The sequence below is a fragment of the Raphanus sativus genome, chromosome 2 (assembly GCF_000801105.2).
Source record: "Raphanus sativus cultivar WK10039 chromosome 2, ASM80110v3, whole genome shotgun sequence".
Classification (NCBI taxonomy): domain Eukaryota; kingdom Viridiplantae; phylum Streptophyta; class Magnoliopsida; order Brassicales; family Brassicaceae; genus Raphanus; species Raphanus sativus.
The window spans coordinates 10675167-10747255 of record NC_079512.1 but is presented as its reverse complement, the minus strand read 5'-3'; the positions used below and the strand labels follow the sequence as shown (position 1 = coordinate 10747255).

The 72089-nt window shown below is 30.6% G+C and overlaps 3 protein-coding genes, 1 long non-coding RNA gene and 5 pseudogenes across 6 annotated transcripts; 3 read left to right on the top strand and 6 right to left on the bottom strand.

The window, feature by feature from the left end:
- The window catches only part of LOC130503622 (uncharacterized), a 41613-nt pseudogene extending 34144 nt beyond the window's left edge, over nucleotides 1–7469 (bottom strand).
- A 7348-nt stretch (nucleotides 7470–14817) lies between these two features.
- LOC108841293 (uncharacterized) lies at nucleotides 14818–16054 on the bottom strand (annotated as a pseudogene).
- Nucleotides 16055–22185: 6131 nt separating this feature from the next.
- Nucleotides 22186–39296, top strand: LOC108833588 (polycomb group protein EMBRYONIC FLOWER 2-like; annotated as a pseudogene).
- Nucleotides 24982–26228, bottom strand: LOC108841649 (putative F-box/kelch-repeat protein At1g20790; annotated as a pseudogene).
- Nucleotides 26576–27793, top strand: LOC108833581 (putative F-box/kelch-repeat protein At1g20790; annotated as a pseudogene).
- A 4701-nt stretch (nucleotides 39297–43997) lies between the features above and the next one.
- Nucleotides 43998–45328, bottom strand: LOC108842653 (uncharacterized). 2 transcript variants are annotated; one of them, XR_008940869.1, is made up of 3 exons: nucleotides 45190–45328; nucleotides 44526–44894; nucleotides 43998–44448 (listed from the first exon to the last, which is right to left on the bottom strand). It is a non-coding gene; the product is annotated as an uncharacterized LOC108842653 (long non-coding RNA). The 2 variants fall into 2 exon arrangements; XR_008940868.1 differs by having other exon boundaries at nucleotides 43998–44445.
- Nucleotides 45300–47896, top strand: LOC108842651 (protein KINESIN LIGHT CHAIN-RELATED 1). Of its 2 annotated transcripts, XM_018615632.2 has the most exons (4): nucleotides 45300–45961; nucleotides 46195–46808; nucleotides 47104–47395; nucleotides 47488–47896. In XM_018615632.2, exons 1-4 carry the CDS (start codon nucleotides 45300–45302, stop codon nucleotides 47723–47725), a joined length of 1806 nt encoding a protein of 601 aa, XP_018471134.2. In that variant the 3' UTR covers nucleotides 47726–47896. The 2 variants fall into 2 exon arrangements, with proteins under 2 accessions (XP_018471134.2, XP_056854154.1); XM_056998174.1 differs by lacking the exon at nucleotides 47488–47896 and having other exon boundaries at nucleotides 47104–47399.
- An 8433-nt stretch (nucleotides 47897–56329) lies between these two features.
- LOC130508523 (uncharacterized) lies at nucleotides 56330–57325 on the bottom strand. Its single transcript, XM_057004081.1, has one exon. The coding sequence runs from the start codon at nucleotides 57323–57325 to the stop codon at nucleotides 56330–56332; it is 996 nt and encodes a 331-aa protein (XP_056860061.1).
- A 5199-nt stretch (nucleotides 57326–62524) lies between these two features.
- LOC130508522 (uncharacterized) lies at nucleotides 62525–63520 on the bottom strand. The gene has a single exon (XM_057004080.1). The coding sequence runs from the start codon at nucleotides 63518–63520 to the stop codon at nucleotides 62525–62527; it is 996 nt and encodes a 331-aa protein (XP_056860060.1).
- Nucleotides 63521–72089: the final 8569 nt, after the last annotated feature.

The window sequence follows — 72089 nt, the reverse complement described above, 5'->3', positions numbered from 1 at the left end:
CCAAAACCCATTTGGTGGAAAGGTGGTTGTATTTGGAGGTGATTTTAGGCAAGTTCTCCCTGTTATAAATGGAGCAGGGAGAGCTGAAATTGTGATGGCGGCACTGAATTCATCATACCTGTGGGAACACTGCAAAGTACTAAAGCTCACAAAGAACATGAGATTGTTATCTGGATCTTTATCGCCAGAAGAAGCAGATGAGCTTAAAGAGTTTTCAGAGTGGATATTAAATATTGGTGATGGTAAAGTTAATGAACCAAACGATGGGGAAGTAGAGATAGAAATTCCTTTCTGAATTCTTGATTCTAGACGCTGAAGAACCTATTGAAGCTATTAGCAAAGCTGTCTATGGCGATTTTGTTTCTCTACAAGTGAACAAAGATCCTAAGTTTTTCCAGCAAAGAGCGATCCTCTGTCCAACTAATGATGACGTCAATATGATTAACGAGTATATGTTAGATAAGATGGAAGGTGAAATTACATACTCTATTCTGCGCAATTTGTGTATTTTGACATGTAAAATGATGAACTAAGTTTTGTCTTCGATTATTGCAGGTGAAGAAAAGATCTACCTAAGTGAAGATAGCATTGAACCTTCTGATACAAGTTCTGTTAATAACGAAGCATTGGATTCTGATTTTCTGAATAAGATCAAGGTTTCTGGTTTGCCAAACCATAGTCTTCGTCTCAAGATCGGCTGTCCTGTTATGGTTCTACGAAACATTCAGCCCACTGTAGGCTTAATGAATGGAACAAGACTTCAGATCACAGAACTCATGGATTTTATGGTCGGGGCTCGGATATTAACTGGAGAGAAGGTTGGGGAAATTGTTTACATTCCGAGAATATTGATTCAACCATCAGACACCAGGTTACCATTTAAAATGCGTAGAAGACAATTTCCTATAGCTGTGGCTTTTGCAATGACAATAAATAAAAGTCAAGGTCAATCACTATCTGAAGTTGGTCTCTTTCTACCAAGACCTGTGTTTTCACATGGACAGCTATACGTGGCAATTTCCAGGGTGACATCAAAGAAAGGATTGAAAATTTTGATTGTAGACAAAGATGGCAAGCCTCAGCGAAAAACTATGAATGTTGTCTTTAAACAAGTTTTCAACAACCTAGAAGTGAATGGAGCATGAAGAGGTATTTATTTTATATTTTATCCATTAAGACTATTTGTTTCTAACGTTAAGAATGTTGTAGGTCTTGAAGCTCTACTTTCGGATGTGATCTGAGGATGCCCATAACGTGAAATAAAGAAAAGGAGTGAAGTTTTTTAAATTGTTTACAATTTGGGATTTTTGAATCTACAAGTTTACTATTTTTTTCTTTTGTTTTCTTTTCAATGTGCTACTGCTTCCTAATTTGATAAAATTTGCTGGGAAATTTTTTTGCCTAAACACATAAAACAATCAATCAACAATGGCATCATAAAGTACCATATTTCTATCAACACTATCAAACAAACTCCGGGTTCATATCCTACCTACCAGTTTCAGTTCCAAGCCTAATTACTACAATTTTATAAAATCTATTACTTATGTACTTACTTGCTTCTGTATTGCATACTGTTATGTCTCTTTCCCATGTGTTTCTTCTGAATCAAGCTTTGCCTTAAAATTTCCCACTCCACATACTACAGAATAATTGTATAATTTCATATCTTGAATCATTCTAATCTAGCTTTTACTCAAGTAAGCAAATACTCAATTAAAACAATAAAGCAAAAGTTCTCTCTTTCAATGGTACCTGATAATTTCTAGAAAATATTTAGTGGATAAATTATTCCTTCTGCTTGTGAGGAATGTAGTCGTGCCCTCTGAAACAAAAGTGAAACCACATGAAAAAGTATCCGATTCAGAAAGAAAATCAAATTGTCATAAGCAACTTTCGTAATACTTGGAATTTTGAACTTTAACAAACAGATCCGAAAAGTTGAATCAGACACGGAGACCAAAGTCATCGTTATTAACATCAAGCTTTCAGATTGTACAGGAAATACATTTATGAAATTAGACTTGTGTAAAGATCGATCTTTAATCTACGTAATCTGAATAATAGAGCTATACAGATTCACCTGAAGAGATCGAAGAAGGTGAGCTCTTCCGTGGATCTGGTAAGTTGGAAGGGTCGATTTTTTGGGTTTTTCTTTGATTTGGTACCCTCGATTTTCACTTCTTCAAACAATATTTTGGATCTGTTTTCTTGCAGAACCTCTTTTGTTAAAAAACCAACCCCGATCTTAACTTCTTATTATCTGGTTCTACTCTTTGCAAAAACCGAGAGAGAGAGAGAGAGAGAGAGAGAGAGAGAGAGAGAGAGAGAGAGAGAGAGAGAGAGAGAGAGAGAGAGAGAGAGAGAGCAACCGACAGTTTCGAGGTTTGAAGAAAATCAAGTTACGTCTGTTAGGTTTCCCGGAAAAAAAAAGAGGATAATGGGTTCAATATTGGGCTAATATTAGGGCCACGAGTTATTCATATAATTAACCCAAACCATTATGTATATTACCAATGTTATAAATCTAAATATCCTAAGCTAATTTTTTTATTAAGATAGATAATAATTTTTCCAATATCTTTTATTTTACAATTTTTTCAAAGTTTATTAATATTTGTTCGATTGTTGTAATGAATACTAAATATCCTTTACATGTTAAATTGATGCCACAAAAAAATACTAAATAATAAAATGACATATAATCAATTCTTTTTAAAACTTCATTTTATTTTTAATAACATTCAAACATATATAAACACTCACATATAAATTGATGCCACCAAAAAATACTAAATAATAAAATGACATATAATTAATGCTTTTTAAAACTTCATTTTATTTTTAATAACATTCAAACATATATAAACACTCACACAGTCGCAAAAAAAACAAAACACAAATAGAGTTTAACCGAATGCGTGTACAATCACAAATAAAAACTCCTAACTTAATCAATGTAAACAGTCAAATATTAAAACTACATCATTTACTATTGAGAGAATACAAAAATTAATCAAAAATTTAATACCCGCCCGGTCGGACGGGTCAAGATCTAGTTCTCCTTTTAATACTTGTTTGATTTTCCATATTATAGATGAGTCAATGATTTTAATAAATATTTTTAATAATATTTATATATTAGATATCAAACAGTTTTTTAAAAAATTATGATTATTGTCATCTACATAATATGATATTATTTTATCAATAGTATATAAAAATTCTTTTTATATGTCATGAACGGATTATATCTTTATTTTTGGTATCAGAAAGGTTATATAGTTTTGATTTAAGATCACTGGTTAATCAAAACTTTAAGATTTTCATAATTCTCAAACAATAATACAAATAAAGGTTTCATTGGTATGTGTTGTTAGGTTAATTTCATATATTATAAATATAACATGCATCTTTAGCACATATATAAGTTATTAAAAGAAGTAGAAATAAGATTAGAAAATAATTCTAAGAATATATTTTCAAAACAATTATGCACCAGATTTATATTTAATATTTTGCTTACGGCAGTTTTCAAATAATATTTTTATAGAATATGTGGCTTCTTATTCGGTTATGTATTAGTTTATTTTATAGTTTGTATAATGAATAATATAACATTTGATTTTAGTTTACATGATTTTCATCTTTATCAGAATATGAATATGTAGCTATAAGACAAACAAAATTATCTATATTCTAAAGCTTCTTCCAATTATCTGAATTCATAGATGTATTTTGATTAGACCCTTAACCATGTTAATTAGTATATTATATCTAATATAAAATTAAATAAACATACAAATTTCTTTAAATTGTTTATGGAAACTATGAAGTTATATTTTAGAATGTCTTGAAATTATTTTTATATTCCTGATTATTTGTGTACAAAACTAAACCTAATAATTAATATTTATTAAAATTTCCAAATAAATTTATATTATATCTAAGTAATATAATAGAATATTTTCAAATTTTGTATTTTCTGAATTTACCATAAATACTAGATAATATCACAACTCATATACGATAGTTTATCTTTTTAATTTGTAATTTTTCATAATTATGAAATAAATGTGTTAAAATGGTTAATATATTGTAATAAAATTTAATGTTATTCTTACATTATTAAACTATCAAAAAGATTCATTGATTTTTATCAAAAATTAATTTATCGAAATTGTTATAAATTTCAATTATATAGAAAACTTATTATAATAATATTGAAATGAACTTTATTCCGTGATATCTCCGAAAGTTATCTAGTAATATTTATTTGGCATAGGGCATAAAAATATCTTGGAAAGGCTCTGTTGATTAACATGGAAAGTGGCAGAAACACCGGCGCCTTGGGAATGTATAATCGCAAGTAGCACGTAATGCTTTCTCGGTTTCGCAAATCTTCCGGCATTCATTATCTTTCATACAATTTTTGCTCCCAGAATTAGGCTGCCTCTTGCATGACTTCTGCCCTTCCACAATTGTTGGTGCTTCTTTATATATATATTATTTATGCACAAATATGTCAGGATTGATTATCAAATAATCTGAAATTTAATAAATAATATAATTTGCCATGTATATAATAAAGTCAATACTTACCAAAAGCAGAAAATATAATAAGAACAACGAAGAGGAAGGTGATGATGGAAGCAAACTTAGCCATGCTATATTTTACTTTTTTAATTCTTCTCTTTTCTTTTTTTTTTAATTTGAAAGTATATTATGTGTATTGTACGAGGAACTGACCCTAAGATGAATTTCTATTTATAATGACACGATGGCTAGTATAATCTTTTAATTTTCATCCTACAATAAAGTTTAACCACAAGAATTGAAACACACATCTATGATTTAGGTAATTAGAGGAAATTCTTAAACTTAAAATAGGTAAAATAGGCGAGAGAAAAGGCTTACCAAGAGATTAAAAAAATTGTTTGTGATTGGACACTACATCCTAAAAACAATCATCTACCCACAGCAAATTCATATGGAATCTCCATCCTTCAGATATATAATTTTATCACTAATGAAAGATTTCAAATTAAGTATCATATCGAAAGTTAAACAACAAAAAAGTATAATATATAAAAAGAAGTCTAACTCTAATTAGTATAAAACTTTTTGGAAAGAAAACCAAAAGTAAATATATGCGGAATTTGCCTTTTAAACTCAAAGTGGACAATCTACTAATAGTTTTAATATATCTCAACAGATGAAAGAATCTAATTTAATTTATTACAAATCTTTATAATATTATTTGAGAAGTCACTTTTTATGTGTCACGACGGTTATTAAATAGCTATGCGTTAGTAACAATTATTTTTAGTTCTTTTTTTCTCTAAATAAAATTTATATAACTTTATAACTAAATTTGTTTTGTAAAAAACACATAAATAAGAAAAAGGGATATTTTATAAATTATAAACTTATAGTTTTTATTGATATACGAGTTTAAATTTTGTTACCTTTTATTTTTCCCAAAAACATAAATAAAAATAAAATATATATAAAATTTTAAAATATATTTAAAAATGTATATTGAAACAACTTCACAAAAATTGAAAAAATAAAATAATTTAGTCATTCTTTTATATAAGATAATAGTTCTTTATTTTGAATGTTTTATCAAATGATTAATTATAAAATGTTTTGTAAAAAAATTAACTCATCATCTAATTTCACATGTTTCAAAAAAATATTAATTACATAGATGATATTAATGTAAAAAATTATACCTAAATACCATTATTGATAATTATTTTGTTTCTCTTTTTAATAAAAATTTAATTAGCTTTTTTAACTTTAATTTCTTTTTTTTCATCAAAGCTTAAACTTCCTTTTCACAAAAGAACATAAATAATACAAGTAAATATTTATAAAATATAAAAGGATAGATTATATAGAGAGAAATTTATTTTTATTTTTCTTTATATTTATCAAAAAACATAAACAATAAATTAATATCTATAAAATTTTAAAATATAGACATATATTTTATCGAAATTACATATATAAGATTAACAAACACTAGATGAAATATTAAATGCTCATAGAACAAAACAAGAGATACAATTGAAGCAGACCAGTGGAAACTTACTGACCTCTCTAATCTCATCAATGGTATGAGACTTCAACTGAATGTTTGCAGATTTTTTGAGATTAAGCTGAATCAAGTCTTCAACTTTAACAAAACCATCACCTCTCATGTTCAATCTCAGCTCAGTAGCCATGTGTCGCAAGACTCGCGTCCTAATCAAATCCCAAAAAAAAAAATATTTCAATTTTTGACCTTAAAAATCCATACTTTAACGACATCTCGAAATCTCACTTACAAGACTCTTCCAAGCGCATCAATTTTATCTTTGCCTCCTCGACGATCATTATCTCTCTCGTTTCCTTTTCCTCTCCCGCCGCTACATCCATAAAAAAAACTAATAATCGAATCCAGACACCAAACCTCACTAAAAAAGTTGACTCATTACCTTCTGCTGGATTGAGAGAAGGAAGAGAACGCAGGTTTGCTGGAAGAACCAAGATTCGAAGCATCCATGAAAGCGTCCTCAGCCCAGCCCATCAATAAAAGAGAACACCGCGTCGTTTTAATTTCTTTCAACGGCACATTGTTCAATAGCATCGATGGTAAATGTCACCTAGTTTTGATCCGTTTGAAAGCGGGAAAGCATATTTTTCGTTTTTTATTAAGACACAGCCCACACATATGATATAATCCTTATGACAAACAATTAACAAAGATCATACATCGTCAAGTATTATTTTTCAAACCAAAATCACAATACACAGTTGGAATTTCTGATTGAGCAGAAGATGAAACGCATGTGACTAGATCAACTCAGTGCATAATACAAAATATGATTTACACTGACTGTTCCGTACTAAGAATTGAGGGTTCTACCCATGATTATAGGTTCATGTAGGCTTTAATTAACTTGATATATAAGAGACTTAATATGTAATCGAATGCAGTGATTGGTTTTGTATTAAATATATGTTTCATGCTTTAATATATTCTTTAACCATTATTCCTTGTCTATGACATAATCAGAAAAGAAAACAAACTCGATATATGTAAGATAAATATAATTTGGTTATTATTAGCTCACATTTATATATATTAATGAGAACATACTCCCTTCTCATGAAGCAACCTCATCAGTGAAGAAAGGAAATCATATGATGATTAACTAAAGAGAGAAGAACTACTCAACTATTTCCGAAGGTTTCAGAATTTTTCTCAAAGAGTATGTTTATAGTTGTCTGGCTGTTAATTCAATTCACCCTCTCTCTCTCTCTCTCTCTCTCTCTCTCTCTCTCTCTCTCTCTCTCTCTCTCTCTCTCTCTCTCTCTCTCTCTCTCTCTCTCTCTCTCTCTCTCTCTCTCTCTCTCTCTCTCTCTCTCTCTCTCTCTCTCTCTCTCTCTCTCTCTCTCTCTCTCTCTCTCTCTCTCTCTCTCTCTCTCTCTCTCAATTCCTCAATATTTCCCCTTTTTCTACTCGGATATTTGTCTTTATTTTAAACTGCTAACTTAATACATCGAGTCGAGAACCAGGACACTCGGGGACAAGGGTTTGGAAGTTCAGAAGGTGAAGGAGAGGAAGCTTTAAGAGAGTATAGACAAATAGCGTGTAAAAAACGTGGCAATCTCCATGCCTGGTTTCTAACAAAGAAATTGAAATCTAGAACAAGATGGTGCCAGGTTTTTTTTTCAATTCCTTATTTTTATCTTAGAGATGCTTTATATTTACATCGGGGACAAGGGATTGATTTTAGTTTACATGATTTCCATCTTTATCAGAATATGAATCCCCTATATATTAATTGAGAAACATTTGAAAAATTGTAACCTCAATTTTGTAATAATTAAAAAAGACCCCAATGCTTAGGTGTCATTTAATTAGATAGTCAATTACATTCAATTAAAAAATAAGTAGGTCCACATTCGATTTTTATATGTTGCTAGATACATTCGTTGGTCAAACTATATGATATGATATGATATGATATTTATAATAGAAGCATTTATGATTGTTCCGCTAGATATAATTACTATTTTATTTTATATCCTTAAATAAAACCTACGGAATTACCATAATGACTAATATATATATATGACAATTAATGTTTCTAATAATAAAGATTTGATAACAATTTATATCTCCTCCATCATTTTTTGTTTCATCCCCTATATATTAATTGAGAAACATTTGAAAAATTGTAACCTCAATTTTGTAATAATTAAAAAAGACCCAATACTTAGGTGTCATTTAATTAGATAGTCAATTACATTCAATTAAAAAATAAGTAGGTCCACATTCGATTTTTATATGTTGCTAGATACATTCGTTGGTCAAACTATATGATATGATGACATGATATGATATTTATAATAGAAGCATTTATGATTGTTCCGCTAGATATAATTACTATTTTATTTTATATCCTTAAATAAAACCTACGGAATTACCATAATGACTAATATATATATATGACAATTAATGTTTCTAATAATAAAGATTTGATAACAATTTATATCTCCTCCATCATTTTTTGTTTCATTTTATATTATTAAAATAAATTAAATAATCGAATTAGTTATAAAATTAAAATTTAGATTTTTTCGTATATGTTATATTTTGAATTTTAAAAAATGACAATAAATGACTAAAACTATTAAAATTATTATGTTAAAAATTAATGATCAATGGTTTAACACTTTTATTATAAAAAGATACACATGATTTTAAACCCACATTCGATTTTTATATGTCGCTAGATACATTTGATTTTTATATGTCGCTAGATACATTATTTGGTCAAACTATATGATATGATATGATATTTACGATAGAATCATTTATGATTGTTCCGGTAGATATAATTACTATTTTCTTTTCTTTCCTTAAATAAAACCTACAAAACTACAATAAATGACTAATATATATATATATATATATATATATGACAATTAATGTATCTAATAATATATATTTGATAACAATTTATATCTCCTCCATCATTTTTTGTTTAATTTTATATTATTAAAATAAATTAAACAATCGAATTAGCTATAAATTAAAATTTAGATATTTCGTATATGTTATATTTTGAATTTTAATAAATGACAATAAATGACTAAAACTATTAAACTATTATGTTAAAAATTAATGATCAATGGTTTAACACTTTTATTATAAAAAGATACACATATGAGTAAAAAGTATCATTTAATAATAAAACAAATAAATATATAGATTAAACTATATACCATATAAGATTACATAAATATTTTAATTTCAAAACTTTCAGTGAGTTTTCAAGAACATTTATAAATTATAAACTTATTAATTCTTTCACATTGAAAATTTTGTTATCAATGATTTAAATATTTTGTTATAAAACGATATAAATGATCATAGAACCGTATGATTGTGAAGTTTCATTTAATAAATAACTATATAAAATATAATATATAAAATATATTATTCTTAGAAAAGTAAATTGGTCCATCTTAACTTATATTACACTTTTTATTAAACTAACTATCGAATTGATAAATAATGTACAAAAACAATCTCGCACTTTCCTTAAATAAAAGCTATGAAAATACCTAATATAATTAACGTATATATGAAAATTAATTATTATGAATAGTGAATATTTGATAGCAATTTTTGTATCTTAGTTTTTTTTATTTTATATTATTAAAAGATATTAAAATCACATTAACTATATAATAAAAACATTTAGATTTTTTCTTATATGTTATTTTTTGAATTTTTCAAAACGTTTATAAATTATTAGAAATTTGAATATATCACTTTGAAAATTTTGTGATCAATAGCTTAATTTGTTTTGTTATAATAAGATAAAAATAATTATAAAATTGTATTAACATGAATTTTTATTTTATAAATATTCAAATTAAATAATATATATATATATATATATATTGGATGCATCAATTTTATTCGTTGAGTTGAAAGCTTTCAAAACTATGTGGAAGACTAAAGTCAAAGTAATTCAATTTTGGAAATAATAAGATGATGGTTCTAAAATCATTAAAATAGTTCTCAATGATGTGAAAGTTAAATATTAAAAAATTGTAAAACATGTTTTTGTAATAAAAATGACTTATTGACCATATTACAGTTTTTATAGATATAAACATGGTGATAAAAAATTTAAGCTCAAATTGATCAGACTCATCATAAATTCAAAATAGAATAAGTACACAATTACAATTACAAATGTTCAGCCCGACATATCTCCTATATACAGTATAACATCTTTAAATTAATAATCAATAAATTAATATACACTAAAAATCTATATAAATTAATATAATTTTATAATCCCAAATTGAGTTTTTGGTTCAGTTAGTATATCGATAAATTAATAATCTCTATAAATTAATAAAAATTTATAATTTTGGTGTAGTCCCAAAATTATTAATTTATAGAGGTTTCATTGTATATATATATTAAAGGAGAAACATTTTAAGAAATTTATTCACACTATAATGGAATGTGGCAGTCTCACAATTATTTAAGAATGAACATTCACACTCTAATAATTTTTTTCACACTCTACATAAATGTGTTCAAACTATGTATTTTATGTTTTATTTTAATATAAAATTCACATGTAAGGTTCCAAAAATATGAATTTAAAATCCAATTCTACGATAGGATATTAATATATGATAAAAAACAATCCAAAACCAACTAATATTCAAATTAGGACTGTTCAATATGCTAAACCGAAGAGTATCGAACCGAACAGAAATAGATAATATGGTTTTGTTTTGGTATATACCGTCGTAACCAAATGGATGTAATTTAGAAAAACCGTAGGATTTGGATATGGTTTGATTTATAACCGATTAAACTGAAACATGTAAATATGTATATATTTATAACGACGCATGAATATCTATTTGTTATATGAGTTGAACCATAATTATAATTTGTAAATCACTTGAATCACTTGAATTATAATTAAGTAACAATTTACTGCAACTGAGGCTTCTTATTTTTAGTCTTTCTTTTTTGATATTTTTGCTTTATTTTAACAATAACTAAATTGAAGTAAAGATTATAAATTTGATCAACAATTAGTTGAAATTCTTTACAACTTTTTTTTTCTTTAAACAAACAGAACTGTGTTCAATCGAAAACATATTAATTTGATGAACACTAAATATGGAAGAATATAAAAGCTTTTATTTCATGCTTCAGTTTTGTCTTTTATTTTTATTTTCAAAATTTAGAGCTTTGATATTAATTCTAGATTTGATTATTTTATTAGATGATAGAAGCATTTTTTGTTTTTTATTATTTTATTTAAATATATAATATTTTTTAATAAATGACTTTTTGACAACATGACCTAAAATTCGTATAATATATAATATGATCTCAAACTAAATAATTATTTTTTGGTATAAAAACGAATAAACTGAAAACCGACGGTATATAAGCCAAATCGAACCGAAGTAAATATGGATTTAGAATAGTAGTTATATTTTACTAACCGAAATACAATAAAAACCGAACATAACCGAAACCAACCTGATATCTGGATTGAGTACTCCTAATATAAATGAAACCGAACTATTGTTTCATTCTCCAAAACATAATAAAAATAACAACTTCATCCCGCGTAAGGCGCGGGTCTTATCCTAGTATGTAGCTATAAGACAAACAAAATTATCTATATTCTAAAGCTTCTTCCAATTATCTGAATTCATAGATGTATTTTGATTAGACCCTTGACCATGTTAATTAGTATATTATATCTAATATAAAATTAAATAAACATACAAATTTCTTTAAATTGTTTATGGAAACTATGAAGTTATATTTTAGAATGTCTTGAAATTATTTTTATATTGCTGATTATTTGTGTACAAAACTAAACCTAATAATTAATATTTATTAAAATTTCCAAATAAATTTATATTATATCTAAGTAATATAATAGAATATTTTCAAATTTTGTATTTTCTGAATTTACCATAAATACTAGATAATATCACAACTCATATATGATAGTTTATCTTTTTAATTTGTAATTTTTCATAATTATGAAATATATGTGTTAAAATGGTTAATATATTGTAATAAAATTTAATGTTATTCTTACATTATTAAACTATCAAAAAGATTCGTTGATTTTTATCAAAAAATTAATTTATCGAAATTGTTATAAATTTCAATTATATAGAAAACTTATTATAATAATATTGAAATGAACTTTATTCCGCGATATCTCAGAAAGTTATCTAGTAATATTTATTTGGCATAGGGCATAAAAATGTCTTGGAAAGGCTCTGTTGATTAACATGGAAAGTGGCAGAAACACCGGCGCCTTGGGAATGTATAATCGCAAGTAGCACGTAATGCTTTCTCGGTTTCGCAAATCTTCCGGCATTCATTATCCTTCATACAATTTTTGCTCCCAGAATTAGGCTGCCTCTTACATGACTTCTGCCCTTCCACAATTGTTGGTGCTTCTTTATATATATATTATTTATGCACAAATATGTCAGGATTGATTATCAAATAATCTGAAATTTAATAAATAATATAATTTGCCATGTATATAATAAAGTCAATACTTACCAAAAGCAGAAAAGATAATAAGAACAACGAAGAGGAAGGTGATGATGGAAGCAAACTTAGCCATGCTATATTTTACTTTTTTACTTCTTTTCTTTTCTTTTTTTTTTTAATTTGAAGGTATGTTATGTGTATTGTTTGAGGAACTGAGCCTAAGATGAATTTCTATTTATAATGACACGATGGCTAGTATAGTCTTTTAATTTTCATCCTACAATAAAGTTTAACCACAAGAATTGAAACACACATCTATGATTTAGGTAATTAGAGGCAATTCTTAAACTTAAAATAGGTAAAATAGACGAGAGAAAAGGCTTACCAAGAGATAAAAAATTTTGTTTGTGATTGGACACTACATCCTAAAAAAAATCATCTTCCCGCAGCTGCTGAAATTCATATGAAATCTCCATCCTTAAGATAGATTTTATCACTAATGAAATATTTAAAATTAAGTATCATATCGAAAGTTAAACAAAAAAAAAGTCTAATATATTAAAAGAAGTCTAACTCTAATTAGTATAAAACTTTTTGGAAAGAAAACAAAAAGTAAATATATGCGGAATTTGCCTTTTAAACTCAAAGTGGACAATCTACAAATAGTTTTAATATATCTCAACAGATGAAAGAATCTAATTTAATTTATTACAAATCTTTATAATATTATTTGAGAAGTCACTTTTTATATGTCAGGACGGTTATTACATAGCTATCCATTAGTAACAATTATTTTTATTTCTTTTTTTCTCTTAAGAAAATTTAATAACTTTATAACTAATTTTTTTTGTCAAAACACATAAATAAGAAAAAGGAATATTTTATAAATTATAAACTTATACTTTTTATTGATAAACGAGTTTAAATTTTGTTACCTTTTATTTTCCCAAAAACATAAAAAAAAATTAAGTATCTAAAATTTTTAAAATTTATTTAAAAATGTATATTAAAAAAACATCACAAAAATTGAAAAAATGAAATAATTTATTCATTCTTTTTATATAAGATAATAGTTCTTTATTATGAATATTTTATCAAATGATTAATTATAAAATGTTTTCTCAAAGAAATTAACTCATCATCTAATTTCACATGTTTCAAGAAATATTAATTACATAGATGATATTAATGAACGAAAATTATACCTAAATACCATTATTGATAATTATTTTGTTTCTCTTTTTAATAAAAATTTAATTACCTTTTTAACTTGAATTTCTTTTTTTTCAACAAAGCTTAAACTTCCTTTTCACAAAAGAACATAAATAATATGAGTAAATATTTATAAAATATAAAAGGATAAATTATAGAGAACGAAATTTATTTTTCTTTTTCTTTATATTTATCAAAAAAAAACATAAACAACAAAGAAATATCTATAAAATTTTATAATATAGACATATATTTTATCGAAATTACATATATAAGATAATAAAAAAAAATTATCAGCCTAAGACAAAACTAAACAAAATATAATTAACAATATTTTTCTTATTTTAGTCAAGTTATAACCAAAATATGATTCATTTCAAAAGTTCATATAACTAACTATACTAAATATATAAATATTGAAACCAATCGAAATATGAACAATTAAATCAACCAGTTATTATGATTTTACTTATTATATATATATATATATGTGTGTGTGTGTGTGTGTGTGTGTGTTTAATTTTCAAATATTACAATTTATGTTTATTAAAGATGTTTCTCCACAAGCTACATTTTCCTCTACGGAACTCGAACGCAAGTTTTCTCACTTCCTTTACCTATAAACCTAATCTCATTTCCCTCCGCCGTTCGTCGTCGCTGTCTCTCAGATTGTTCCACCGAAGAAGAATCGACACAACCCACTTATATATGGTGTTTTTGACACCATTTTTATATATATGTATCCTGCTGATATTTCAGTCCTTTTATAAGTCTTCTTAATCTTTTCTTGATACTTTCAGATCTAGAAGAGGTAAAAGAGCAAAAAGAGGATGCATGAAGAAAGATGCCATTTTGGAGTGTTTTCACATGAAATCAGGTGGAGCAATCCGAAGATTGCTCTTACAATGGAGCAGGCGTCTGGTTGTTCCTGCCAGATAAGAAAACCTCCAAACTATTTCGCAAATTTTGCTCTAGCTACTATACTCTGAAGACTGCCTTATCAGTTCTACTTTTTTGGAGGACGCTAGAGCTCAAGTTGTTTTCACCGAAGAAGAATCAAGAGCTTTCTTGATGTCGAGAAAGATCAAGACATTAACATCTCTTCTCATGCCTTGCCAACAATCATATCAAACTGGAATGAGATAAGTGTGCACATGCAATTCTTCAGGAACAACAAAAAGATCAAAACCTTACCACTTATCACTTCACCATCTGTTGGCAAGCCACAAGAAAAGTGAACATGGAGTCTATTCATATGCTTTAAGCCAGATGCTAAGATGGATTCCAAATTCTCCTTTAAGTTCCATGCACACACACTGCCATCACAAAAAATCTAATTAACATATGAAACAACGCGATACAGAACACAAGTGAACAAAACAAATGTCTTAGAACTGCTTTTACCTGGAGCTTCTTCCGGTGACATTATTGGTTTAAGTAACTTTTCAGATTCAACTGTCTGCACAGAAAGACATAAGCACTTAGCAATCTTACAGCAGAATGATCAAAACTAGATCAACTGCAAATAAAGAGTTTTTGTTTGTTTACCGTGATGGAGTGGCCTTGGTTAGCGCAAATCAAGAGCTCACCATTCTCTTCAACGAGGCTAAAACGTTGCTTATTGTCCCTTCTCACTGCCTGTAAAGTTTAACAAACACCAGAAGAAATCTTAAATGCTCGTAGAACAAAACAAGAGATACAATTGAAGAAGACTAGTGGAAACTTACTGACCTCTCTAATCTCATTTATGTTATCAGACTTCAACTGAATGTTTGCAGATGTTTTGAGATTAAGCTGAAGCAAGTCTTCAACTTTAACAAAACCATCACCTCTCATGTTCAATCTCAGCTCAGTAGCCATGTGTCGCAAGACTCGCCTCCTAATAAAATCTAAAAAAAAAAGATTTCAATTTTTGACCTTAAAAATCCATACTTTAACGACATCTCGAAATCTCACTTACAAGAGTCTTCCAAGCGCATCAATTTTATCTTTTCCTCCTCGACGATCATTATCTCTCTCGTTTCCTCTTCCTCTCCCGCCGCTACATCCATAAAAAAAAAACTAATAATCGAATCCAGACACCAAACCTCACTAAAAAACGTTGACTCATTACCTTCTGCTGGATTGAGAGAAGGAAGAGAACGCAGGTTTGCTGGAAGAACCAAGATTCGAATCATCCATGAAAGTATCCTCAGCCCAGCCCATCAATAAAAGAGAACACCGAGTCGTTTTAATTTCTTTCAACGGCACATTGTTCAATAGCATCGATGGTAAATGTCACCTAGTTTTGATCCGTTTGAAGCGGGAAAGGATATTTTTCGTTTTTTATTAAGACACAGCCCACACATATGATATAATCCTTATGACAAACAATTAACAAAGATCATACATCGTAAAGTATTATTTTTCAAACCAAAATCACAATGCACAGTTGGAATTTCTGATTGAGCAGAAGATGAAACGCATGAGAGTAGATCAACTCAAAAGCATATAGTATGTGCATAATACAAAATATGATTTACATTGAGTGTTCCGTACTAAAATTTGATGGTTCTACCCTGATTATAGGTTCATGAAGGCTTTAATTAACTTGATATATAAGAGACTTATGTAATCGAATGCAGTGATTGGTTTTGTATTAAATATATGCTTCATGTTTTAATATATTCTTTAACCATTATTCCTTGTCTATGACATAATCAGAAAAGAAAACAAACTCGATATATGTAAGATAAATTGAATTTGTTATTGTTAGCTCACATTTATACATATAAATGAGAACATACTCCCTTCTCATGAAGCAACCTCATCAGTGAAGAAAGGAAATCATATGATAATGAACTAAAGAGAGAAGAACTACTCAACTAATTCCGAAGGTTTCAGAATTTTTCTCAAAGAGTATGTTTATAGTTGTCTGGCTGTTAATTCAATTCACCCTCCCTCCTCCCTCTCTCTCTCTCTCTCTCTCTCCTCTCTCTCTCTCTCTCCTCTCTCTCTCTCTTCTCTCTCTCTCTCTCTCTCTCTCTCTCTCTCTCTCCTCTCTCTCCTCTCTCTCTCTCTCTCTCTCTCTCTCTCTCTCTCTCTCTCTCTCTCTCTCTCTCTCTCTCTCTCTCTCTCCTCTCTCTCTCTCTCTCTCTCTCTCTCTCTTCCTCTCTCTCTCCTCTCTTCTCTCTCTCTCTCTCTCTCTCTCTCTCTCTCTCTCTCTCTCTCTCTCTCTCTTCTCTCTCTCTCTCCTCTCTTCTCCCTCTCTTCTCTCTCTCTCTCTCTCCTCTCAATATTCCCCTTTTTTCTACTTGAATATTTGTCTTATTTTAAACTGCTAACTTAATACATCATCGAGAACCAGGACACTCGGGGACAAGGGTTTGGAAGTTCAGAAGGTGAAGGAGAGGAAGCTTTAAGAGAGTATAGACAAATAGCGTGTAAAAAACGTGGCAATCTCCATGCCTGGTTTCTAACAAAGAAATCAATATCTAGAGCAAGATGGTGCCAGTTTTTTTTTCAATTCCTTATTTTTATCTTAGAGATGCTTTATATTTACATCAATGATGAACATTCTTCAGAGGAAGTATAATTCGATATCTTCCACCTGAGTGAGTCTGAGCTCAGTGGCCTGACCAAAATGCCTACTGAAACTTTTGAATATATTATCCAGACGTTTGCAAACTGCTATCAGTTGGTATATAAATCCTTCTTTTGCACATTACCAGTACTTAAACAGAGATAGTGTCAGGTTTCTTTTGTAGATGTTATGAAAGTTATATGACTGATGTTTGATAAATTTATGCAGTTTGTCATCATTCTTGACATTTATGGTAAGCATAAATCCCCCCCCCCCCTCTCTGTGTTAGCATCCATGCATGTATATGTGTTGCTTTAAAGTTCTTGATGGTTTTATTCACACCTCTGCTTCTGATGTAACTCATAATACAATTTATTATGGAACCTTTTGAAATTTGGGATGTATGCTGCATTTGAAGAATACCGTATTGATTATCTTCGTGTTTACTTGAATTATAACCTCATGTGTTCTAACTGTTGTAAGCCATTTATACAAAGGGGAAATAGATCCTCCATGCATTAATCTGCAAGACCTTTCCATGAGCACCGATTTGACTTTATTTCTCAGTCACAAGATGGGAAAAAAATATAAGTAGAGACAATAATGGTGAGGATAATTCCGTAGAGAGTGTAATGAGACAAGTTGTGTGGATATCATTATCAGATGTTGCATGTTCAGAGTAAGTCGGACAATGCAGCTTCCCTCCATTAAAATAATAGAAGCCCAATAAAACCATCGAATGATTGAGAAGTGAATCAATTTCAAGATGCCACATGTCAGTTTTTCCTTTCTTCACTGATGAGATGGCTTGATGAGAAGGGATTATGTTCTCCTTTATATATATAGATATATGTGAGCTAATAATATCCAAATTATATTTATTTATCTTACATAAATAGAGTTTGTTTTCTTTTTTGATTATGTCATAGACAAAGAATAATGGTTAATGAATATATCAAAACATGTCTCAGATCATAACCCGGATTCGCTTGTCGCCCGTGTCTTAAGAGGAAGATATTACAGACTAAGCTCGTCCTTGCCAGTAAATTCTGTAAGCAGCCCTTCTTATGTTTGGACTAGTATTGCTGCTGCGAGGGAGATTTTGTTGCTGGGGATAAGGCAGAAAATACACTCTGGTTATGAGGTTAAGGTATGGAAGACCCCTGGATTTCATTGAATCCTGCTAGGCCAGCTATACCTATAGCGCCAGTTATGCATCCAAATATGAGAGTAAGTGATCTCATTAATCAAGAGTTGAAGGAATGGGATGTTAATCTGTTGGAACAGTATGTCAGCCCTGATGACATACCCCGCATAAGGAGTCTAGCCATAAGCACAACTCATAAACCTGACACGTTTTGCTAGAATTTCACAAGACATGGACAATACACGGTCAAGTCTGGATACTGGGTTGCTCAAAACTTACTGAAGGATGCAGACGAAAAGCAAATGTTAGAGCCAAGTATTGTAAAGCTCCAAGCCTTTGCTTGGAAGATAAATGCGCCAAAGAAAATTTGTCATCTTATATGGCAATTGTTAACTAGTCATGTGGCAGTAACGAGAAATTTAGTAAGGCGAAATATGAGATGTGACAATTACTGTCCGAGATGTGGAGAACCGGAGGAATCAGTAACACATGTTATATTCGAGTGTCCACCTGCGTTACAAGTTTGGTTACATTCATCGACTCCAACTAATCCTGGTGTTTTTCCAGCTTCAAGTATCGACACGAATATGAACTACCTCTTCTGGGAAAAAGATGATTCACTTGAACCAGAGCTAGACAGGGATCCTTATCCTTGGCTAATTTGGTACATTTGGAAGGCTAGAAATGACACTCTTTAGGGGAATAGACAGAGATCCTCTGGAACTAGTTCGATATGCTGAGAGTGAGTGTCAAGCTTGGTTTAATGCAAATGAGATGATACCACGAGTAGTACAAGAGGGAAATGCAATGGAACCCCAAGTCCTAAGCTTGGGAAGTATTTGTTTACTGGATGGATCATGGACAGAGTTTGCTCAATTTAGTGGATGTGGATGGGTCTGGTTGGACAGTGGAGGGAAGACGCAACTTATGGGATCACAAAACCTACCCAGAAGAGAATCAGCTCTACACTCAGAGGTGGAAGCACTGCGATGGGCGATGGAGAACATGCTTCAGCATTCAACATGTCAGAACTTCGGAACAGACTGCAAGGAATTGATTGCGATGATTAAGGAACCTCATGCCTGGCCAAGTTTTTCTACGGAACTGGAGCGGATAGAGACACTACTCATATGCTTCCCAGATTTCAAGATTTCTTACGTTCCAAGAGCGCTTAATCAGATGTCAGATTTCTTAGCTAAGACAGCTAGATCCTTCCATAGGAAGTTGCTTTTTTTTGGTTGTTCTATTCCGGTCTGGTTACCCAGACCACCTCAAGTTTGAGTAATAGAATAGCCGTTTGGCGTCAAAAAAAAAAACGAAGCCAGCTAAACCCTAAACCATAAATCATAAATCCAAACTCTAAACCATACACCCTAAATCCAAAACGTAGATCTTAAATCCAAAACATAGATCCTAAACTCAAATCTTATACCTTAAACTCAAATCTTAAACTATAAACTCAAACCGTAAACCTTAAACTCAAACTATAAACCCTAAACCCAATTTGTAGACCCTAAAACTCAAACCGTAAACCCTAAACTCAAATCCTAAACTTAAAGGCTATAGGTTTTGGGTTTAAGGTTTACGGTGTGGGTTTAGAGTTTAGGGTTTGAGTTTAGGTTCTAGGATTTTGGTTTAGTTTATAGGTTTTGGATTTAATTTATAGGATTTAGGTTTGGGGTACATCGTTAGGATTTAAGGTTTAACGGTTTGGGTTAAAGTATAGAGTTTGACTTTAGAGTATATGGTCTAGGTTAGGGTCTAGAATTTGGGTTAAAAGCATATGGTTTGGATTTATGGTTTAGAATTTAAGATTTAGGATTTATATTTTAACTGGCGGTGTTAGTACCGTTAAAATTGATGTCTTTCTTTTTTCAACTATTTTTCAATTTAATATTTTTGTTTAATAAAGTATGTGACACTTTGTTTGGTGCTAAATGATGAGGTGAATTTAAATGTTCAGTCTACGTGGTGAATTTAAAAATTCAGCTTAGGGGTGATCTTAAGTTCTTAATAATGCATATACTAATAAACATTTGCAAGGGTTCTTTTCTATATTTTTTCTTTAAACAGAAAATTGCTTAAAAGTGTATACTTGATAAACTATCTATCAATTTTTTAATAACGAATGTTTGGTTGATAAATAAATTAAAATCAATCACAAAAAAATACAGTTTGGGTATTATAAAACAAGCTAGGTGAAAATATATTATTTTAAGTAGTAAAGCAAAAAAAAAATTCAAGATATTATTAGCATTTTAGATTATATATGATACTTTCCTATATTTGACCAAAAGAAAAAAGATACTTTTCTATAAAGAAAAAGATACTTTGAATTATTAACACATTCTTGATTGCTACAAATACAATGTTCTCAAGTTTGTGTTATTGTGTCCTTTCGCTCTTTTGTATTAGACGTTTTTGTGGGTTAACTGTGATATTGAACTTCTAGCGAGAATTCCAGACACTCCTTTCATAATTCGTAAAACCTCTTTGTATGTTTTCTTCCACTTATAATTCATTTCGCCTCCATTTGATTAAAAGCTTAATAAGGCTTTACATCTATAAGTAAAATTTAGACTACTTATAAGTACATGAGTATTCTTATGGATTCAATCATCGGTGTAATAGTTGAAGAACTTTTATTGAAATTCTTTTTGTATTTTTTGTTTTTACATTTTTGGTGGCGTATGAACTACAGTATAGGGTTTGACTTTAGGGTATATGATCTAGGTTAGGATCTAGAATTTGGGTTAAGAGCATATGGTTTGGATTTATGGTTTAGAATTTAAGATTTAGAATTTATATTTTAACTGGCGGTGTTAGTACCGTTAAAATTGATGTCTTTCTTTTTTCAACTATTTTTTAATTTAATATTTTTGTTTAATAAAGTATATGACACTTTGTTTGGTGCTAAATGATGAGGTGAATTTAAATGTTAAGTCTACGTGGCGAATTTAAAAATTCAGCTTAGGGATGATCTTAAGTTCTTAATAATGCATATACTAATAAACATTTGCAAGGGTTCTTTTCTATATTTTTTCTTTAAACAGAAAATTGCTTAAAAGTGTATACTTGATAAAATATCTATCAATTTTTAATAACGAATGTTTGGTTGATAAATAAATTAAAATCAATCACAAAAAAATACAGTTTGGGTATTATAAAACAAGCTAGGTGAAAATATATTATTTAAGTAGTAAAGAAAAAAAAATTCAAGATATTATTAGCATTTTAGATTATATATGATACTTTCCTATATTTGACCAAAAGAAAAAAAGATACTTTTCTATAAAGAAAAAGATACTTTGAATTATTAACACATTCTTGATTGCTACAAATACAATGTTCTCAAGTTTGTGTTATTGTGTCCTTTCGCTCTTTTGTATTAGACGTTTTTGTGGGTTAACTGTGATATTGAACTTGTAGCGAGAATTCCAGACACTCCTTTCATCATTCGTAAAACCTCTTTGTATGTTTTCTTCCACTTATAATTCATTACGCCTCCATTTGATTAAAAGCTTAATAAGGCTTTACATCTATAAGTAAAATTTAGACTACTTATAAGTACATGAGTATTCTTATGGATTCAATCATCCGTGTAATAGTTGAAGAACTTTTATTGAAATTCTTTTTGTATTTTTTGTTTTACATTTTTGGTGGCGTATGAACTGCAGACGTTGTTCCAGAATGATAGATCAGATGCACAATGAATTCTTCCGTGCGCGAAGAGGAGAAGATTGATGCTGAAGAGATCCTTAAAGCGTATTGCCAGCCTGGATAACTCTATATCATTCTTCAGCGTCGTGCTATTAAGAATGTATGTGTTTCTTTACCTGTTACCTTTCCTTTTTTAACATCTACCTGTTACCTTTCCATAGTGGGGAAAGTGTGTAATAATGAGTGACACAAACATTAGTTTTGCTTTTGACATAGAAAATTCCCATGGCTGTGTAGTTTGTGCTGACTTCATTTGGTTATAAGCAAGCGTTTGTGATCTTGCTATGTAGTTGACTCTAACAGTTTTCTCTTATCTTTCCCGTGTAGCCCTTGTTTCTTCAGCGAAGTTTGAATTATAAGATTGAAGCCAAACATCAAAGGAGGTAAAAAGAAAAAAAAAATATGTACAGAATCTCCATTAGTTTTGTGTAATTATGATTAGAATATAACTCAATCATTAATCTGGAACATGAATGTTAAGTGTTTGTTTGGGAAGAAGTTTCAAAGACTTTACCCCCTGGTGAATAGTAATCAATATTTTACTGATGTGCAGAATATAAATGACTTTGCTCCTTCCGGGCTGTAAAGATGTCGTTGGTGTAAAAACTCAGAAACTGTTTCCTCTTTTTATTATGCTGGCAAGACTCGTTTCTTCTAAGACTACTGCAGAGGTAGGAATTTCACCTCAGACATAACTGGATTGATCTTTACCTAATTATGTCATTTTTCATTTCAGCGCCTAACATTCTTTTTTTCTTTGTTGAATTCCCAAAATTATAGTCTTCTGCAGTATATAAGTTCAGTCGAATATGTATCGCAACTGGGGATGATGGAGTTAGTCAACCTCAAGCCAACTTCCTGCTCCCTCCAATTGATAGACTCGCGTTGGATGCAAAATCAGAATCACCGCTATCTTATTTATCAGCTTTGGTGAGTAAGAGTGATTGTTGTGTACTGATGTATGTATATGTATCCAAGATAAACCAATCAAATTTATTTTCTTTCTTGTAGCTGGTGCGCAAAATTCTCAACTTGGCGTTGATTCAAGCAAGATCCATTCAGGTATTAGTAATAAAATCTTTGTGTCTTTTTTTCTATAGATAAATCATCATGAGAGTTTAAATCTACTTTTTCTGGCAGGCAACATAGGAGGACTTTGCGTATGGAGCAAAATACCCTTGGAATCTCTCTATTTGTCTGCAGAAATATCCAAATATGGACTTGGGAGAGGAAGCAACTTCAGCCTCTCTTGTTGAAATGCAGCCTTCCTTTTTACGGGTAATCTTGCCTTAATTGTTTTCTTAAGTAAACGTAGGTTTTGTTGTTTCCTTTTATATATTCTTTGTTCCCTGTAATGGAATGTGGACTCTCTGGATTTAACTTCTTTCATGTAAAACTGGAAACACTTGCTAATGTGAATTTTGTTAGTTTACTATATTCACCATTACTATGGAAATATTATAATGGTATGACTTTTCTATTTCTGCAGCCAATGACTATGAGTGAGAAGTGTGACGTGATTCAGGTTCCCAGCAATCTCCTCACCTCAGTAACTTTTCACACTTCGGAACACTTCCATCATTTACTCTAATATTAATTGTGTTAAACTATCTTATAATTTTCTTGTACTTTTTTATATGAAGAGCTCACCGCAGCAAGTTCAAGTCCCATATTTGCACAAGAGGTTGGAGCAACAGCAAATTCTCCTTATCACGTTTTTTATTTTCATTTAATGACATCCATGCCTCTTCAGTAGTGTTGCCCATTAACTGGTACCTGCAGTTTAATCTACAATTCATTTCCCTTAGTTTTATAGTTATCAGTTTTTCTTGAATTTTGGCTTCCCCTCACTACTAATGGGAAGTGTTACCTACAAATTTATGAGTTATAGTGTCCATCTCTTCAGGTCGACTGGAGACTTTACTTGTCCAATCTGCTTCGTAAAATGTGCCAGTTTTAAGAGGGACTTTCATTTCTACTCTCACTCATACTCTGAGTAAAATATACTAGTGGACTATATTCCATGTAGTGATGCAATCTTTTTTTGTTCCCAATCATGTTTTAGGGCCTGGAATGTCACATGCCATCAACACATGATTTCTTCAATTTTAAATTTTGGATTTTTAACTTCAAAACTCATTTAGCTATTGCCCAATATTCCTTATGGTTCCCACTAATCTCCTCCACTTGTGTTTTAGGTAAGTGAAAAACATCCAGCTGTAAGTGTGTCTCTCAAGAGTGAGACAATGGTCAACGAGGTTAGTACATCTTGTTTCCAAAATAATATCCTCAATGAGCTGTTGACTTTTGAGTGCTTAAATGAGAGAACTGGGATATTTCCTTGTTATTTGCAACACTATGATATATGCTATTGTCTTTGATGGCATATACAGAAATTAAAATCACATTTATTAAATTTGTATTTCTCCTAATAATTTATTCAAATGTGTACAAAATTGTCCACATTTGAATAAATGAGATCAATCAAGTTCCTAATTTATCAATTTTTTTTTAGAATATTGTTTTTTGAATAAAAAAGAGTTAAATCATCGCATTTAAAGAAAGGGAAATTGAAGATCTTAATATAATAAAGTATGCAAACTTTATTCAATGTAACCAGTTATGTGATTCCATAGTTAAAAAAAAAATTCAAAAGTATTGGAAGCAAATCACAGAAATTGAAACATAAAACTGAGTTGCACAAAAGAAAACATAAAACAGAAAAGAAACAGCGCTCACCCTCATCACTTGTCTAAATCAAGGGATTTAGATTCTGAAATGACCATGAATCAGCTCCATAATGCCTTTTACAGAGACTTCATCTTGGGATCTAAACATAGTGAAGAAACTGAACATGGACCCATTATTCTGTTATTGTAGTCCCATTACAGAAGACCACGACCGCTTGAACTGATAAAGATAACTAACTGCATCGGACCCCTCTATTTCATCCTTCACACTCACCAATACATGCCTACCATCAAAACCCTCCACGTACCAGCACAATAGCATTTTTTGGTGCACCGGCTCGTTCTTGAGGATCCATTTAGGATCAGTGAAGATATTCTCCAAGGCATAAAGGTAACCAGTTCCTTTGTTGCCAAAAACAATGTCAGATAGTTATCGTTAGCACTGAACAAGAGTTGCACGCCCACTTGCTGATCGAATTTAGTCTGAATCAGACATACTTTCTCTGTTTCGGGATTGAAAGCTATAATGCTTCCGTCGCTCCTAAACCATTACAGACCTCCATGGAAGTAAACTGGTTTCATATTCCTCATGACATCGCTCGAGAGACAAGTAATCTTGGTTTCTGATATTTTCCATGAATTTCTGCGTTAATATGAAATCCATACATGGTTTCACCTGGATTTGAAGCAGCGACCTCTGTTATGCAGATGATTTTGAACCTCTAAGTAGTTTTATCGATTCGATCATCCGTGAACCCAATGCTCTTCTTTGTTTCCAAATAACAGTAATCAAGGAACCGGTACTTCTTTGTGAGGGGATTAGCAGCGCAAAAACATCCATGAACATAGATTATGATAAGGCTGGAACAGTAACCTAGGACATAGAATATGCACTCTGAGGGACCTTTGCTACGAAATGGCCAAACATCACACACATGGTGAAAACATTTCACATTGGAGCCATGTACCCCGATGTGAAGCAAACTGGATGCGGTCTGAGACCAGTAAAGAGATTTGAAACTCGGATCTATAGTTATATGTTCCATAGATTTATTCGTGCATCGCATCATCACAAAATATTTGGGATCTAACCTTAAGAGAATCTCCCTTTGGAGATTCTGAGGTAAGTTATTCATGACCGGAGAAATAGATTTTATGCTTAGTTTTTAGATGATTTTCTCTTGTTTTTGCTTCATCTATGTATTAAGTGTATGTATATATAATTTTTAAAGAAAACCTATTTTAGAAATCAAATCATTAAAAGACTCCAAAATTAGTAGATATCTTATTAATCCCAAAATCATATTAACTCATATCGTTGACTATCTAGTCAGTATTATTGATTTAACCGCCGTTTATTATAAACAAACATTAGTTAAAACACCATCGTATGATTAACATGACTAAAATTTTCAATTTTACTTTGTGTTTAACTACCATTTGCTTATAATAAACTGTGGTTAAATCAATTAATACTGACTAGATATTTAACGATATGAGTTAATATGATTATGTGATTATTAAGATATCTACTAATTTTGGAGCCTTTTAATGATTTTACTTCTAATATAGGGTTTTTAAAAAAAATTACATATGCATACACTTAATTCATAGCTAAAGCAAGCAAAAACAAGAAAAAACCATCTAAAAACTAAGCATAAAATCTTTTTTCTCTGGTCATCAATAACTTACCTCAGGATCTCCAAGGAGAAATTCTCTTAAGATTAGATCCCAAATCTTTTGTGATAATGCGATGCACTAATAAATATATGTAACATATAACAAAAAATCTTAGTTTCAAATCTTTATACTGGTCTCGGACCACATCAAGTTTCCTTCACATCGGGGTACATGGTTCAAACATGGCATGTTTCCACCCTGTTGGTGATGTTTCGCCATTTCGTAGCAAAGGTCCCTTAGAGTGCATATGCTTCATCCTCGGTTACTGTTCCGTCCTTATCCTAATCTATGTTCATGGATTTTTTTGCGTCGCCAATTCCCTCACAGAGAATTACTGGTTCCTTGATTACTGTTATTTGGAAACAAAGAAGAGCATCAGGTTTGAGGTTGATCAAATTGATAAAACTACTCAGAGGTTCCAAATAGTCTGCATAACAGAGGTCGCTGCTTCAAATCCAGGTGAAACCATGTATGGATTTCATATTAATGCTGGGAATTCATGGAAAATATCAAAAACAAAGATCACAAGTCTCTCGAGCGATGTCATGAGGGATATGAAACCAGTTTAATTCCAAGGAGGTCTCAACTGGTTTAGAAGCGACGGAATCATTATAGATTTCAATCGCGAGACAGAGAAAACATGTCTCTTCCGACAAAATTTGATCAGCAAGTGGGCGCAGAACTCTTGCTCAGTGCTGAAGATAACTATCTGACATTGATATCGGCAACAGAGGAACTGGTTTACCATTATGCCCTAGAGAATATCTTCACTGATCCTAAATGGATCCTCACGAGATGGATCAAGAAAGAGCCGGTGCACCAAATAATGCTATCGTGCTGGTACGTGGAGGATTTTGATGGTAGGCCTGTATTGGTGAGTGCGAATAATGAAATAATATTTATGGCTATGACGTGAGAGCGAACACATGTGAAGTCATGAGTGTGGTTCCAGAGTGGTCCAAAGCAAGTTGTGATCTTTATCAGTTCAAGCCGTCGTGGTCTTCTGTAATGGGACTACTGGATCAGAATAATGGGTCCATGTTCAGTTTTAGATCCCGACGTGAAGTCTCTGTAAACGGCATTATGGAGCTGATTCATGGTCATTTCAGAATCTAAATCCCTTGATTTAGACAAGTGATGAGGGCTGACGCTGTTTCTTTTCTGTTTTATGTTTTTTTTTACTGGTGCACTTCTCTATTATGTTTCAATTTCTGCGATTTGCTTCCAATACTTATGAATTTTTTTAACTATGTAATCTCATAACTGGATACATCGAATAAAGTTTGCATTTCGTATTATATTCAGATCTTCAATTTCACTCTCTTCAAACGTGAGGATTTAACACTTTTTTCTTTAAAAAAAATTCCAAACAAAATTTGATAAAACAGGAATTTGATTGATCTCATTTATTCAAATGTTTTATTCATAATTTTTATCCTAAATTTTTGAAGATTATAAATATCTACTAATGAAGATGTATTAAGCTCAACGTTAATAAAACATTGTTAAGAATCATTATATGAGGCCACAGACACAATAATTAATTATACTAAATCCAAAGAAGAGCATTAATAAGCGCATAATTACTTAATTAGTGACATTCTCTACGTTAATCTGGCCCGCTACTAACTAGGTTTTACGTTGACCGTTACTAGTTAAAAAGATTTAGAAAAATAATAAACAATTGAAATTATGTAAGTTCTATTTGGTATTTTGTAATAAATGATGTCGATTTATTTAGAAAAAATAATAAATGAAGTAGTTAAAATTAACTTGAATGAAATAAAAATCTATAAGAAATCACTTAAAATAGGCAACTTTGGTTTTGTACTTCAGTTTTAATAGAATAGATAGATAGATATTTGGAAAGATGATTATCGTAACTAAAAACGATTTTTACATTTCCTTACGAAATTAATATATTTAATGAGCACAATATTCCGGTTCAACAATTTTAATCATAGTAGCAACCTAAAATATATTCCTCATTTTCTTTTTATCTTAAAATATAGATTATTTGTTCAGATTTTATTTACAGATTGTTAGTAATATCTTAACATTTATATAATAACCAAATATTGTCTTTCACCAATTATCTTGATCTTTACGACTTTTAGCTTTTTTGAAAAATATGCCTCTTCAAAATATATGTAACTTCCATAGCTTCTACTGTTATATTCGTAGGAATATATTTTATAACTCTAAATATTGTAACTTAAAGCATTATTATAGATCCTTTTTCAAAAAACTTGAGCAACTTATAAGATCATTGGATTATTGGGTCGACCCGCGAACGAATCAGATTTTGATAAATCAATTAATTTTATTGTATGATAATATATTAGCTATTGCAAAATATCATATATATTTTATGTTTGAAAAATAAGGAATACTTAACTTGAGTTTCTTTATTTTTTTTTTTTTTGACTTTTTAACAATTTTTGTAACAAGTTAAGATTTATAACATCTAATAAAAAATATTATCTATAATATTAAAACACAAAATATTTTTAAAATATTTCATTGTATGTTGCAAGTATTTACAGCCAAGCTATTCCCATTTATTTTTAAGTCAAATACTATGCAAGTTATTTGAATCAAGCGAACAAATATTTCCTATTAACGTGTAATCTATACTATTTAATGTTCGCTTTTGAGGCACCAGAGAACGTCCAAATCAGCGACATAAATTTCTTCAAAAAGATGACACGTGGCATTATTACTAAAAAGGATAAACAAATAAAAAATAAATAATAAATGGTAAACTTAAGAAATAGAAATATGTACTTTCAATTCATATGTACTATTAACATATTTATGTGCTGAAATCAATTAAATATGGTAAACTTACAAAAATCAAAGAATTATAGATAATTAACTTAATATATAATATATTTTCGAAATTAAAATAAAATATCTTACAAATATAATAAATAACTTAAAATGCAAGTTTTTTAAACAATTAGAACTATATTAATTTAAAACGCATGATTTTTAAAACTTAGGTTATATGCTATTGAAAATATTCAAAAATATGATTTAAGATACATAGGATTTTTTTTAAAAGAACCTACTAATAAAAGGGACCTTTCGAGATTCCAGGGAGCGTCCACATCAGCGGAAAAATTTCGTCCGAAACATGCCACATGTCATTGTTATTAAAAAGGAAAAACAAATATAAAATAAATATAAAATATAAGAAAAACTAAATAATAAGTGGTAAACTTAAGAAAATAGAAATATGTACTTTCAATTTGTATGTACTATTAACATATTTATGTGCTGAAATCAATTAAATATGGTACACTTACAAAATTCAAAGAATTATAGATAATTTAATAATATATAATATATTTTCGAAATTAACATAAAATATCTTACAAATATAATTAATAACTTAAAAATGCAAGATATTTAAACAATTAGAACTATATTAATTTAAAACGCATGATTTTAAAAACTTAGGTTATATGATATTGAAAATATTCAATAATATAATGGAAGACACGTAGGATTTAAAAAAAACAAACCATAATATGAGAAATCATTATTTTAGTTTAATATTTTCAAAAAGTCAATATTCCAAATCCCTACTAATAAAAGGGATCTTCGAGACTCCAGAGAGCGTCCACATCAGCGAAAACAATTTCGTCCGAAAGATATCACGTGTCATTGTTACTAAAAAAGGAAAAACAAATATAAAATAAATACAAATTTAAGAAAAACTAAATAATAAGTGGTAAACTTAAGAAATAGAAATATGTACTTTGAATTGATATGTACTATTAACATATCTATGTGCTGAAATCAATTAAATATGGTAAACTTACAAAAGTAAAAAAATATAGATAATTTAACTTAATATATAGTATATTTTCGAAATTAACATAAAATATCTTAAAAATATAATAAATAACTAAAAAATGCAAGATATTTAAAATTAGAACTATATAAATTTAAAATGCATGATTTTTAAGATTTAGGTTATATGCTATTGAAAATATTCAATGATATGATTGAAGACACATAGGGTTTTAAAACAAACTAACCATAATATGAGAAATCATTATTTTAGTTTAAATTTAGAACGCATGAATTTTAAAGTTTAGGTTATATGCTATTGAAAATATTCAATAATACAATTGAAGACACATAAGATTTAAAACAACTAACCATAATATGAGAAATCATTGTTTTAGTTTAATATTCCAAAAATGTCAATATTCCAAAAATTTGTTTTTTCAAAATTAAATAGAAGTCAATATCAAATAAGGAAAGCTAAAAAAGTAAAAGTTAATGAATATATAATAAAATTTCAAAAATTAAAAAATGCAAAACTTTCCAATAATTATATCGATAAAAATTTAAAACAAGTAATTTAATTTTTGTATTATATGCTATTGAAAATATTAAAAATAATAAATAATATATATAAGTTGATGTCATAACTACTGAAAATGTCCACGTCTTATTTTTAATCACCAAAATATGCCAATCATTTTCTCAATCTTTTATTTCTAATCAATGTCAATATTACCAAAAACAATTCATTTCAAAATAAAATATAAATCATATAAATGTTAAACTTACAAAATTAAAAACATTATATATAAGTTACTTATGTAAACTAATTTTGTAAATTAACATAAAATTACTAACAAATAAAATTTTTAAATAAATATTGAAAGACTTTGAAACAATAAAATAGAAATCAATTTGAGATAAGGTAGGTTAACAAAATAAAAAATTATAAAAATTAACTTAATATTTATAATTTTTTAAATTTAACATAAGAATAAAAAAATGGAATACTTTAAAACAATTATAACTATATTTATTTACAATATGTGGTTTCAAATTTTAGGTTATATGCAATTGATAATATTCACAAATAACATATATTATATATAAGTTGATGTTATAAATAATTGAGAATGTTCACATATTATTTTATCATAAATATAACCAATAAGGATAATTATTAAAACAAAACTGGAAGACTTATAAATATGTAAAACTCAAAACACGTGATTTTAAAGTTTAGGGTATATGATACTGAAAATAACAAATAACATATATTATATACAAGTTGATTCAATTTTTAAAGTTTATGTTATATGCTATTGAAATATCCACAAATTGCATATACTATATATAAGTTAACTCCATAAATCATTGAACGTCAACATATTTTTTACTATATAACCTAAATGTTTGAAAGATAACCGTAAATTAATTAAAAAATATTAATCATAAAAAATAGAAGAATTTCAAATAAAAATAAAATATGAATTGAAAGTATATATGATTTCAAAATTGAGACTGTTGTTCATTTGACGTGTTCATATAGAATTAACAAATATCATTGAAAATATACTAAATCAACATCTTAATTGATATTTTTAAATATAAAATATCAGAAAAATATTTCTCTCAAAATAAAATGAATATAAATAGGTTAAAGACAAAATTCTTCATCAGATAATTAACTTGATATACAACACAACTGTTTTAAATTCCACATAAATTTTTAACTGACCAAAAAAAATAATTTAGAAAAACAAATTAAGTTTCAAAAAATTCAAATATTCATGTACGTAAAATTAAAATCAATACAAAACTACAAAAATATAAACAAAAAAATGTTAAAAGTATCTTGAAATTTAGATTTATGTTTATATTAACTTATTGGAAATTTAATATAAGAGATTTACAAGAAAAAACAAAAATCTAATAGATAAATTTGAAATTTAACATTAGATTTATATTAAAGCTACAATATTAGTTAGATGTTTCTTTTTTAAAATAATCGAAGTGACATATTGTTAGAAACTAAATTAGAACAAAATTTAAAAACATAATATATTTTTGATTTTTAATTTGATTTGTAAATAATAGACAAATTTGACGTAATAAAAATATAAAAATTGATTATTTTTTTAATCTAAAAATGAATTGAACATTTTAAATATACTTAAATTATTTATATATTTGTATGATCTCACTCAAATTATCCTAAGGAGTGAATTACTCTCTCAAATAAGTGGATCAGTTGATGAGATAATCTTTTATTTTCTGAAGGAGATCAGATAATCCTTCTGTGCTTAACACAAACAGAAAAGGAGAAAGTGGGTGTAAGTTAGAAAATACGTTGGAGTTGATCTTAAACCACATTCTGATACAAACATACAATAGACTTGATCACTTATTAAAACATAATAACTTAGAAAATATACTTCATCACCCATTTGATCCATTTGAGTTGTAGGCTAAGGCTAACAATAAACACATACCAAAATTTCATTCAACACTACCATAAGCCTTCGGCATGTTCCTACATATGTCTTTGAATTTTATAGATGGTTAATGTAATATGTCTATTTCTTATATTTCATATTTAATTATTATTTATTTTACTACATATTTTCAGATAAATGTTTGATGTAGTTTTTCTATTTCTTATATTGAAAATTTACTTATTTTTATTTATATCTTGTATATGTACTTATTCCGATTTATTTCTTTTATATCAAATTTTAATATTACGATAGATGTTTATGTAATACTTATATATCTTATATTTTATATTTAGTTATTATTCATTTTATTTATATTTCATATTTACTTATTATTATTTTTAATAATATCAGGTGGTATCTTTTCGGAAATATTACATTTAAGATTTTTTGGAAATAATAAAAATGTAAACTACCTGTAGTTCGCTTTTGAGGCTCCATAGAGCATCCACATCAGCGATAAAAAATTCTCCGAAAGATGCCACGTGTCACTATTTTAAAAAAAAAATATAATATAAGAAATATTACATGAAAATGGTAGTATTACATTTTTTACATTTAGTTTACATTTTTATTATTTCCAAAAAAAAAAAATGTAATTTTTTCCAAAAGATGCCACCTGACATTATTAAAGATAATAATAAGTAAATATGAAATATAAAGAAAATGAATAATAATTAAATATGAAATATAATAAATATAAATATAACATAAACATCTATCGTAATATTAAAAATTGATATAAAAGAAATAAAATTAGAATAAGTACATATACAAGATAAAAATAAAAAAAATAAGTAAATTTTCAATATAAGAAATAGAAAAACTACATCAAACATATATCTGAAAATATGTAGTAAAATAAATAATAACTAAATATGAAATATAAGAAATAGACATATTACATTAACCATCTATCATAATATTAAAATTTGATATAAAAGCAAAACAACTAGAATAATTAAATATACAATATAAAAAAAGTAAAATAAGTAAATATACAATATAAAAAATGTAAAAAATACATTACACACCTATCTTAAAAAAATTACGGTTTTACATTTTTATTATTTCCAAATATTTTTACAAGTAAATCTACAATATAATAAAAATAAGCATACAATATAAAGCAAGAAAATTAGAAAAAATAAATATACAATTAAGAAATAGAAATATTATATTAAACATCTATCGTAAATAGAATACTACGATTTGATATAAAATGCCAAACAATTAGAATAAGTAAATACACAATATAAGAAAAATAAATAATAATTAAATAAAAAATATAAGAAATGGAAAAACTACGTTAACATCTATCTGAAAATGTATAGCTGTACACTTTTATTATTTCCAAATATTTTTATAAGTAAATAAACATTATAAGAAAAACAAGCATACAATATAAGAAATAGAAATACTACATTAAAGATATATCATAATATTATCATTTGATATAAAAGCAAGAAAATCAGAATAAGTAAATATACAAAACTAAAAATTTACATTAAACTTCTATCGTAAAGAGAAATAGAAATATTACATAAAATATAGTAAAAGCCTCTTTTAAAAAAAAATATGTTTGGATAAGTTCACATTTGTATTACAAAAAAAAATGTTACAAAAAATGATAAGTTCACATGCAAATAGTGAAGAATCACCTTACCTGAAATATTTCTCATATGGCTTCATCACTCATAGTTTTTTCATCTCTAGGCATAAGTGTCTTGCACATTCTACAGAAAAATGTAAATATGCAAAAAAATATACTCATCATTCAATTTTGCAGTTATAGCGTTTGCAAAGGAAATATAGAGTAGAGACTGCATTTTGAAAATAAAAATATATTGTTTCCAAACCAGTAAGATGGAGAGAATGGCGAGTGAAAATTATGAATTTTTTACCATGCACATGACTATTTTCAGTCTTCTCCTTTCAGCTCATCACACAAATATGCAAGAATCATTCTTTCCTAAGAACAAAAAGAAAAGAAAACATAATGAGTCACAACTTTCTGGAATGATGGTAAGTATTATTGAACAATAACTAAGAAACCAAGTCCAGATCTATCATAAGCAACATACACCAGTCATAAACACACACAAGAAATGGTAAGACACAATCAAATATTTAATCATAAAAAATTGCAACACAAGGAGTGATGGACACAACCATCTACCATAAACAAACACACCATCCATAAACACAGCCGCTATTAATATTACAAGTTAAAGAGTATACCATATTGATCTTTAAGATGTACACAGAGCAAGATCTTGAAAGTAACAAATAGTAGCGTTGCCAAAACATAATGAAAAGGACTCCACTGCCATAAACCGGAACTTTAAAAGTTACGAAATAACATAATGCTAACAAAGAGCAAATGTGATAATCACAAAAGATTTCATAGATGGAACACACAGCGAAATCTACCACGAAATATCACGGCACGAAACTGCTACAAGGATATAAATATAAAAATGCAAAAAACAAAGCCAAATGATGATAAAAACTTCTACTTTAGACATCGCTAAACACACAAAGATCTAATTTTTATAGTTGTATATCAACTGATTCATATAATTATCTTATCTTTAGCTATACAAAAGACAAGTCAAGGCAGCAATTACGGAAAAAAAAAAAGAAACTGATCACCATGATTGAAAAAGAACATGAACAAGCTTGAGAGTGAGAAGAAGGGTGAAGGAGAAGAGCAAACTATGTGCTAAAACCGATTCTCTACACCAATATTTCCTTACCCTTAAGTCTCTAATTCAATCAGAGATACCATTTTTGACACATCTCACAATTCAAAATTTAACTGTATGAAATTGGTGATTTTTTCGCGGAAAATTTTAAGAAGCAAACACATAAGAAAAGAGAAAAGGATCTGTTATAAAAAAACGGTTTTTCAAGTCATCGACAGAGGGTGAATTTCCATGACAAATGCAAATGATGGCAAGCTTAGTTTATGATAATAGTATTTTACTTTTTGCATGTGATTGTGTATAAAGGTGAAAACAAATTCGAAAAACTAAATTAGATTTATATGAAGGATAGAACTATTAGTTATATGTTTCTTTATTAAAAATAATCGAAGTGGCATAACGTTAGAAACTAAATAAGAACAAACTTTAAAAACATGATTCTATTTTTGATTTGTAATTTGATTTGTAAAATAATAGAAAAATTTGACGTGATAAAAATATAAAATTAATTTACGGGTACTATTCGTTTCCGTCAACGTGGAGATGAGATTAGGATCCGGTTTATGTTTTTGGTTATTGACACTTGATTTGGTTAGATTAATGTGGATAGGAGATTGGATCCGGTTTATGTTTTTGGTTTTTAAATGACATTTGATTTATTTAATTTGAAAGCTAATTTTCAAAAACAAAAACAAAATGATAGGAAACAAATATTTTTAGTCAAAAGAAAAAACATATATAATATCAAATGTTCTGATTATATAATATAAAGTTCCGTTGGAAAATATTTATTAGATCCAATAAAAAATTAGAAATAAGAGTTGAAATATATACAAAAATTTCAAAGGTTAAACTATAAAAAAAATACAAACAAAAAAATTCAACTATCACAAAAATATTTACATCAATGTAAAATAAAATAATTTCAAACTCAAAAAATATTCAAATTTTTTTTTCAATGTTTTTTATTATGCATACTATAAATATAAAATATTTATAAATTCACAAAAATATATAATTCAGAATACAACATCTAACAAAATAATTGTATACAAAATATTTGAAAAATCAAAATTGTCCCGGGTGTAGCCCGGGTTAACCCCTAGTTTTATATACATAACTATGTTTGCCTCTTATACGAACCCCCAAAAATCTATAATATTTCTATAATTTTTGAATAATGTTTGGGGTTTTACGGGGTTAACCTCTGCTGCTGACGGGGCAATGGTGGATTTTTGGGTTTTCACCAAGTTTTATGAGATTTTAAATTAACAGATCAATACTATTAATTCAGGAACCCTTTTATGAAATTACCCCTACTCTTCCCTGGCATATTACTTTTTGTGCCATTACATTTGTTTTAAAAAACAGAATTCATTAATGGTATTATAGGAAACAAAATATGGGGACCTCATAGTCCAAAAATCACGCCAACATTATATTAACCTCATATCGAATATATGTGACCAAATATATGTCATATTCATTTGATACATTAAAATATTACATTCAAGAAAGCAACCAAATGAGTATTTTTTTTTGTTTTAGTTAATTTACATATGATAAAATATTACATTCAAGAAATACAACCAAATGTATCTATAGTCGGGCGGGTTATGTCATATTCATTTGATACATTAAAATATTACATTCAAGAAAGCAACCAAATATATGTCATATTCATTTGATACATTAAACTATTACATACATACGTTTCACTGTATCGAACCTTTGATATTAATAGTATTGATAGATGTTGTTTCTTTAATATTCTCAATCGTTAAGTCATACACACACAAAGAAGACAACCTGAAAAAAACTATAATGTATCAAATCTGAAATATTTCAGAATTATCAATGAAAAGATAGTTTCTGAAGTAACATATATTCATTTCTACATATTCTCTATCATATAAATAATTTAAATAAAATCATTCTACAATTTTACAATTCAAAATATCAAACCACCATATCTTAATTGTTTTTTAAATCCAAACGAATATACTGATTATGTTCCAGATATCCTATTTTCTAACAATAAAAAATCGATTTTGCCAGTGGATATACCTTAACAACAATCAACAAACCAATCCTAACTAATAAAATCATTTTACAACGACATAGAAGAAATCAAATCTTACCTATATGTTTTGAACTATCAATCGCAATCTTACTGGTCCAGCCTATATATAACAACTGTAATCAACATTAAAACATCACAACAATCCATTTTTACTCATATCGAAAATGAGTGTCCATCAAAAAGTGTCTTACCTCTCCCAGCTGATCTTACAGAATAGATTGGTCCATTCAAGTGAAAGTTCTCCATACCTGGAAGCAAAGTAACTCAAACTATGGTGAAACCCTCGAAGTTGTGTTTGCAGACAAGAAGGTGACTAACTAATAATCGTTTTTAGTTTTTAAAAATCATGTATAGTGTTATTATCACTGGTTTTAAACCTGATATGTCATCTGTTTTGCAGGGTGACAAAATTCAAGCAACATGTAAACATAACTACTTGAAAAATTTGGGTAGTAAATGTGTTGTGGGTGAGTGGAAGAACATTAGCAACTTCTCTGTGACTGATGCAAAAGGTCATTTCCGAACAACAAAACACCCAAAGAAGATAACATTTATAAATCTCACAAAGATAAATGATTGTGATTATCGCAACAACGATATGTTTCTTTCTTTAATGGATTTCGGAGCAGTTCTGAGTGGACAAGAAAACACCAGTTTCTTGATCGGTGAGATTACTATAAAATTTTACATGATTTACATGTGTTCGATTTTTTAGAATTTTTTTAAAAATTTTGTTTGTGTTTTATAGATGTCATTGGTCAGGCTTTAGATGTTGGAGAGTTACAAACCATCCAATGTCAAAATGGAAAGATACTTAAGAAGATTGAATTCACATTAAGGGATTTGAGGTTTGTATGTTATTTATTTTATTATAATTCTTATTTAAAGACTACTATATTTTAATTGCTACTTTTTTATGTTATAAAGTGATCAGCGCTTACCATGTTGTCTTTGGGGTAAGTTTGCTGAGGAATTTGAACCCTATGGTGAAGTAGCACAAATGGATGTTGTTATATGTCTTCTCAGGTTTGCTAAGATAGGATCACTGAGTTGAAAGAAAAGTGTTTGGAGAATGACAACCCGGTTGCTCATTATATCGAGGGGATACTTAAATACTTCATAAAGAATGAGCAACGTGCAGGACTATATCATTTCCGACAAGCTTCCATTGGGAAAAATGATGAAGGTACGTTCCTTTACGGTTTGTTAATGATGGTTCGTGGTCACTATTGGAAGGGGCGAAAGTACTTGGATAAACTTCGATGGTTGGAAAAACCATCGAGGTCCAATCAAAGCTGGGAGAGAATCAAGAACTCCCTAAGTGCAATTCCGTGTAGTTTCACTCATGATGACTATGCGGAGATGGTTAACATTCGACCACGGAGAATGTGCCATCCCGAGGATGACATAACTTTAGTTTGCGATGAGTGTTACTACTACAAAAGGGTTTATCAATGGTTTTTCTTTGTTACCCGTGAAGAATAAGAAATGGAAGGGTTTATCAATGGTTTTCCTTTGTTTTGTGTAAGTTTGCTTACGTTCAATATGTTTTAATCTGTTTCATGCACTATGTAATCCTCTAGATGTCTGCTCTATGTTGTATAATAAAGCACTTGAATGTGTCTGTGTTTTTTATTTGCTTAGCAATATGTTTTATTATATGTGACAAAACTTTTGCATTTTATATTAAAAATATTAAAATGATTGAACTGTTAAGTGGCGACCAACATGTATACCCCAATATCCTAACTATCCAAAATCAGTTCCATACCTAATTCATTAAAAATGAGGAGGAGACAACTACCTATTTGTGTGGCATTCGCCATTAGTATCAATAAAAGCCAGGGTCAAATCTTTTATAACTTCAAAGTTCTATTTGTGTTTATTTGTTAACATACTTTCGTGAAGTTGTTTTCTTTTCTATATTAATAATTGTCTTTTATATTATTATTGGAACTTTTGGAAAAGTTCTTTACATAAAGAATCATGTTGTATTGTTTCATGATGAGGCTCGAAAGCCTCAGTACCAATCAATCACAATGTTTTTAACAAGCATAACATCAAATGCCGGATGAGTCAGATGCCAACTTCATCTCTAATAAAATTTTACATACACTATTTTACTTAGCTATAAAGTTTTGGTAAAACATATTTCAATCAACATTCATCAAAACTCTTCCGGTTTATTCTCCTAACCACCAGTTTCAGTTCGAATCCTAATTACTACTATTTTAAGGCTTTGAAATGCACTTACTTGATTTCCTATTGCGATGCAGTCATGTTTTTGTCCCTATTGATATATGTGAATGAAGCTTCTGCCTCTATCCATTTTATAGCTCGACCTGCACATTAACTGTGACTATGCTATTAAGGAAACTCAGAAAGTATGAAACATATATATTTCTCATGTATAACTCCAAAAATAAAGCTATAGAGAGATATACTGCAATCAACATTCATTAAAAAATGTTCAGGTTTATTCTAACTACCTAATTACTACTATTTAAGCCTATGAAATGTACTCACTTGGTCTCCTATCGTTTTGCAGCCATGTCTCTGTCCCATGTCCTTCATCGTTATTCAACATTCAGCATTGTTCTGTAAAATTCGGAAACAACATTAGATCTATCGTGTATATTTTCATATGAAAATGTTAGTTTTGGATGAATATATTTAACTTCATCTATTTTCCACAAGCAGAAACATTTTAACTAATTAAAAAAAAAATAGAAAGTCTCTGAAAATAACTTATCTTATATATTTAATTCATGTTTTTCTTCTTAGAAGAATGAAGTCGTAGTCCCCGCGCTTTGTTAAGTTGTTCTCCAAGAATATATCTGTCCTTTAAAAAAAGATAGTTACAATACAAAAGTAAAAATAATAAATTGTATTTGTTTTTATTTAAAGAGAAAATAAGTAAATAATATGCCACACTTTTTATTACACATCTAATGAAAAAAGAAATTGCCAGAAGAAACTTACCATTTAAACAATAAAGTTTTCATTGCTACAGATCGTCTTCGAACTCTTCCAAAACTTTCCAATCTAATATGTATTAAGTATCTGAAAAACAACAAAATGTTACAATTAGATATCTGCTGTTAAACAATCTATGAAAGGTGTTAACTCCGAATAAGAACACGTGATATTATATTTACCTTTTCGTTGTCTTTCAACTCTTCTTATCACTTTTTCAATGACAACCGAAATGTCAAATACGAAACCATCTCAGACTCATCTTACTTCTCCAGAGAAAGCCTTCAGCGCTGACAAGCGAAACAATTTGTAAAAGTGGTTTAACAGATAATAATTGATGTTATCGTTAGGCCAAATATAAAACAAAAGTTTGAGAATATAACTTACAGATATAGGGTATGGTGTAATCCTCTGTCGATCTACTGACTTTTCAAACGTCTTTTAACCTTTTTCCTAAAAATAAAAAAATAAAGATAAGCAACAGATTTAGCTATAACATAAGATTTGCACCGGGGTTTAAAAACATTACATGTTTCTGTCAGATCTTTCACTGATTCTTCGAGCCAATTTCTAAACAATATCTGAACAGATCTAAGGTGGCACTGCTCTGTTCCCTTCGCTTAAGATAGATTATTTATTCTGTCAATTTTATACGAGATTTTTGTTAGAAGACAACAAGACCAAAAAAACAAATTAATAAGCCGAAAACAAAATATTATCATCGAAGATGAACAAGTCACGAGATTGTTCTAATCTTACCTTGGTATCTTCGCAGTCCATCCGCTTCAACCATACCCACAGGGATTAACAGGACACGAGATTATTCTATCGATTTCGTTGTTCTGCCTTCGATCGGAAAGAAGATCGATTTTTTCTTTTCTGATCTTAGAGAAGCTTTGGAGAAATCGAAAAGTAAGAATAAGGCGTTTGTCGATTGAGTTTCTGTCTTTTTTTAAAATTAAAAATCGATTTAGTTTTGTCTTTTTACTTACCATCGATTTTCTTTTTTATTTTTATTAAAACATAGAGACCAAGGTAAGATAAAGCCCACTTAAAAAATGTAGAGCCCAAACGATTAATGGTAAACAAAAATATTTATTAAAAAATTATAAAGCCCAAACGTTTGTAGGTTGTTCAAATTGAAACTCATTTTAGTCCATTAGTTTTTAGACTAAAAATTAGGAAGCCCATTTTGAAAAAATGGTAAACAAAAATATTTTTTCTAACTTTTTCCTTCTATTTATTTTTTCAAAATATTAAAATGTGGTATAAGAATTATATTTAATAGTATAGATTTATAGATATAATAATTAAAAATTTATTAAAATTTTTAATACAATGAACTTATTAACATGAAAACTCTACAAATTACTTCTTAGTTATTAGCATAAACATACAGTTTTTAAATTTATGTCTCCAAATTTATGAAAGTTTAATACCAAATTATATTTAAACTCTTTCAACTCCTCAAATTATAATACATGTATATATATATATATATATATATATTCTAAATTAGAATCACATTTTACTATTATCACATTTTTATATCAATAATTATCATCCTTATTATATAAACCAACTAATAAAAATATAACATGAAACAATTATTAAAAAATTATACATTTTTCTCAAAAATATATTCCAAAAATACACAATCCCGCGCTTTCAAAGCGCGGGTCAAAATCTAGTCTATTCTATTAAAAGGGAAGCAGTCTTGAAAAGTCGACTTATATAAATTGTTTGGACCTATTCATTAGCTAATTATTATTTTTGGTCTTACCATATATTTCTTTAACTATATGATAATCAATTCCCTTAAATTTCTCTAACTACATAATAATCAATGCTCCAATTTATTATCCCCATATTATGATAGACCAAAGATTTATACATAACCCCGTTCTATTAAATTATCATCTCATGTAAACGGGTTTCATGAATCCCTGCCAAAACATGACTAATGAATCCCATTACCAAACGTATATTGTTTCTTGGTGCGGTGGTGTTATCAATGTCTTTTAAAATGAAAACTAGAGTTTAACCCGCACATTCGTGTGGGTGTTTTTTCATTTTATAAAATTTGAAATTATCATAACTTTTTGATATATGATTTACCTTTTAATGTTATGTATTGTATAACTATTAAATTTTATTGTTTAGGTTTCTTATTTTTATTAATATATAGTGATTTATTTTATGAATTTTACCTTTTTTATATGTTATTACATTTTTGAGTTTGGTACATATAATTTGAAATAATAAATTAAGAATATTCTTCAGCATATGACTTTTGAAAAACCTATAGCTGTAGAAAAACATTTTCAACATATCTTAATTACTTTATTTTAGTATAAAATATTACGTAGTTAAGAAATTTTAACCCGTTTAGTGGTAAATGATCATTTATTTAAATGAAAAGATTTTTAAAAAATTAAATAGGTTAATTTACTAATTTGATTTATTTTAAATATTTTTATATAATACTTCTATTTTAATATAATACAGATTATAATTCTAAATTTATAAGCAATTAGCATAGAACTTTTTTGTTTATAAAAAATAATTAATATTTTATTATTAATTACGAAATTAATTAGTTTATAATTTAATATAAATCTTTTTAAATTTTTAGTAGGATTTTCTAAATTAATTAATCTAGAATTTAATATAAATGTTTTCAAAAGTTTAGTAGGATTTTGTTAGATTTCTCAACAGATTTTGTTATAACTAAAAATAAAATTCAAATTTATAGGTAAAATTAATTTATTATTAATATTCTTATTGATTATTATGTGATATTATGTAACTAATGAAATGGAATTATTATGACTTCTAAATAGTAGATAAAAATGGTACTTTTCTTTTAATAGAGAAAGTTTTTTTTGAATAATATATACTATTAAAAGATAATAAATTTTAAAAATATATTTATACAAGGTTGTTGAACCATTCATTAATAATATTTTTATTTAATATTTTTCTTAATCAATCAAAATATCTCTACCGCGGTTAACCGCGGATAACCACAAAATTAGATGGGGCAGCTGCCAGCTACTGGTACAAATTATTTGTTTGTGGGTTGTGTGGGTCATAACCTTTTACCAAAACAAAATTAAAATCCGCAGGTTGGCGGGTCGACTGGCAATATACCGGATCAACTTTAAATTGCTATTATTTAATAAAATATATTTTGATTAAGATTTATATGCAAATGTGATTACAAAAAGAAATACAAATATAATCACAAAAAGCACAAATATAATAATTAAATTAAAACAAAATATATACCCGCCTTTTAAAGGACATGTCAAAATCTAGTTTTTCATTTAAATCCGAATCAAATATATACAGACCACCAGGTTTATTGGTTTGACATCAGATCTCGATAGGACATGAAAACACTGAGTAAAATAAGAAAATGACAATTCTGATGATTGTTTTTCATATATTTTTAAATATTGATATAAAAAATTATTGTGTAGCAAAAATTATAATTTCTTCAAACATTAAAATCTTCAGCCAGGCCTACCAAATCATTGCTACGTGGTGCCATTGCCAAAGCTGCTCCAAGTAGGACATTAATACGGAATCCACTATTACTTAACGTCTTTTCTAAGATATATTTTGCACAAGGTTGTCAAACACTGACAAGTGCGAAACTGAGATCAATGTTTGGATTGTATTAAGCTTCAGTTTAAGGTTTGAATATGAGTAAAGTGACCGAAGAAGACGATGTGCCTCAGCGGTAGGAGCACAGCCTCTTGAAGTTCATAAGGGAACAATGAGCTAGATCTCTGCTGGAAGGGGAAATTAAAAACAAATTACAGAGTAAGATAACAATATTCAAAATCAGAGATAAAGTTTTCAAACCAACCTGTTTGACGGCGAGAAACTCTCCGGAATCGAGATTAATAATCGATCAAACACGCAAGAGAGATTAATAGTATAATATAAGTTGATGTGGAGTACCCATATCGAAAGCAGATTAAGTATCAATAGAGAAGCTGTACCTTTTGCTGGAACCATTACTCAAAGTGAGATCATTTCCCCACATAAAGAAATGATAAACCACAAAGAACTGATCAATAAGTTAGGAAGTAATTCATCATGAGTTTAGCAAAGAAAAAAAAACGCAAAAGAAAACAAAGATTGAAGCTTGGGTAAGATCATCGTTTGTTTCATATTTGTCTCGGGGTCATCAAACTCATCCTCATCGCAGAGATAGAATCATATAAGATTGCTCCTGAAAGCCAAAATCCACACAGAACAATCTATGAAAAGATAGATAAAAACACTAAGATGGAGGAGAAATCAAGATCGAGATGACTGACTTAACAGTTTTGATCAGAGAAAACAATTCAAACGGATCGTAAATTCGTTTTAGAGTTCGTAGGAGAAGACTATTGCTCTAAAGCAAAATGACGAAGAAACATATACAAAGCCAAGTTTATAAAATTGCGACACGTGTCGAGTTTTGCCCACGTAAGAGACTCGAGTCTAGTTTACTTTAGATAGTAACATAACTACCCAATACATACCTACCAGCGTGACGGTTATGTCCTCCTATCTGAAACCTATTACGAAAATGCCCTTACTTCTTCACTGACTCTTCTCCTTCTCCACATTCGATCCAATCAACAAATCAGCAATGCCAGGCGTAGTCTCAGTCAAAACGCCGGCCAATGCGCCACCGCTCCGTGTAGCCGTCCCAGAAACGCAACCTAACCGTTCCGAACTCTCAAATCCTCCTCGAACCCCGATGAAGAAGACCCCTTCTTCCTCTACACCATCTCGATCCAAACCATCTCCCGGTAGATCCCCGGGAGTCTCCTCCGCCGCCGTACTTGACGATCCCTCTCTCGACAACCCGGATCTCGGCCCTTTCCTCCTCAAGCTCGCTCGAGACGCGATAGCTTCAGGCGAAGGTCCAAACAAAGCACTAGACTACGCGATCCGCGCCACGAAGTCGTTCGAGCGATGCTGCGCCGCCGCTGCTCCTCCCGTTCCCGGCGGAAGCGACGGCGGACCTGTTCTCGATCTCGCCATGAGTCTCCACGTCCTCGCCGCTATCTACTGCAGTCTCGGACGATTCGATGAAGCGGTCCCGCCGCTCGAGCGAGCTATCAAGGTTCCGGATCCGACCCGGGGACCCGACCACTCTCTCGCTGCGTTCTCGGGGTGTATGCAACTCGGCGACACGTTGTCGATGTTAGGTCAGATCGATAGATCGATAGCTTGCTACGAAGAAGGTCTTAAGATCCAGATCCAGACTCTAGGCGAAACGGATCCACGTGTCGGAGAAACTTGCAGGTTCTGTCTCTCTTTTTGTATTATCCAATTATACAGTGCCACGTGGCTAGTTTCTGAAAATGGTAAAGGAAGTCACTCTTTGCTGTGAATCAGCTTTTATGTATTAAACCTTGTAATCTTCCTTTGAATTAATATCATCCTTCCTATTTTTTGCCTAGATTTATTGAAACAACAAGTAAATTATCCAATTATACAGTGCCACGTGGCTAGTTTCTGAATATCCCTTTTTGCAGGTACTTAGCGGAAGCTTATGTTCAAGCAATGCAGTTCAATAAAGCTGAAGACTTGTGCAAGAAGACTCTAGAGATCCACCGTGCGCATAGCGAACCTGCCTCGCTCGAGGAGGCAGCTGATAGGAGACTGATGGCGATCATCTGTGAGGCTAAAGGAGACTACGAGAACGCCCTCGAGCACCTTGTCCTCGCCAGTATGGCCATGATTGCTAGCGGGCAAGAATCCGAGGTGGCATCGATCGATGTCAGCATTGGGAACATCTACATGTCGCTGTGCAGGTTTGACGAGGCTGTGTTCTCTTACCAGAAGGCTCTCACTGTGTTCAAGTCCTCTAAGGGTGAGACTCATCCTACGGTAGCGTCAGTGTTTGTCAGATTGGCTGAGCTTTACCATAGGACAGGGAAACTTCGTGAGTCCAAATCTTATTGTGAGAACGCGTTGAGGATATACAATAAGCCGGTTCCTGGGACAACCGTGGAGGAGATTGCTGGTGGGTTAACCGAGATCTCTGCTATTTATGAGTCTGTGGATGAACCCGAGGAAGCATTGAAGCTACTTCAGAAGTCAATGAAATTACTTGAGGATAAACCAGGACAGCAGAGCGCTATTGCAGGTAAGTTTTTTTTTGATAAAAACCATATTTGTTCTTCTATTGCTCTGTTGTGTCAAATTGAATGTAAAGTACTGATCTTTGTGTTGTCAAGCTTGTGAGTTATTAGTGAGATTGTAGAAGAATCCTAGAGATAATGGATCTGAATGCTCATCTGAGGATTTTGTATAGATTGTGATCAGACAGTAAAATGAAGTAGATGTCTGAGTCTTAGTTTTATTGGCATGAGATTATCAAATCGTATCTACATAAAGATTTTTGTTATATTAGTTTGGTTTTGTATGTGAACTACTTGCAGGGTTAGAGGCACGAATGGGAGTAATGTATTACACGTTGGGGAGGTATGAGGACGCAAGAAACGCGTTTGAGAACGCTGTTACAAAGCTGCGTGCAGCGGGCGAGAAATCTGCCTTCTTCGGAGTTGTATTAAACCAGATGGGACTGGCATGCGTTCAGCTTTTCAAGATCGATGAGGCTGGTGAATTGTTTGAAGAAGCGAGAGGGATTCTCGAACAAGAACGTGGTCCTTGTGATCAGGACACTCTCGGTGTTTACAGCAACCTTGCTGCTACATATGACGCCATGGGAAGGTAATAATGTCTTTATGAGGTCTATATATGATCTGCAACTGGTTCCGGTTTAGTTAAGGTCAAATATTTATGATAAGTTTGTAATCTTGCAGGATAGAAGATGCGATTGAGATACTAGAGCAGGTTCTGAAGCTGAGAGAGGAGAAGCTTGGGACTGCAAATCCGGATTTTGAGGACGAGAAGAAGCGTTTGGCCGAGCTTTTGAAGGAAGCGGGGTGGTCTAGGAACTACAAAGCCAAGTCGCTACAGAATCTGATCGATCCCAACGCAAGACCTCCCAAGAAAGAGGGATCTGCTAAGAAATGGCCCAGCCTCGGTTTTAAGTTCTGAAGAACAAAAAAACGTAACCATATGTCCATATATTATTTTTTTTGATCTTTTATCTATCATAAATCTGAGGCTGATGATTAATTTCCTGTATGAGTGTTATTATTTGAGTTTGGTGAAATACTGCCAGGTTGGTGAGCTGTTTGTTAGAGTTTGAGAGTTTCTTTCATTCAATCCCTTTGTCGATAATTATATACATATTCTTTTGGGAAAATTGCTAAAACGGAACAAAAATTCAGCATGGTTGTCCCTATAGTATAAAACCATCATTTAGTTGTCCCTTTAGTATAATTTTTTTCATAATCCCAAAAATAACCCTTGATTAATCTAATTAAACACATTAAACTAATATAATTGTAATAAAAACATTTTTAAAATGTAAAAAAAAAAACTTTTTAAAAACTTTTTAATAAAAATAAAATTCGTAAAATTTATTAAATAAATAATTTACAAATTTCTTTAATAAAAAACGTTAAATCAACCTAATAAAAAGTTTTTTATAAAAAGTTTAAAATGTATGTAAACTTTTTAATTTTATCAAAAACAATTTAAAAAAAAATTAAAATGTATTTCTATAAAGTTTGTTTAAACTTTTTATTAAAAACTTTTTGTAAAGTTTTATTTTTATTTTTATAAAGTTCACAAATTTTATAAAGTTTGTTTAAAGTTTTTATTAAACACATTAAACTAAAATAATTTTAAAAAATTTAATTAAAAACGTTTTGAAAAGGGAAGATAAAATAAAACTTTTAATTTTTTTAATGAAAATAAACTTTGTAAAAGTAAAAATAATTTACAAAAAAGTTTAATAAAAACGTTAAATAAACTTATTAAAAACATTTTACAAAGTTTTATTTTTATAAAAAGTTTAAAACGTTTTTAATAAAAATTTAATTAAATAATTTTTTTAAACTTTATAAAAATAAAAATAAAACTTTACAAAAAATTTTAATAAAAACTTTAAAATAACTTTATTAAAAAACATTTTAGAAAGTTTTATTTTTATAAAAAGTTTAAAATGTTTGTAAGCTTTTTAATTTTATCCAACTTTTTAATAAAAATAAAACTTTTAAAAATGTTTTTAATAAAAATAAAATTTGTAAACTTTATAAAAATAAAAGTAAAACTTTACAAAAATAAAACTTTTAAAAATGTTGTATATATATGTATCATATAGAACAAGAGTTTATGAAAAAAAAAATCAAAAGAAAAAAGTATGGGAAAACCATAGATTAATGAAGAAGATAAGGGAAAATCATTTTTTAAAAATTTTTGACAAGTAAATTCGAAAATAACACGTTTTAGGAAGTTAGAATATTTTTAGGAGATTTTTAGAATATTTCCTTAACTGAAACTTTCATTAATTTTCGCAAAAATCAGGTAATCTTATCCGTAGAAGACGCCTTCTAAAAGTTTAGAAGATTGACAAAAATCCAGAACACGCTTTCTACTTTTAGTAGACGTAAGAGTACATTTTAGAAAACACATTCCGCGAATTTTAGAATACTTAATAAAAGTAGAAGATGCATCCGGACGAAAAGTAGATAGCTTTAGGATTAGTAGAATGCGCATTTTACTTATTTAGAAATTTAGTAAATAGTAGAATGTACGTTCTAAAAATAGTAGATGAACGTGTTTATTTTAGAAATCGTTTTCTACTATACCATTTTCCGTAGAAGGCACATTCTACCTTTAGTAGAACGTATTTTCAAATTTTTATTTATCATCTTTTTTAAAAGAAAAAAGATACCAGCTTGTGTATATGGGTGTTTTATTAATTGTTTATATTTTTAATATATTTTTTTATTCACAAAATTATTTATTTTATTAGTTTTCAGAAATATAAAGGGTAAAAAAGAGAAAAATTGGACAAAAAATAATTTATACCAAAGGGACAACACCCTTATTTTTTTGTTCTCTATTGGCAATTTTCCCTATTCTTTTTGCTATTTAGAAGTATTTTTCAAACGCAAATTAAAACTCTGTTCTAACTTAAATGACGTTTAAGAACTTTTCAGTTTTCACACATATTTAGAAGGCTAACACAATCTATTTAAACTTTTTCTTATTTATTAGTTTAAAACTCTATATCATTATCAGTACTTACCAATGTAAATGGTAAAGGAAGTCACTCTTTGCTGTGAATCAGCTTATGTATTAAACCTTGTAATCTTCCCTTCAATTAATATCATCCTGTTGTGAATTAATAAAATAGAGAATATAAATATTTATTATATATATGCTTTTGTGTTTGGTGAGCAACGAGAGTGAGAGAATATGAGATTGAGTTTTTATGATTCAACTTAACTTCTCTTCTTCTTTCACGTTTCATATATATAGTACAAGAATAAGATGCTTAGTCATCTTGTGTTTAATGAGAAGAAGACAGGTGCATGATGATGGTGATAGATGACTTAGTGACATCTGTTATACAAGATGAATCATCATATTTATAATACTCTCTCTTGATTATTCATCTTGTATTACGTAGTGCCTCATTAAAAACCTAGTCATGGAAAAACTCAATGGGATAAAAACCATGAGAAGGGAAAAAGAGTACACTGACGTAATCTCCCCTGAGAATAATGGACATAGCTCTTTCTTCATAGGTCACGCAAACGCCGCATCCCGATACCATTAACGTGCTTTCGGAATGTTGTAGTCGGAAGAGCTTTGGTGAACAAGTCGGCCGGATTGTCGCATGACCGTACATATTCGATGTCCACTTCTTTATTTTTCTCGAGCTCCCGAATGTACGAGAAAAATCTTGGAGGGATGTGCTTCGTTCTGTCGCTCTTAATATAACCTTCTTTGAGTTGAGCGACGCAAGCCGAGTTATCTTCAAAAACTTTCGTCGGCTCTTTCTTGTTAATTATTCCGCTTGAATCTTGTATGTGGTGACTCATTGATCTCAGCCACACACATTCTCGACATGCTTCGTGAAGCGCAATAGTCTCTGCATGATTCGAAGATGTTGCAACCAGAGTTTGTTTTTGGGACCGCCAAGAGATCGCAGTTCCACCAATTGTAAAAACATAGCCGGTTTGCGATCGAGCCTTATGAGGATCTGATAAATATCCTGCATCTGCAAAACCAACCATACCAAACTCGGGTTTTCTAATATACATTAACCCTAAATCAACTGTACCTTGTAAATAACGGAATAGATGTTTTATTCCGATCCAAGTAGGAACAGAGCTATATCTTGCTAAGAGATTAGTTGCAAAAGCAATATCAGACCGGGTACAGTTTGCCAAGTATAAAAGCCCACCGATAGCACTCATATAAGGTACTTCAGGACCTAATATATTTTCGCTATCTTCGCAGGGTCTAAAAGGATCACTCTCAACATTGAGAGATCTACTAATCATTGGAGTACTCAAAGGAGTCGCTTGATCCATACGAAAGCGTTTCAATAACCTTTTCGTATAGTTTGATTGATGCACAAATATTCCTTCTCGGAGATGCTCTATCTGGAGCCCAAAACAAAACTTTGTCTTGCCGAGATCTTTCATTTCGAACTCCTCTTTCATATGAGTTCGAGCATCATCAACTTCCTTTTGAGTTCCAATCATGTTCAGGTCATCTACATATACAGCGATGATCACAAAGCCAGATGACGATTTCTTAACAAAAACACATGGACATATCGCATTGTTCACATATCCTTTACTCAAGAGATAGTCACTTAAGCGACTGTACCACATGCGTCCCGATTGCTTTAATCCGTAGAGTGATCGCTGTAACTTGACCGAACATATCTCCCTGGATTTTTCTTTGGGAAAATTGCCAATAGAGAACAAAAAAACAAGGGTGTTGTCCCTTTGGTATAAATCCTTTTTTGTCCAATTTTTTTCATTTTTACCCTTTGTATTTCTGAAAACTAATGAAATAAATAGTTTTGTGAATCAAAAAAATATTAAAAATACAAACAATTAATAAAACACATATATACACAAGCTGGTATTTTTTTCTTCTTCAAAAAGTTTATAAATAAAAATTTGAAAATACGTTCTACTAAAGGTAGAATGTGCCTTCTACGAAAAATGATATAGTAGAAAACGATTTCTAAAATAAACACGTTCATCTACTATTTTTAGAACGTACATTCCACTATTTACTAAATTTCTAAATAAGTGGAATGCACATTCTACTAATCCTAAAGCTATCTACTTTTCGTCCGGATGCATCTTCTACTTTTATTAAGTATTCTAAATTTTACGAAATCTGTTTTCTAAAATGTATTCTTACGTCTACTAAAAGTAGAAAGCGTATTCTGGATTTTTGTCAATCTTCTAAACTTTTAGAAGGCGCCTTCTACGGATAAGATTACCTGATTTTTGCGAAAATTAATGAAAGTTTCAGTTAAGGAAATATTCTAAAAATCTTCTAAAAATATTCTAACTTCCTAAAACGTATTATTTTCGATTTTTCTTGTCAAATATTTTTTAAAAAATGATTTTCCCTTGTCTTCTTCATTAATCTATGGTTTTCCATAGTTTTTCTTTTGATTTTTTCATAAACTCTTGTTCTATATGATACATATCTATACAACATGTGGTGTTTTGAAATTAGGTGCAATTTTTTTTGTAAAGTTTTATTTTTATTTTATTAAAGTTTACAAATTTATTTTTATTAAAAACATTTTTAAAATTTTTATTTTTATTAAAAAGTTTGATAAAATTAAAAAGGTTACAAACATTTTAAACTTTTTATAAAATAAAACTTTGTAAAATTTTTTAATAAAGTTAGTTTAAAGTTTTTACTAAAATTTTTTTAAAAAATTATTTTTATTTTTATAAAGTTTAAATTTTTATTTAATTAAAGTTTTTATTAAAATGTTTTAAACTTTTTATAAAAATAAAACTTTGTAAAATGTTTTGAATAAGTTTATTTAACGTTTTTATTAAAAAATTGTAAATTATTTTTATTTTTACAAATTTTATTTTTATTAAAAAAAATTAAAAGTTTTATTTTATTTCCCTTTTTAAAAACTTTTTAATTATTTTTTTTAAAAATTCTTTTAGATTAATGTGTTTAATAAAAACTTTAGACAAACTTTATAAAATTTGTAAACTATATAAAAATAAAAATAAAACTTTACAAAAAGTTTTTAATAAAAAGTTCAAACAAACTTTATAGAAATACATTTTAAATTTTTTTTTATATTTGTTAAAATTTTTGATAAAATTAAAAAGTTTACATACATTTTAAACTCTTTGTAAACTGTTTTTTATTAGGTTGATTTAACGTTTTTTATTAAAAAAAATGTAAATTATTTTTATTTTTATTAAGTTTTACAAAGTTTATTTTTATTAAAAAATTAAAAGTTTTATTTTATTTTCCCTTTTTAAACGTTTTTAATTATTATTATTTTAAATTATATTAGTTTAATGTGTTTAATTAGATTAATCAAATGTTAGTTTTGGGATTATAAAAGAAATTATACTAAAGGGACAACTAAATGATGGTTTTATACTATAGGGACAACAATGCTGAATTTTTGTTCCGTTTTGGTAATTTTCCCTTTTTCTTTCAATGCCCCTGGCATTTTCAATCCTTCAGGGAGTCTCATATATATATCATTATCCAACGATCCATACAAATAAGCTGTCACAACGTCCATGAGATGCATTTCAAGATTTTTCGACGCCGTAAGGCTCATCAAAAATCTAAACGTAATTGCATCCATTACCGGGGAATACGTTTCCTCAAAATCAACTTCCGGTCTCTGAGAAAAACCTTGGGCTACTAATCGGGCTTTATATCGTGTTACTTCATTCTTTTCATTTCTTTTTCTCACGAATACCCACTTATACCCAACAGAATTTATATTCTCAGGCGTTATGACGATAGGTCCAAAGACATTTCTTTTATTCAGGGAGAGTAATTCAATTCGAATGGCCTTCTTCCACTCCTCCCAATCATGTCTTTTCTGACATTCTAAAATGGACCTTGGATCGGGGTCATCACTTTCGTGATCTATTTCTTTGGACACAGAAAAGGAGAACATTCCATCAACATCTTTTATTTTATTTCTGATCAATAACTTTTGATCAGTGTTGTTAAACCCGGATCGGACCGGCGGTCGGACCGGGTTCAACCGCGAACCGGACACCTATCCGGGTTGGTTTAATGTCAAAACACAACTAAAGTTGAACCGGTTAAAAACCCATGTTGAACCGGCAAAAACCCGGGAACCGAGTGACCCAACGAACCGACGAAACCCTGGTTCGTATAAGAATCAAAATTTTGTTAATAAAATAATTATTTTTTTCTCCCTTTTTAACATATATACTATTTTGTTTGTCACAAATTGCAACCAAAATAGAGTTTTGTAACTAATGTGTATATAATTTTTATAGGTGATGAAGATTTAGAAGGACAAAGATTTGGAGAATAAACTTTAAATGTTTTTTTTCCTATTGACTTTAAATTTGAACTATTAATTTTTTTTTATCACATTTCAATTTATTATTTTTGAAAGTTTTCTAAACATTATGACTATTTTTTGAAAAAAATATATATAATATTTATAAAATAATAAATTCAGTTTAATCTAATCGACCCCGGTCGAACTAGGTCGAACCACAATGACCCGTGACCCAAAATATTTCCGGTTCGCTCGCCGGTCCGGTTTTAAAAACACTGCTTTTGATCAAGGGCGTAGTTGATGGAAATCTCATATTTTTCTGTTCCCTCCTCGTCATCTGGATCTTTATCTTTATTTGGTTCTTCTTGAACCTTTTCATCTATGCCTTCTTTCAGACATTTTTCAATATCAGGTTCTTCTGGAACCTTTTCACTTTGTTCAACCAATTTCTTTTTCTTTCGGAGATTTTTATCTTTTGAACCCGCTGGTCTCCCCCTCTTTAACTGAACCCCAGGTTCATTTATTTTGTTTCCATCAGTTTGTTTCCCAGAAACAACAACTCTTGATGGAACATTTTCAGCGGGTATATATGATTTCGTCACCCTTCTTGTATCTGTTAACGCATCTGGTAACTGGTTTGCCAATTTATGCAAATGCACAATTTTCTGAATTTCCAGCTCTCTTTGATTTGTAGGGGGATCAAGGTGTAACAACGACTGTGTACACCAGGTAATCTCTTTGGGAATTTCTCTAATTCCTCCCCCTAATGCTGGAAATTCATCCTCATTAAAATGGCAATCGGCGAATCTTGCCGTAAACATATCACCAGTTACTGGTTTCAGATATCTTATTATACTTGGTGACGTATAACCCACATATATTCCCAATCTCCTTTGTGGGCCCATTTTTGTTCTTTGTGGCGGAGCTATCGGAACATAGACCGCACACCCAAAGACACGGAGATGGGATACATCTGGCTCTTGCCCAGATGCCAATTGTGATGGGGAGTACTTATGATATGCACTCGGTCTCAACCGAATCAGTGCAGCCGCATGCAATATAGCATGACCCCATACAGAAATTGGGAGCTTTGTTCTCAAGACTAACGGTCTTGCAATCAATTGCAACCGTTTTATCAACGACTCGGCCATGCCATTTTGTGTATGCACATGGGGAACGGGATGTTCCACATCAATCCCATTGACATACAATAATCATCGAAGGCTTGCGATGTAAACTCACCAGCATTATCAAGCCTTACTTTCTTTATGGCATACTCTGAGAACTGCGTTCTCAGCTTTATTATCTGGGCAATGAACTTTGCGAAAGCCGTATTTCGTGTTGTCAAAAGACACACATTTGACCATCTAGTAGATGCGTCAATCAATACCATGAAATACTTAAATGGCCCGCAAGGTGGGTGAATCGGCCCACATATATCACCATGTATTCTTTCTAAAAACATTGGTGATTCATTGCCTACTTTTGCTGGTGATGGCCGAGTTATAAACTTTCCTTGAGAACATGCATTACATGTAAACTCCCCCGTTTGCAAAACTTTTCCGTGTTTCAACGGATGGCCATTCGAGTTTTGCACTATCTTTCTCATCATGACTGAACCAGGATGTCCTAGCCTCTCATGCCAGATTTTAAATGTATCAGTAACTTCATGTTTACCACGGCATAGGACTCAGTCATGTTTATTTTTGTACAATATATTCCAGAGGATAACATTCTTAACTCTTCCAATATATGTTTCCTCTCGGACTTAATGCAAATAAATTCAATGCCATCTTTACTCATAGTCTCAATATGATATCCATTTTTTCGGATATCCTTAGAACTTAATAAGTTTCTATGAGACTCGGGGGAATACAATGCATCACTTATTTCAAATATTGTTCCCCCTGGCATTGAAAATTTCGCTCTACCAGAGCTCATAATAATCTTTGCATTACCAGATATTGTACTTACGCTTCCAGCGTAATCTTTCATTTTGAGACTGGAGAAATATTTACTATCTTTAATTATTGTTTGCGTTGACGCACTATCCGCCAAGCACATATCTCCATCCAAAGTCTCAAAGTCTGGCATTCTTTCTGAATTTAAAATATTTATAAACATATATTATTAAACATAAAATATGAAACATGAAACATGAAACATAACATCTATTTTACAAACAAAAGATAACGATACTATAATACAGTAGACTATATCACATCGATCTTATATCACACATCGATGTTTTCTGGCTCAACCAGAAAATCTGATACGTCGAGATGAGTATCATCATTTAAATCATGAAATGATGGCCCGGGTTCATCAGAGATGAAATTCGTTTCACCTCCACTTTTCTCTTTTCCCTTTTGGGATTCTTTATACAGATCGGCTAAGTGTCTTGGCGTACGACAAGTACGTACCCAATGACTTTTCATGCCACATCTGTAGCAAACCTTTTCTGTTTGCCTTTTATCATCCCGACCCCTTTCATTCTCTTGGGAGTCCTTTTTAGTTCTTTCATCATACGGACGGGATCTTCTTCCTCGTCCTCTCCCACGACCATGATTTCGACCTCGACCACGTCCACGTCCTCGTCCTCTCCAATTATCATAACTGGATGATGCAACATTCACTTCGGGGAATGGAGCAGATCCAGTGGGACGAGCCTGATGGTTTAATAACACGAATTGATTATTTTGTTCCGCTACAAGGAGGATTTGCATCAACTCCGAATAACGCTTAAATCCATTCACCTGGTACTGTTGCTGCAGGACTACATTTTCAGGATGGAACGTGGAGAGAGTTTTCTCGATCATATCATAATCACTTATTTTCTCTCCACATAACATCATCCTTGAAGTAATTCCGAACATAGCAGAATTAAACTCACTTACACTTTTGTAGTCCTGGGACCGGAGATGGATCCACTCGTGTTTGGCTTTTGGTAAGATCACATACTTCTGGTGATCAAACCTCTCTTTAAGAGATTGCCAGAGGTCCCCAGGATCCTCTTTCGTAATATATTCATCTTTTAAACCATCATGTATGTGGTGTCTTAAAAATATCATGGCTTTAGCCTTTTTCTCATCCGACACCGTTTTAGTATTATCGATGGTTTCCAAAAGCCCGCTACCTCTTAGGTGCATTCTTGCACCTACTGCCCAGGTCATATAGTTATTTCCCGTAATATCCACGGCATTAATTTCGAGCTTTGTCAAATTCGACATGATTACTATATTCATAAAATAATATAAATATAGACGAGAATAAATGCATAATTTAAATGCAGAAATTAAAAGCATAAAATAAATGCAAAAACTAAATTGCGTAAATTTAAATTGCAGAAATTTAAATAACATAAATAAAATTGGGGGTCCAGCCCACCATATGATCCAGGAGTCTTAGACTTCCATATTTGATCATTTTCAAAGGTTCTAGGCGACATAGTCGGTCATATTAACCTTTTTCTTTTAATCAAGGTCCGAGGAGGCTTAGCCTTCCATTTTTGACCTTTTATTCATGGAGGTAAAACCTACCACGTGTTTCTCTGATCGTGAAGGCCTAGCCTATCTTAACGATCAGCCGGGAAAGGCAACGCCTATCATCCCGGAAAATAAACGGAGAAGGCCTAGCCTCTTACTCCGGAATAATAAACAAAAATTTAAATAAATTAAATATATTTAAAGACATAAATTTAAACATCACCTCTCTTGTTTGGTCTAAGAACGGTCGGTATAAGAGAGCTCATCGTGCTGATAACGTGTTGTGAATTAATAATATAGAGAATATAAATATTTATTATATATATGCTTTTGTGTTTGGTGAGCAACGAGAGTGAGAGAATATGAGATTGAGTTTTTATGATTCAACTTAACTTCTCTTCTTCTTTCACGTTTCATATATATAGTACAAGAATAAGATGCTTAGTCATCTTGTGTTTAATGAGAAGAAGACAGGTGCATGATGATGGTGATAGATGACTTAGTGACATCTGTTATACAAGATGAATCATCATATTTATAATACTCCCCCTTGATTATTCATCTTGTATTACGTAGTGCCTCATTAAAAACCTAGTCATGGAAAAACTCAATGGGATAAAAACCATGAGAAGGGAAAAAGAGTACACTAACGTAATCTCCCCTGAGAATAATGGACATAGCTCTTTCCTCATAGGTCACGCAAACGCCGCATCCCGATACCATTAACGTGCTTTCGGAATGTTGTAGTCGGAAGAGCTTTGGTGAACAAGTCGGCCGGATTGTCGCATGACCGTACATATTCGATGTCCACTTCTTTATTTTTCTCGAGCTCCCGAATGTACGAGAAAAATCTTGGAGGGATGTGCTTCGTTCTGTCGCTCTTAATATAACCTTCTTTGAGTTGAGCGACGCAAGCCGAGTTATCTTCAAAAACTTTCGTCGGCTCTTTCTTGTTAATTATTCCGCTTGAATCTTGTATGTGGTGACTCATTGATCTCAGCCACACACATTCTCGACATGCTTCGTGAAGCGCAATAGTCTCTGCATGATTCGAAGATGTTGCAACCAGAGTTTGTTTTTGGGACCGCCAAGAGATCGCAGTTCCACCAATTGTAAAAACATAGCCGGTTTGCGATCGAGCCTTATGAGGATCTGATAAATATCCTGCATCTGCAAAACCAACCATACCAAACTCGGGTTTTCTAATATACATTAACCCTAAATCAACTGTACCTTGTAAATAACGGAATAGATGTTTTATTCCGATCCAATGCCTGTAAGTAGGAACAGAGCTATATCTTGCTAAGAGATTAGTTGCAAAAGCAATATCAGACCGGGTACAGTTTGCCAAGTATAAAAGCCCACCGATAGCACTCATATAAGGTACTTCAGGACCTAATATATTTTCGCTATCTTCGCAGGGTCTAAAAGGATCACTCTCAACATTGAGAGATCTACTAATCATTGGAGTACTCAAAGGAGTCGCTTGATCCATACGAAAGCGTTTCAATAACCTTTTCGTATAGTTTGATTGATGCACAAATATTCCTTCTCGGAGATGCTCTATCTGGAGCCCAAAACAAAACTTTGTCTTGCCGAGATCTTTCATTTCGAACTCCTCTTTCATATGAGTTCGAGCATCATCAACTTCCTTTTGAGTTCCAATCATGTTCAGGTCATCTACATATACAGCGATGATCACAAAGCCAGATGACGATTTCTTAACAAAAACACATGGACATATCGCATTGTTCACATATCCTTTACTCAAGAGATAGTCACTTAAGCGACTGTACCACATGCGTCCGGATTGCTTTAATCCGTAGAGTGATCGCTGTAACTTGACCGAACATATCTCCCTGGATTTTTCTTTCAATGCCCCTGGCATTTTCAATCCTTCAGGGAGTCTCATATATATATCATTATCCAACGATCCATACAAATAAGCTGTCACAACGTCCATGAGATGCATTTCAAGATTTTTTGACGCCGTAAGGCTCATCAAAAATCTAAACGTAATTGCATCCATTACCGGGGAATACGTTTCCTCAAAATCAACTCCCGGTCTCTGAGAAAAACCTTGGGCTACTAATCGGGCTTTATATCGTGTTACTTCATTCTTTTCATTTCTTTTTCTCACGAACACCCACTTATACCCAACAGGATTTATATTCTCAGGCGTTATGACGATAGGTCCAAAGACATTTCTTTTATTCAGGGAGAGTAATTCAATTCGAATGGCCTTCTTCCACTCCTCCCAATCATGTCTTTTCTGACATTCTAAAATGGACCTTGGATCGGGGTCATCACTTTCGTGATCTATTTCTTTGGACACAGAAAAGGAGAACATTCCATCAACATCTTTTATTTTATTTCTGATCAATAACTTTTGATCAGTGTTGTTAAACCCGGATCGGACCGGCGGTCGGACCGGGTTCAACCGCGAACCGGACACCTATCCGGGTTGGTTTAATGTCAAAACACAACTAAAGTTGAACCGGTTAAAAACCCATGTTGAACCGGCAAAAACCCGGGAACCGAGTGACCCAACGAACCGACGAAACCCTGGTTCGTATAAGAATCAAAATTTTGTTAATAAAATAATTATTTTTTTCTCCATTTTTAACATATATACTATTTTGTTTGTCACAAATTGCAACCAAAATAGAGTTTTGTAACTAATGTGTATATAATTTTTATAGGTGATGAAGATTTAGAAGGACAAAGATTTGGAGAATAAACTTTAAATGTTTTTTTTCCTATTGACTTTAAATTTGAACTATTAATTTTTTTTTATCACATTTCAATTTATTATTTTTGAAAGTTTTCTAAACATTATGACTATTTTTTGAAAAAAATATATATAATATTTATAAAATAATAAATTCAGTTTAATCTAATCGACCCCGGTCGAACCAGGTCGAACCACAATGACCCGTGACCCAAAATATTTCCGGTTCGCTCGCCGGTCCGGTTTTAAAAACACTGCTTTTGATCAAGGGCGTAGTTGATGGAAATCTCATACTTTTCTGTTCCCTCCTCGTCATCTGGATCTTTATCTTTATTTGGTTCTTCTTGAACCTTTTCATCTATGCCTTCTTTCAGACATTTTTCAATATCAGGTTCTTCTGGAACCTTTTCACTTTGTTCAACCAATTTCTTTTTCTTTCGGAGATTTTTATCTTTTGAACCCGCTGGTCTCCCCCTCTTTAACTGAACCCCAGGTTCATTTATTTTGTTTCCATCAGTTTGTTTCCCAGAAACAACAACTCTTGATGGAACATTTTCAGCGGGTATATATGATTTTGTCACCCTTCTTGTATCTGTTAACGCATCTGGTAACTGGTTTGCCAATTTATGCAAATGCACAATTTTCTGAATTTCCAGCTCTCTTTGATTTGTAGGGGGATCAAGGTGTAACAACGACTGTGTACACCAGGTAATCTCTTTGGGAATTTCTCTAATTCCTCCCCCTAATGCTGGAAATTCATCCTCATTAAAATGGCAATCGGCGAATCTTGCCGTAAACATATCACCAGTTACTGGTTTCAGATATCTTATTATACTTGGTGACGTATAACCCACATATATTCCCAATCTCCTTTGTGGGCCCATTTTTGTTCTTTGTGGCGGAGCTATCGGAACATAGACCGCACACCCAAAGACACGGAGATGGGATACATCTGGCTCTTGCCCAGATGCCAATTGTGATGGGGAGTACTTATGATATGCACTCGGTCTCAACCGAATCAGTGCAGCCGCATGCAATATAGCATGACCCCATACAGAAATTGGGAGCTTTGTTCTCAAGACTAACGGTCTTGCAATCAATTGCAACCGTTTTATCAACGACTCGGCCATGCCATTTTGTGTATGCACATGGGGAACGGGATGTTCCACATCAATCCCATTGACATACAATAATCATCGAAGGCTTGCGATGTAAACTCACCAGCATTATCAAGCCTTACTTTCTTTATGGCATACTCTGAGAACTGCGTTCTCAGCTTTATTATCTGGGCAATGAACTTTGCGAAAGCCGTATTTCGTGTTGTCAAAAGACACACATTTGACCATCTAGTAGATGCGTCAATCAATACCATGAAATACTTAAATGGCCCGCAAGGTGGGTGAATCGGCCCACATATATCACCATGTATTCTTTCTAAAAATATTGGTGATTCATTGCCTACTTTTGCTGGTGATGGCCGAGTTATAAACTTTCATTGAGAACATGCATTACATGTAAACTCCCCCGTTTGCAAAACTTTTCCGTGTTTCAACGGATGGCCATTCGAGTTTTGCACTATCTTTCTCATCATGACTGAACCAGGATGTCCTAGCCTCTCATGCCAGATTTTAAATGTATCAGTAACTTCATGTTTACCACGGCATAGGACTCAGTCATGTTTATTTTTGTACAATATATTCCAGAGGATAACATTCTTAACTCTTCCAATATATGTTTCCTCTCGGACTTAATGCAAATAAACTCAATGCCATCTTTACTCATAGTCTCAATATGATATCCATTTTTTCGGATATCCTTAAAACTTAATAAGTTTCTATGAGACTCGGGGGAATACAATGCATCACTTATTTCAAATATTGTTCCCCCTGGCATTGAAAATTTCGCTCTACCAGAGCCCATAATAATCTTTGCATTACCAGATATTGTACTTACGCTTCCAGCGTAATCTTTCATTTTGAGACTGGAGAAATATTTTCTATCTTTAATTATTGTGTGCGTTGACGCACTATCCGCCAAGCACATATCTCCATCCAAAGTCTCAAAGTCTGGCATTCTTTCTGAATTTAAAATATTTATAAACATATATTATTAAACATAAAATATGAAACATGAAACATGAAACATAACATCTATTTTACAAACAAAAGATAACGATACTATAATACAGTAGACTATATCACATCGATCTTATATCACACATCGATGTTTTCTGGCTCAACCAGAAAATCTGATACGTCGAGATGAGTATCATCATTTAAACCATGAAAGGATGGCCCGGGTGCATCAGAGATGAAATTCGTTTCACCTCCACTTTTTTCTTTTCCCTTTTGGGATTCTTTATACAGATCGGCTAAGTGTCTTGGCGTACGACAAGTACGTACCCAATGACTTTTCATGCCACATCTGTAGCAAACCTTTTCTGTTTGCCTTTTATCATCCCGACCCCTTTCATTCTCTTGGGAGTCCTTTTTAGTTCTTTCATCATATGGACGGGATCTTCTTCCTCGTCCTCTCCCACGACCATGATTTCGACCTCGACCACGTCCACGTCCTCGTCCTCTCCAATTATCATAACTGGATGATGCAACATTCACTTCGGGGAATGGAGCAGATCCAGTGGGACGAGCCTGATGGTTTAATAACACAAATTGATTATTTTGTTCCGCTACAAGGAGGATTTGCATCAACTCCGAATAACGCTTAAATCCATTCACCTGGTACTGTTGCTGCAGGACTACATTTTCAGGATGGAACGTGGAGAGAGTTTTCTCGATCATATCATAATCACTTATTTTCTCTCCACATAACATCATCCTTGAAGTAATTCCGAACATAGCAGAATTAAACTCACTTACACTTTTGTAGTCCTGGGACCAGAGATGGATCCACTCGTATTTGGCTTTTGGTAAGATCACATACTTCTGGTGATCAAACCTCTCTTTAAGAGATTGCCAGAGGTCCCCAGGATCCTCTTTCGTAATATATTCATCTTTTAAACCATCATGTATGTGGTGTCTTAAAAATATCATGGCTTTAGCCTTTTTCTCATCCGACACCGTTTTAGTATTATCGATGGTTTCCAAAAGCCCGCTACCTCTTAGGTGCATTCTTGCACCTACTGCCCAGGTCATATAGTTATTTCCCGTAATATCCAGGGCATTAATTTCGAGCTTTGTCAAATTCGACATGATTACTATATTCATAAAATAATATAAATATAGACGAGAATAAATGCATAATTTAAATGCAGAAATTAAAAGCATAAAATAAATGCAAAAACTAAATTGCGTAAATTTAAATTGCAGAAATTTAAATAACATAAATAAAATTGGGGGTCCAGCCCACCATATGATCCAGGAGTCTTAGACTTCCATATTTGATCATTTTCAAAGGTTCTAGGCGACATAGTCGGTCATATTAACCTTTTTCTTTTAATCAAGGTCCGAGGAGGCTTAGCCTTCCATTTTTGACCTTTTATTCATGGAGGTAAAACCTACCACGTGTTTCTCTGATCGTGAAGGCCTAGCCTATCTTAACGATCAGCCGGGAAAGGCAACGCCTATCATCCCGGAAAATAAACGGAGAAGGCCTAGCCTCTTACTCCGGAATAATAAACAAAAATTTAAATAAATTAAATATATTTAAAGACATAAATTTAAACATCACCTCGCTTGTTTGGTCTAAGAACGGTCGGTATAAGAGAGCTCATCGTGCTAATAACGTGTTGTGAATTAATAAAATAGAGAATATAAATATTTATTATATATATGCTTTTGTGTTTGGTGAGCAACGAGAGTGAGAGAATATGAGATTGAGTTTTTATGATTCAACTTAACTTCTCTTCTTCTTTCACGTTTCATATATATAGTACAAGAATAAGATGCTTAGTCATCTTGTGTTTAATGAGAAGAAGACAGGTGCATGATGATGGTGATAGATGACTTAGTGACATCTGTTATACAAGATGAATCATCATATTTATAATACATCCTTCCTATTTTTTTGCCTAGAATTATGGAAACAACAAGTAAATTGAAACAAGTAGATTTTCAGTCTGTTTTTATGCTGATGACAAAAAAAAAATAACTAAATTGAAATATGTTGATGACAAAAAAAAATAAGTAAATTGAAACTTCAATTTTATAGAAAAGTATGTGATGACATGCAAAGATTTATTAGGCTTTAGCAAAATAAAAAAAAATATTTTATGCCATTTTATTATTAATAAATTTGAATTGAAATAATTTAATACGTCACCATTGTTAGCAGATGTAGTAATAATTAGAGGGAAAATGATTAAAATTAAAATATCTTATAGATGCTTTCTTTTATAAATTAAGGCACCAAAATTATCATAAAATATACAACAAGTCAAAATTATTATATACTAGTGGTATTCCGGCGCTACGCGCCGGGTTCATATGTTGTATTTTTACATGAATTATTAATTTATATATGATCTTAGTAAATAAAATATTCTAAAAATATGAAATGAAAATATGTATAAAAATGATATTTTCTGATCTTTTTGATAGTGGTTAGTGGAGCTGAGAATTTAATTCAAATCCCGGGGCTCCGCCCCGTCTGACCCGCCGTGGAGCGGGTGCAGATCGATCGGTTTAAAATTTTCGAACTGCGAGTGCGGGTGTGGGTTAAGATTAGTTTAAGCGGGCAAGTGCGGGTCAGCCAAATATGAGTCGCGGATACCCGCCAACCCGTAAATTCAAAAAAAGAGTTTTTTATTTTATTTTTCGTAAAATATATAAACATATAAAATATTTATATAATTTAGTTATAATTTATTATTTTAATATTATTAATATATAATTAAAATATTAATATATAATTAAAATAATTATTTTTAATATATATTATTATCCCGCGATAAGACGGTTTATCCACAGGTTGGCGGGTGGATGCGGGTTTAAGAATTTTTGGTCATACGGATCATTGGGTCGAATTTATGAAAGTGATACAGATCGTTGACTATGGAGAATCATAGAGGTTCTATTCTCCATAGTCAAATCAAATACAAATAAAACCTATAAATCGTGATTTTGAAAACCCAACCTAGACACTGAATCTGACGATTGACCAGGTCGCTGAATTGATTGGATCAATGAGTTATTGGACCAACCGTTGATGAACCCCATGTTAATAAATGAATTAATTTTGTTATATAATAATATATTAGCTATGAAATTTTATATAATAGTTAATATTTTGAAATGTTTTCTAACATAAAATAATAGTTTGGATATTTATCTATTTTATGCTTAAAACATTTAGAAAATACTTAACCTTGGTTTCTATATTTTTAACTTCATTTGACATACAAAATATTAAGAAATAGTTTAAACGATTTAAAAAAATTGTAATATAAGGGTTATGACATCTAATAAAAATCAAGACATACAATCACAAATATTTATGTCGAATGTGAATAATAAATTAAACTTCCAATGCAAAATAAACCAAAATTAAAACATCATATTAGTAAATTGTCAATAACAAAAATAAATTAACACCAAATCACATCAACTAATTTTATTTTCTCTAAATTTTAAAACTTACCAACAGCTCGCCATGTTCTTGTTCTTCAACAATTCAAACATGTTTTGTAATCCACAATGATCATATGATCTTATTCTTTTGATCTGTAAATTAAAAATGTAATGACTTGTTATAACTAAGTTAAATAAAAAATAACTTACTCTCATTTTTCTGCAAACGTAAATTGTAATGTAGATGAATAATAAGCTTGATCGTCTTTGAGTTTGTTTTACGGATGTGCGGTCAAGCACGATCACGCTTACTCACCTTCCTTGTAAACGTAAATTGTAGTGTAGAAGAATAGGAAGACGGTAATAAAACTGAAAAAAAATCTAACTTTATAATTGGAAATTTATAATATAAAACATAATTTAAAATATAACTAAAACTAAAAAATAAAAATTATCTATTGATTCAACCAGTGGTGTAACCGGTATTGAAATTGGGTTTTAGTGAGTTTTTGAGGTTTTAAATTGGGATTTTAAATTTTGGGTTTTTTCACAAAACTCAAACAAGATTATATTGGATCGTGGAGTTTACCGGTCAACAGTGGTTCCGGTCGGGTTCAAAACACTGTTATAAACGCTTGGACTTTTATGAGGAAAAGTTTAAAAAACCCAATGTCTTTCATAATTAACATTAAAACCTATTAAATATAATTTAAGAAAATATTTTAATTATTAAAAAAGTGTTTCAAATGACATTGGGTTTTCTCCAAGGGAGGAAAAAACTCAACCTTATTATATAAGATAATTAGAAATTTAGAATATAAACAGAATTTAAAATATAACTAAAACTAAAAAAAAATAAAAATTATATATTGGTTCAACCAGTGGTGCAACCGGTATCGGGTTTTGGGTTTCTGTGAGTTTTTGGAGGTTTTTAATTTGGGTTTTAAATATTGGCTTTTTCACAAACACTCAAATCCCGATTTATATTGGGTCGGAGAGTTTACCGATTCAACAGTAGCTCTGGTTCGGGTTCAAAAACACTGTTAATAAATGCTTGGGTTTTAATGAGGAAAATTTAAAAATCCAATGTGTCTTTCATAATTAACATTAAAACCTATTAAATATAAATTAAAAAAAATTATTAAAAAGAGTGTGCCACATGGCATTTAAACCCCCAAGGAGAAAAAAAGCCAACTTTGTATATAAGATATATTTTTAAGTTCTTAACATAAAAAATTTCAGTCGTGGACTGGAGTAATTCTGTTACAAAATATTAAGATACTAAAAATTTAGTTAAACATAAGCTTTTACATAATTTATTACAAAATTAATTCCAAATAAAAATATATGATAAAATAATATTAATATGGTGTAGAAAGTTCAAAAATGCACCAATTGTCTCTTTGTAATAAGTAGTTCCACCATATTATCACGATATGTATAGGTTAACAACTGGTGGCTGTAAGAAAATAATTATTTTCAAATTTTTAACTAAGACATAATAAAATGTTAGAAAAATAATTTGTTTTTCAAACAAAATCTGTAATTTAAATCTGGTAGAAATTTAAAACAAATTATGCTTTAAACATATTTCAGTTATATAATATGGAACCTAGAGATTCTACATACTTGAGAAGCCCTAAGAAAAATGCATTTCTATCTATCCCCCTATACATTAAAAGAGAAGTCACTTTAGTGATTTTTGCTTAGGTGTCACTCATAGAGAGCTTTTAGGATTAATTCTTTTAATCTTATTGGTTGAATTTTTGATAATTTCTTTTTTATTTATTTTTTATCATCGACCAAACATTACCAAATTTGGATCCATATAATTAATACGGTCTTATTTATATAGTATATTTGATCGACACAAACATAACCAAATTTGAACCCATATAATTAATATGGTCTTAATAATGAGATCCATATAATTAATACGGTCTTAATTATTAATACGATTTATATATAATTAGGAAATTTATTTTTATGAACATACTTTACTTATAGTGATTACTTGCGCAAGTAATACATGATAGCATATGCATAATCATTTATGACACTACAAATTTAATATATTTCCTTAAACGAAACTTATTTTTATTAACTTACCTTATTAATATTGATTACTTGCGCAAGTTTTGCATCATATCATATGCATATCATTTTATGACAATTTAAATAATATTTTTCCTTAAACGATTTGATTATTTATTACATTGGCGTCATTAATACTCTTCACTCTCACTTTATATATATAGAGGTGAATGTCGAGTTTCGTTTGTAATCGTGTTCTAAGGTTTAGTCTCTGTTTTGGTTTAATTGGTTTTTTTTTTTTTTGTATTTTCAGATGATTGCTTGAGCTATTCATATCATATGGATGATGAGATTGCAAGGTTTATTAGAAGAATCAATCCTCCAAAGTAATTAATTGCTCATGAAACTTTGATCTTTATTACATGAAACAGAACTCTTCAAGATTAGCTGGGAATCCAAATTGGGGAACAGCAACCGTTGTTGGGATATTTGCTGGAATGTTATATGGAAGGAGCAAAGAGGCTTCTTCTTCTATGGTATGTCTTCACATTTAATTTCAGATAAAATTTGTTGAGTTTAGACGATTCTTTTTAGAATCCTCCTCATGGTTTCATTCTGTATGCTTGATGATACTAAAACAAATCTCTTTTATGATTATCAAATTTTCGAGAATTAGCTTGAACCTCGTCAGTGTCTGTTGTTTTGAAACAGAGCAAGGATGCAGAGGTGATGTTGAAGATGGGTAGTACACAGGACAAGCGAGAGCAACACAGATTGACACGAGCCACCATGGCGAGGTCACGAGTGGTGTTGGTGCAGCTATTGAGAGACTCGAACAACAGTTGAGAAAATAAGAAAGGGAACGAACTTTCACAGTTTTGTTTGTATGCTAAAATTTTCAAGCCAATGGGAATAAGATAACGAACATAAAAACTGTTATTTTTGTAACTTCGTACAAAATGTTGATGTTTGTTCTACTCTTTTAGCACTTTACATCACCCACCATGAGTCAATAACACTCTTTACTTCATTATTGCTCATACCAGAAGAAGAGAGAGCTTTCTACTATTCTACACTTTCACCACTACTATCGCATGCCTCATTATATTTTCAAGCAAGCTTTTATGTTCAGTAATGCAACTTGCACCTACGTCCGTAGTTATTGTAACACTAACTCTTATTTGATATGAGCAAAGAATTAATCATATTTATAATCAAGCATGAGTTTGTTGCTTCACACTTTTTTTTTGTTTCCTTAATGTATCTTTCAAACAAAAAACAACCCCTCTTTCTACTTAAATAAATCTTCCAATCAAACGTGGTTGCTTTCTTAGCAAGCTACTACTAAGGACTCTGGTAAGACTAGGGAACCATCTCTGAAGAAGCCGATGTTTTAGCTTTACCAACAAGGCAAAGGCTACATAGCATGGCAAATGCATCACTGCAACTGAGAGATACCTGAAAAATGTCGCAGCATCATTTGAATGTAATCATCAGCCCTAAATTTTCCAACGAAATAATGGAGAAAATTGAAAAACAATAGTAAAGCTTTTAAGGTACCATAGTGGAGCATATTGTGATGATAAGTCCAGGAAGGGGTAAGGCCACCTATATATTGATAAACATTAAGGAGTGATTACTGTCAAAGTTAAGAATGGTTAAGGTAGAAAACAAAAATAATCAGTGTAATTTGTATGAAATGTTACCATATATGGACTAACGAGTGGAGAGTCCATTGGAACAAAACATAAGCTATAGTCCAAGAGAAGAAGTAAGGGGGGAGAGAGAGAGAGAGAGAGAGAGAGAGAGAGAGAGAGAGGAGAGAGAGAGAGAGAGAGAGAGAGAGAGAGAGAGAGAGAGAGAGAGAGAGAGATATGTATTGTGAAGCAAAGGTAGAAGATTTACCCAAGAGTTTACAGTTTAGTGTTTAGGATTTACCCAAGGGTTTAAGGTATAACCAAGAATTTAGGGTTTAGTGTTTGGATTTTTACCCAATGGTTTAAGCTTTTGTCCAATGGTTTAGGGTATAGTGTTTAGTGTTTATAATTTACTCTTTTGTAACGGTTTTAAAATTGTTAAAAAAATCATTTTTGGGAGCTGCTAATATTTTTCATTTATTTTAAAAACTTAACACAAAATTATTATTATTTTATTTATTATCTTAAAAAAAACTGTACATTAATTGGCAAACTATGATTAATTGGTAATTCACCCAAAAAATCATGATAAAATATTAAACTAGGAAACATTCACATATAAATCAAAATTGTGGTAGTTAAAAGATAATCGATGAATTAAAAGAATGTTTACATTTTTATATTTTTCAAAAAAAGGTTTACGATGAGGGGGAGAGTGGGAGAGATATATATCTAGAGAGAAAGAGAGTGAAAGATAACTACGATCCACTTATGCATTTATTTTAGGACGTTGCAATTATTCATACACACGATAACTACCTCTTGATACCGAAGTTACTTTGTTCCATCTCGTCCATGTAAAATATTGAGTACCAGCATTTTTCTGTGTCTGATGCTTTATCCCAAAGACGGTGGTCTTATGATATATACTCCTAAAATAGTATACTATTTATTTAGAAAGAATTTATGTATGTTCACAATAAAGAAGAAAAATATTATTTTAATAATTTTTTGTTATTTTTTAAGGGAGTGAGGGAAAGAGATAGATAAGGAGAGAAAGAGGTATTTAGACTTCGAATTGTGACGAACCGTCCTACACCGTTGTGAATAGTAACAAAAATCTCTACATATACCTATATATCTCTATGTTTTTGTTACTATTACAACCTCACCGTACTCGTTCCGCAGTTCTGCATGTTACCATTCCGAGCCTTAGAAATAGAGAGATAGGGAGCGAGACTGAAAGAGAGACTGAGATATATATATATATATATATATATATATAGGTGAAATAGAGAGAAATTAAAGATTATTATAGAGAGAGACAGAGGGAGGCTGAGAGAGAGACCCAAAGAGATATAAAATAGATGAAACAAGTGAAATAGAGAGAAACTAAATGTTGAGAGAGAGATTTAGTGTTTAGGGTATACCCAAGGGTTTACATTTTAGTGTTTAGGATTACCCAATGGTTTAGGATATATCCAAGAATTTAGGGTTTAGTGTTTGGATTTTTACCAAAGGTTTGTCCAAGGTTTAGGGTATAGTGTTTAGTGTTTATGTTTTACTCTTTTGTGACGATTTTAAAATTGTTGGAAAAAATCATCTTTTGGCAGCTACTAATATTTTTCATTTATATTAAAAACTTAACACAAATTATTATTATTTTATTTATTATCTTTAAAAAAAACTGTACATTTGTTGACAAACTATGATTAGTTAGTAATTCACCCAAGAAAAATTCATGATAAAATATAAAACTAGGAAACATTCCCATATAAATCAAAATTTTGGTAGTGAAAAGATAATCAAGAATTAAAAAAATGTTTACATTTTTATATTTTTCAAAAAAAGGTTTACGATGAGAGAGAGAGAGAGAAGATACAAAGAGAGTGAAAGATAACTACGATCCACTTATGCATTTATTTTGGGACGTTGCAATTATACATACACACGATAACTACATCTTGATACTGAAGTTACTTTCTTCCATCTCATCCATGTAAAAGATTGAGTACCAGCATTTTCCTGTGTATGATGCTTTATTATAAAGAAAGACGGTGGTCTTATGATATATTATAAAGAAATTTATAATATATACTCCTAAAATAGTATACTATTTATTTAGAAAAAAATTATTTATGTTCACAATAAAGAAGAAAAATATTATTTTAATGATTTTTTTGTTATTTTTTAAGGGAGAGAGAGAAAGAGATAGATAAGGAGAGAAAGAGGTATTTATGCTTCGAATGGTGACGAACCGTCCTCCACCGCTGTGAATAGTAACAAAATATCTACATATACCTATATATCTCTATGTTTTTGTTTATTATTACAACCTCACCGTACTCGTCCCGCAGTTGTTCCGCATGTTACCATTCCGAGCCTTAGAAATAGATAGATAGAGAGTGAGACTGAAAGAGAGACTGAGATATATATGTGATATAGAGAGAAATTAAAGATTATGATAGAGAGAGACCCAAAGAGATATTAAATAGATGAAACAAGTGAAATAGAGAGAAACTAAATGTTGAGAGAGAGAGAGAGAGAGAGAGAGAGAGATTTATTGTTTAGGGTATATCCAA

What these genes read in the sequence shown, in the direction of transcription:
- LOC130508523 (XM_057004081.1), bottom strand. Translation starts at nt 57,325, where the DNA reads ATGTCGAATTTGACAAAGCTCGAAATTAATGCCGTGGATATTACGGGA.
- LOC108842651 (XM_018615632.2), top strand. Translation starts at nt 45,300, where the DNA reads ATGCCAGGCGTAGTCTCAGTCAAAACGCCGGCCAATGCGCCACCGCTC. An exon ending in CGTGTCGGAGAAACTTGCAG is followed by an intron (nt 45,962 to 46,194) that starts GTTCTGTCTCTC and finishes CCCTTTTTGCAG; the next exon opens with GTACTTAGCGGAAGCTTATG. An exon ending in ACAGCAGAGCGCTATTGCAG is followed by an intron (nt 46,809 to 47,103) that starts GTAAGTTTTTTT and finishes AACTACTTGCAG; the next exon opens with GGTTAGAGGCACGAATGGGA.
- LOC130508522 (XM_057004080.1), bottom strand. Translation starts at nt 63,520, where the DNA reads ATGTCGAATTTGACAAAGCTCGAAATTAATGCCCTGGATATTACGGGA.